This window comes from Canis lupus, chromosome 24, assembly GCF_048164855.1.
Source record: "Canis lupus baileyi chromosome 24, mCanLup2.hap1, whole genome shotgun sequence".
Lineage (NCBI taxonomy): Eukaryota > Metazoa > Chordata > Mammalia > Carnivora > Canidae > Canis > Canis lupus.
This window is the reverse complement of record NC_132861.1, coordinates 2,681,501-2,753,589: the sequence shown is the minus strand read 5'-3', so window position 1 is coordinate 2,753,589 and position 72,089 is coordinate 2,681,501. Positions and strand designations below refer to the sequence as shown.

Below are 72,089 nucleotides of genomic sequence, written 5' to 3'. Positions count from 1 at the left end.
CACCCTCTCCCACACCTCCCTGGTCTGTTACACCCATGGTCCAGATCTTTCCCCATCCCCTCTTATATCAAAACCCCTACTGTGTGTACTGTTCCCTCTGGGCTCTGTCATCGCTCAATGGAAGCTGTTATTTGATAAAATCATTTCTGCTCATGTACCAAGACTCACAAGGGATATATGCATTCACTGGGTTATTTTTAGAGAAGATGTGTTAACTGAAGAAGTGATCTTGTATGGAAGTACGGAAGACCAGGGATTGGTATTTTGACGGGCATGAATTAATCAGAAGTCTTTCAATGACAAGTAGCAGAAAGCCAACTGAAATGAATATGAACAAAAGAAGGAGTTAATTGGCTTATGTGACACGGAAGGGTAGGGGTGGAGCTGTCCTCAGCTGGAGCTAAGCCCAGCTGGAGAGGAACCCTGTCAGGACCTGCACTGACTCCCATCCCAACCCTTGCCATGTGTTGGCCCAGTTTTTATCAGCTTCTCTACTTGGCAGGGACTATGCTCCCAGCAGGTCCAGGGCCACGCAACTTACAGCTTCCATCAAGAGAAAAAGACTTCTTGGACCCTTGGGAAAAGGACTCTTGGGAGAAGGACTCTCATTGGCTCAGCTTGAATCACATGCCCATCTCTGGGCCAGTCCCTGTGGCCAGGAGATTTGATTGGTGTTTGTGTTTTCTCTTGCCGCATCAAGTGGCTTTAAAAAGCACACATTTATTAAGTTATGGTTCTGGAGCTCAGAAATCCTGCAGAGGTGGTGCCGGAAGGATACATTCCTTTCTGTAGGCTCTAGGGGAGAATCTGTTTTCCTGCTTATTCAGTTTTTTGCCAGAATTTATTCCCTCTTCTGTGTGCCATTCTCAGCTTCTAGAGACCACTTATAAGAGCCCATGAAATCACTTTGGACTCACCTGGATAACCCAGGATAATCTCAGGGTCCACAACCCTACTTCCATCTGCAAAGTCCCTTTTGCCATGTAATGACAATGTGTTTCAAAGAGCAGACTCATCTGTAAATGGAAGCCAATATGTAAAACATATTCCCAGGTTCTGAGAAGAGAGCATCACCATCTTTTGGAAAAGAAGAGCAGCGTTATTTAACTATCATAGACAGGTTTTGTCATATATGCACCTGTGTAGTCATAGCATGGGCTGGTGTGACTGACATCTCCAATAGAATCATGTGGAAGGGGAAGGAAGAATAAGACCCCTGGTGAAGAACAGGATGCTGTTGGCAGTGGGAGGAAAAAGAGAGAAATGTCCACTACGAGACAGAACGGGCAGAATTACACATTTAAGTCACTGCTCGAAAGTGTTGGTAGCCTTTTTGGTCACAATTTTAATATTTCCAATGGCAAGCACCTAAAACATGTTTTCATGAATAAATGAACGGATGGGAGGGGAGGCAAATCAGAGGCAGAGAATTAATCTGTTACCAAGTTTACCCATCCTGAAGTGCTAGAACTTTGTTGGGCTTAACTATGAGAGACACAGAGGAAACAGAAACTACTCCTAGGAATTTGGCCCAAAGAATCACGCTCACATATGGCAACAGAAGACAGCCAAGAAGGAAGAGGGGACTGGGATCCAGCCCAAGACTCATGTGCTGAAGTAGACCAGGGGTGGAACAGAGGGGGTTTAGACTGAGAGGCTAAATATAGCATCCATGGGATGTAGGATTCTGGACTGTTAGTTGAGACATATTGGCTATGGTTCAAATTCCTATAACCAGCCATATGACCTTGGGTAAGTCTGACCTTGGGTCAGTTTTATCTCCAGTGAAAAAAGAAGAGTAGGGTTATCAAGGATGTCAGTGAAATGCTTGCCACCAGTCCCCATCCCACATCCACCCCTGACATCCATAACCAACCACAACACTCTTTGCAAATAAGCCCAGGCCATCCTCAGAATCCTCCAGGCAGCTCTCCAACAGCTACTACTAATGAATCTAAGTCACAACATGTATTAAAACTCCTTGGCCATTCTAGAGTTAGAAAATTTCTAAAGTGCTTTTCAGCTTTGACATTTAATATTCTAAGGTTCTAATATAGATCGATTGCTTAAGACCAAGGGAGACCTAGATTCCCCCATTTTAAACTCCTAAGGCTGGATAAGGACAAAAACTACCTGGTGGAAAAGGCAGATGGAGCTGAACAATCTTCATGACTTAATCCCAGTAATCAACAACAGTATCACTAGGAATTCAAATAAGAAATAAAATAAATCTTCCTCCTCACCGGAAGTCGACATGCCCCCTGAGTGCATTACAGATGTTTCACTGGGTGTTTCATGATCCTTGATGTGCAGGTAATTGCCTTGAGATTACATAGATAAGCAATCTGGGTTTGGGGCCGGAAGAGATGGTGCAGATAAACCAAGAAATGTTGTAGGTCACTGCCCTAGAGTCTCTGCAATAGGGTTTAGCAAACAGGAAATTTATTAGGGTATGGCCTCTGGGTTAATACCTGTCCGGAAGGAAGAAAGTAAGATTGGCCTGAGGGTAACATTGGATGATGGACTCAGTAAAGGTCTCAGCTGATGGCATGGTGAGTTCTGAAGCTGGGCTGGACTTTCAGAAATGTCTCCAATTGGGAGAAGGGGATCAGACCTTTATCTGCCTCCAATTATCTGCCAGTCATCTGATGGAGGCTGCCCCCAGGAAAGGTGGAGTCCTTGGGTGAAGAGGCAGTCTTCATAGAAGGCAGTTCCCAAAAGAAGGCTGATAGTGGAGCACACCCAGAGCTGAGGGAATAGTTCAATCTGGAAGGAAGAGCTGAATGGAGCCACATACAAAAGAAAAGAAGTGAATGGGATCTCCTACCTGGATGGCCTCTTTAGATGACCAGCAGGGCCCATTGATACTACTTTTTATTTTTCATGGCACGTAGAAACTATCCTCTGTGTCTCATACAACCTGCAGTTTCTTCAGGTGTTAACCAATGGCCAATGGTTGTGCTCAGTAAAAATTACCAAGAGACATAACTGGTACTGAAGTTTCTCTCTGGGGGATAAGTGTCATGAGTAATTTTAATGTTAATTTTATAGTAAAAACATTGGTGGACAAATGATATTATCCATATAAGTTATATAAAGATAGTATATTCATTTTCTAGGGCTTCCGTAGAAAAACGCCACAGACAGAGTGGTCTAAACAACAGAAGTTAACTTTCTCACAGTTCTGGAGACTAGCAGTCCAAGATCAAGGTGTTGGCAGGTTTGATTTCTCCTGAGGCCCCTCTCCTTGACTTGCAGATGGCTGCCTTCTCCTGTGTCTTCACATTGATTTTCTCTGCAATGCATATCCCCAGTGTCTCCTCATCTTCTTATAGGAATACCTGTCCTTTTGCATTAGGATTCTACCCTTATAACCTCATTCAACCTTAATTACCTCTTTAAAAGCCTCATCTCCAAATACAGTCACATTGGGGCATAGGGCTTCAACATATGAATTTGGAGAGAAACAATTTAGTTCATATACCTAGTCTAGAAAAATCATTTTAACACACTCTACCCATTAGTCTATGGATGAATGAACAGTAGAATGCAAGATTTATATATGGAAGCCATTAACAATAAATTTTGAGATTTTTTGGCCTCCTTTTGTTTTTGCTTCATTGTAGAGATTGTATTAGATAGGATTCAGAAAACATAGAAAAGTTTAAATTGAAAATAAAGATCACCCATATTCCTATTTCCCATTTAAAAAAATTAACATTTGACATATTTCCTGCCAGTCGTTTTTCTCTGCTACATAGGAATTTCTTTTATGTATTGTATTATATATGTCTTGTATCTACATTTTTACTATATATTATCATTTTATCATTGCTCAATTTTAAAAGAAAGACAATATATCCACAATTTAATTGTCTGATATTTTATTTTATGAACTAACACACTAAATATTGAATGTGAATATTTTATTGAACGTCTGGCTTTTAATATGTATATCTATATAAATCAATACCTATATATAATAATCATTTCCTTTTTCCTTCCTTGCTATGCAAATATTTGAATATGAATATTTTGTTGAACGTCTGGCTTCCTAATATATACATATATTTTATAATCATTTCCTTTTTCCTTCCTTGCTATGCAAATTTTCAACATTCTTTTAGGTTCACTTCAAGTGCTCCCTTCTTGAGTAAAGTCTTCTCCAGCATGTTTGGGCTGTTATAATATGGTCTTCCTTTGGATTTATATACTGTGCTTTCTATATGTTTAATCCTGTCCTTCTTGTTATATATCTTGCATTACTGTCACACCGTATTTTTGTCTTAAGCCTTACTTCCCAAATGATTGTAAGCTTCTTGAGTACAAAGACTGCACCTTATATTCCTCACTATGCCATGGACAATTGCTCCTCACTGATTGATTGGCTGGTTGATTGATTAGTTTGCTTGTTGCTTTGCTGTTTTCTGAAAATGAAGACTCAATCCCCAGTTGTCTGTGGAAATAACTTTTCCCCCTACTTATCCTTTGGAGGGCACTGGTTTATGGCATTTCCACAGCAAGACTAAATTGGATGTATTGTGTTCCTTTGTGTTATCCTGATTTTCCTGCTCTGTGTGCCTTGACAGCAGGATAGTTCTATTATGTTATATCCTATTGTGTTATTATAATGGCTTAATTACTGTGTATGGGCTTTTAACTGAGAACTGGGGAGAGGGTAAATTCTATAAATAAAATGTGCTATTGGTGACATTAATATGCTGCCAGGTTTAGTTGTGTCTCCATTGCACAGGTTCACATTAAAATTCAAAGTGTTGCCAAATATATGTTATAGGTAAAGAATCTACTTTAAATTCCTCTAGAGGGTGAATTAAGCTTCAGTCAAAACATGTTCCAGAAAGAGGAACTTTGATGTTCTGATGTGCCCCATACTGTATGGCAGTCTATCCAAACGTTTTCTGTCTGTGCAGTAAAAGACAGTACTGTTCAATGCCTAGAAACATCTAGAAGAAAACATTCTTTACGCCTAATCTGGCCAAAAATAATCCTTAGATTATCATTGCTAAACCAAATTTATCAGTACTTAAAATGTAGACAAAACTGTATCTGGCTTACTAGGATAGCAGAACGCATTGCTGTAAATGGCTAACAGACCAAACCCAAATGACTTTGAATATTTAAAACTGAAGTGGGGGAGAAAAGAGGGAAGTGAGGGAAGATGAGAGGGAGGGAGGAAGGAAAGGAAGAAGGAGCGAAGGAGGGAGGGAAGGGGCCTAGAGTTATGCATATACCCATAATGTCAGAGAAATCTGCCATTTTGTTAGCTTTTATTTCCCAGCTTTGTTAAATTTAAATTTCCAGTTACAAGAACCATAGTAAGTATGCATTGAGAATGTATAATCAGCAAAGTGGGGGTCATAATTTTGGACATTGCTGCTTTGATACAATGAATGTGGTGAAAGAATATGTTGTTGTCTTTAAAAATATTTCAGCTTTTATTTTTAAAAATGAATAGGAAAGCAGATAACTTCATCCCATCCAAGGGACCATCCATCCCAACATCCTTGAAATTCAGACCCCCACTCCCACTCAAAGGGATAAAGGATGTTCAGGAAGGGGACGAGTGGGGCCCACACTACTGGCTTTAAAAAGTGATTTTTGTCCTTAACCAGACGCATCTAATGCCATCCTTCCATGTGAGTCACAGCGGAGGGCCATTTCTGGGCCCCAGCCTGAATAGGAATGTTGAAATGATTGTTCTAATAATTCAGGGGGAAAACAAAACATCATTTCACTCACCTCCATACATCCTGAGAGTCACATGGACCAGATTTTTGTCCAGTTCATTGTTTCAGTCCTTCATCTCTGCTTCAGGTACAGACCTTGACCAGATGTTCCAGTGTTTTCAGGGGGCGGGCCTTTTCGAGAATGAGAGAAAGGCAACGATGCGGAGGAGCAGGAGTGAGGAAGAGAAAAGGCAGTGGCTTTGCAAGGGTGGACAGAGCTGGGACCAGGACAACATCACATGTCTATGCCTCCTTTCCCCTGAACAAGAGCTGGAGGGAGAATAGACCCACAAGGAAATAGGCCTGTGGTCCTGTCAGGAAAGGGTGAGAAAGGCACTTGTCTTGGGCATAAAATGTAAGGGGTACCCCAAAACTCACCAATCAAGACAGGAGCCTTTTGTAGCAATGTTTAAAAAAAAAAAATCAAAATCCCTGTGAAAACTCCATGATAAACAGATTATCAAAATTTTAGATAGTTCCAACCCTGCATTTATATGATCCTCTCTCATTGGCTTCATTCTAACTCCAGCCTTGGGTCTCCTGGCCCATCTGCAACAATTTAAAGATGCTATCAAATAAACAAACAAACAAACAAATAAATAATAAAATTTAAAGCTCGGAAAGGTCCTTGCCTCTGTGCCTGAGGGAAAGGCACTAACAGTGGGGAAAGGAGGTAGACACAGAGTCAGAAGACCTCAGTGAGAGTTGGCAGGAGATGAGGGAATTGGTAGACCCAAAGGCCTAAACTCAGTTTAAAATCAGGTTCAAAAAACAGAATGGATTAGTGTTAGATTAACAGTCCAGAAGCAGGAATGGGAACAGTGGGGGAACTCTAGTCTTCTGGCCTCTTCAAATTTATGAATCTCAGTCCACGTCCACATTATTGGGCTCAGTCCACATCTCCAGTACCCAGCTATTCGGGATTTTGCTGATACCCCATGCCCTAGGCCATATGATTGACAAACCTGTCCTGGGGAAAAGGTAATAATAAAAGGAGAGGAAAAGAAGTAGGAAAACTAGTACAGGTGGAAAGTAGGTGTAGGTGCCAGCTACCACCACAGTAACTTGGAAATTAGGTAAATAATATGTAGATCAGTATCAACGAGGGCCACATGGGTGACTCAGTGGTTGAGTATCTGCCTTCGGCTCACAGCGGGATCCTGGGATCGTGGGATCGAGTCCTGCACTGGGCTTCCCACAGGGAGTCTGCTTCTCTCTCTGCCTTTGTTTCTGCCTCTCTCTGTGTGTCTCTCATGAATAAATAAATAAATAAATAATTTAAAAAATATATCAACGATATTCAGAGTCAATTATGAAGTGAAAATATATCTCAGGAGAGCAAGATTTGATTGTAACTCTAGTATATTAAAAAAAAAAAAGTATGAATGACAAATATTCTCTCCTTGACCAATCTTTCTACTCAGGCTCCTCTGAGTAACGTTTCAACTAACCCTAACTTTGGGATTTCATGTTTCTCTGTGCATTTTCCAGTTTTAGCAAGAATCCTGATAAGTACTTTTAACCGAAACCCCCACACTCAATATCAGATATTCCTTATCCTCCACCATCCCCCAGGTGATGTCTGGTCACCTGGCCTGCCTTCAGCAAGAACCCTATTAGATCAGCTTACCCAGAATCCCACTTGACCCCTCATGTTCCCTCTTAGCAACTTTCCATCCACCAATGCCCACCCCGATCCTTGGCTGTAAATTCCTACTGGCCCAGGCTGTATTGCAGAGTTGAGTTCACTCTCTCTCTCTCTCCTTGTGTTAGACCCCATTTCAGTGGTTCCCACACCCATTACAATTGAACCACCACTTGAATAAGCTCTTTAACAACTGTCATTGAATAATTGTTTCCTTCACATGAACCTGGGCTCATCTATATGGAAAAAACAGTTTTGTTGGAGAGTATGAAAAGAGGGAATGTTGGTTCTTTCCTTCCTATCACATAGCAAGCAGGTAGAAAGCACTCATGGATCTAAATGACAAGTCTGGGCAAATAAATAAGAAATTTTGTTTAGGTGACTTATACCTAGGATTTCTATCTTTTTTAAAGATTTTATTTATTTATTCATGAGAGACACAGAGAAAGGCAGAGACACAGGCAGAGGGAGAAGCAGGCTCTCCATGGAGAGCCTGATGTGGGACTCAATCCCAGGACCCCAGGGTCACGACCTGAACCAAAGGCAGGTGCTCAACCACTGAGTCACCCAGGAACCCCAGAATTTCTATTTTTATAGTAATAGTGTTTTAGAAGAAAAAGTGTTAAATATGTCAATTATAAGAAGGCTTGGTCAGCAATGGAAGCATAGAATAAAGAGATTAACAGAGAAAAAAACCACAGGTGCAGCCAACAGGAAACAGTGTCCTGGTCCCTCTTGCTGCATAAAAAATAAACTAATCCATAAAAAATAAACTAAACCAAAATTCAGTGGCCTAAAACAACACCTATGTTATCATGCTCATGGATTCTGTGGGTCAAGAATTTGGACCAAGTACAGTAGAGACATTTGTCTTTGCTCCATGATGTGTGGGACATCAGTGAGGAAGACTTGAATGTTGGGCTGCCTCCACAGAAGGAGCTGGAATCCTCTGGAGGCTCCTTCTCATACACTTTGCCTACGAGAGTCCACTGGCCACATGGGAGTTACACTTCTCATTGTACTTGAAGAAACCAGCTCTTCCATTTTAAGCAACATTGCCTCCAGGCTGTTAGCGTGCATCACTGTGGCACTGCTTCCCTGGCCCCGAGAATTCCATCCGTCCCTCCAGGACACGAGGCTTAGGTCAGCCCCTAGCCCCAGTCCATCTGTCATCACCAGTATCTCCACCATGGGGCTAGGTGGGGACACCAGGTGACCTACCCCAACCATAACCCTCAACATCCATGTGAGTGACTTTTTTTTCCTTCTGAAACCAAGAATGAAGGGAAGGAGTATAAATCAAAACAGGGGAAAGGAAGCCATGAATCAAAACTGAAAACTACAGAAAAGGGAGCAAGGCACTGCCTGCATGAAAAAAGGCAGCAAAGAATAAATAAATAAAACATCTCAGCAGTGGGATAGCTCATGAGGTTTTTTCCAACACAGCCCATGCTGACCATTTCCCCTCCAACTGGCATTAGCTGGGTGCAGCACTCCCACCACCAGCTTTTTCTCTGGAGCATCTTCCTGACTTCATACCAGAGGGTCTCAGCAAGGAAAGAATGTCAAGGACAGAGGCATTGCCCGTGCCATCAAACAGACCTGGTGCAGCCCTGGCAGGGTCTCCAGCCACTGGGTTTACACAGGGACCCTCACCTTCCTCCACAGGTGGGTTATTTGTTTAACAAACACTTACACTGAGCTTACTCCCTGCTGGGCAGTGGCCTGAGTGCTTTGCAAATATTAGCTCAGTTAATCCTCACAACCAGGCTGGAAGGGAGGCACTATTGTTATCTGCATCTTACAGATGAGGAAACTAAGATAAATAAGATCATCTATTGTCCAGTGCACCCAGCCAGTAAGCAGTCAGGCCAGGATTCAAACCCAAGCCAGGGTCTCCAGTCTCTCTGCTTGCAGCCCCTGGGCTTGCATGAAGCTGGTAGCTGGGGCAGTAAGGAGGGGGGGATGATCTCTCAGGCTCATCTGAGTGGGCATGGCTGGGGCAAGAGTCCACTCAGATTTCCTGGAGGACTTCTGTGGCTGTCCTCTGCACCTGCCCCCTGCAGCTAATGGGTCTGTCCCCCCTCAACTGTCTGCCTCTTATCTGCCTGCCTGTGAATCCTGGTGCAGAGCGCCCAGGGTCACTGAGGCAGTCTGCAAACCTTGCAAGGGGACTGAGAACCCTTTCTGCTGTGTTGTTAAGACTCCAGTCTTCAGAGATAACCATGACCCCAGTTGTAGGGGTGCGGGTGAGATGGGGATGGGGTAGGAGTAAGGCCGCTAGATAAAATATGGAATGCCGCATTCCACTGGAAATCAGACTAACAACAAATACTTTTCTTTTTAGTACAAGTTATGTTCCATGCAATATTTGAGACATTCTTAACACTGAACAAAAATATGCATTATTTACCTCCTAATTTAACAGGGCATTTTGTATTTTTATTTTCTAAATCTGGCAATCCTAAACGTGGGCTTCTGCATATCTCTAAAATGCTGGGTGGGGACACAAGTGGGAGAGCAGATGAGCTCAGCATAGGGATTCAGGTGGTGATGAGCCCTCTGAGGAGCCAGGAAAGTCACCCTCCATGCTAACAGAGGCAGTTTCCCATGGTCTGGACAGAAGCAGTCCTCTGGTCATGACAGAGCACAGGAGGAATATGACAATGAACTCCCATTTCCCACCATGCTGCTCCACAGGCTTGGATCCCACACTCTGCAAGCAGCTCCTCGCCCTACAATTTTTCATTTTGAAAACTATCAGAACTGCAACAAAGTTACAATGATAATAAAACAAATATTCATTTTGTCACATTTCCATCTGCATGTGCACACATGTACACATAAGCACACACGTGTATTTGTTTGATGAGCCATTTGTGGCAGATGCTGGGACATTTCACCCCTAAATACTTCAGAATGTGTGTCTTAGGAACAAGAGCATTCTCCTACAGTGCCATAATACCGTGACCATACTCAAGAAATGTGATGTTAATACCATTTCATGAGCTAATATACAGTCTACACTCCAATTCCTCCAATTATCCCAATATATGTGTGTCTGTCTATATGTACAACTGTATGGACACAAATATACATATAATTAATGTCACATTAATATATAATATGTCATAAATACATATTGTGTATATGCATATGTATCGGTATATATATGTATACACACACACACACACACATCACATATGCGTGGTATATAGATACACACAATTGGAGGAATTTGCATATGAACTTTGTATATGTATATATACATACACACGTTATTAATATATTACTAATTTATTATAATACAATTTTATTTCATTTTATTTTTGATCCAAGATCCAATCGAGGATCCCGAATACACTTAACTGTATGTTCCTTGAGTTTCCTTTAATCCAGAAGGACCTTTCCCGAGAACATACTGCATGCTAAACTAAGTGCAAGTGGCTTGGCAGATCTTATCTAATTTCATCCCTTTTACAAATAAGGAAACTGAAGCTTACTCTAGTTAAGTAACTCACCCAGGGTCACATGGCTAGTAAACGCCATACCCAGGAGGTGACCCCAACCCTAATTCCAAAGGCCACCCCCTTTCCTTCCCTGCGCTGTCTGAGCTCTGTCTTCAGGAGACAATACTGAAAGAGTGATACTGAGGTTGGAACCTGAGAACTATTCCAGGTGGTCAGAGAAAGTCTCATAGAATACATAGGATTTTAAGAGAGAAGCTGATCAGGTCAGTGAGGGAGGCAGTGTAGGATCAAGCTCAGGAACTGACACAGACCCAGGTTCAAGTTGGGATTCCTCTGTTTCCCAGCTATGTCCCCTTCACTTCCTAGAACCCCACTCTTCCACCTGTCACAGGAGAGGGACAAGAGGGACCTCACTGGATGGCTGTGGGACTCTATTAAATATCCACAATATGTTCCTAGCACTTCAGCTGACCAGGCACATGCCAGGGGCTTGATAAATGGCAGTGACTGCTGTCACAAGGTGAGCTGCTGCCTGAGGGTTGCCACCCACAGGAGCCACGGCAAAGGGCAGCTGTGCCAGCCACCAGTTGCCAAGATGAGAGGAACAGGAATCACGCTGATATTCAACATTCATGCGTGTGGGTTCCATCACAGGAGGAGGGGGCTGACCGTGGGGAATTCAGGGATTCGGTCTACATTGCTGGAAATGGTGAGATAAGCCCCCCCCTTCCTGGCGAGAGCTCCCTTCCAGAGGAGCAGATGGGAAGGAACCTCAGGCCGAATGTCCTGCGGCAGGGGGACTGCTGCCCCTGCTCACTAGAGATGCAGGCAAGGGGCACAGCCCCTTCTCTGTGTTTCCAGCATCACCGTCACCTGTGACCTCCTGAGTGTTTGGAAGCCCAGTGTCTTCGGGGCAGGTGGGGTCCCCCTCAAAATTCCTATGTTGGAGTCCTAGTCCGGGACCTCAGAATGTGACTACCCTTGGAGTCAAGGCCCTTCAAGTGGTGATTACGTTAAAATGGGGCCTTTTGGGTGGGCCCTAATGCTGTCTGACTGGTGTCCTTACAAGAAGAGATCAGCCCACAGGGAAGACCATGTTAGGACACGGAGAGAAGACAGTCCTTTACAAGCCAAGAGGAGGGGCCTCACAAGAAACCAAAAATGCCAACACTTTGATCTTGCGTTTCTGGCCTCTAGAGCTGCGAGAAAATACATTTCCATTGTTCGGGCACCTTAGTCTGTGGCACTCTGTTATGGCAGCCCTGAAAACCTAATGCACAGGCCCTTGTGTCCCTAGACACAGGTTGACCTACTGAAAGAAAGAGACAGCTAGACAGAGATTGGGCATGGCCTCCTGGGAGGAATACACAGGGCTTCTGCTCTGCAGAGGGGTGGGGGACATAGCAGCAGGTCCCCCAGCCAAGACTCAAGAATCCAAGGTTTTGGACACTCTCTGCCATTCCCGATTCCTACTGGACAGAAGCAGGGGACAGGCCAGCTTGCAGACTGCCTGTAGGCAAGCCATTAGCCTGGCTAATGACTCACCGCTGAAATGAGGGCATGGAATTCCATGATTTTTAAAGTTTCTTTCTCATCTGAAATTCCTGCAGCAGAGAAGGGGAGCAAGCTGGTTGAAAGAAGAAGCTGAGCTGATTGTTCTGTTGACAAGTAGTTCAGTGGTTTGAATGCTCCATAATTTCTGTGGAGAACCTGGCATGTGTTGCGCAAAAGCCAATAAACCGGAGAACCTGAGCCAGGCGCAGCATATGGTGTGAATTGGCTTTTTCTTTCTCCATGGAAAAGGTTGCTTGACAAGTCAGGGTGGTACTGGGGCCAACCTCGGGGTAGTTGTTCTCCTGCACCCCGGGCCCATCTACTTGTGTGACATTGGCAGCTTGGAGGGACCTCTTCTTTGTTACAGAGGGCTGCATGGCCTCGGGGGACGCAGAGAGCCTGGCCTCTCCAGGGACACTGCCAGGCCACACAAGAAGCCAGAATGTTAAAAAGCTGCAAATCCCAGGACAGCAGTGGCAGCTACAGCCACACACACACTTCAGTGCAAAGACCAGCTCCTCATACCCCTTGAGGGGGCGGCAATGTTATGTGGTCCCAGTCTCCTGCTCACCCCACTCCCTCAAGATGGAGGAGGCTCTCCCTCCACTCATCACCGAGCACCCGCTGAGCCCACACCCATCTGTCCTGTCACAGATGACAGGCTCAGGCTCAGGGTTAGAGGGCAGCAGCTTTTCTGCAATTCTCTTGCTAGTAACTAATAATCGATTTTTATTTAAATAAACCTATTGTCGGGCCTTCAAAACATGCATGAAATCGCACACATGTAAGACCTTCTTGCTGAACTCTGGTTTACTACGAACCACTTAGTTCTCTCGTTCCTGTGATGATCCTTATGTCAAGGTGGTCTGACCCCAGTAGAATTAGTCTCCATGGAGGGTCAGGAAAATAAGTCACTGAACAGCACCCTGGTTTATCCAATGACACAGGGCACAATAGAACCTGAGCGAGACTTGAATGGCATCTCCAAACCCCTGAGTCAAGTTTCCAACTCCTAAGAGGTACACATTTGGCCTATTTTCTCCTGAAGTTTTTATTATATTATTGCCTTTTATTATTTGTAATTTTATCACACAAAATCCTTTATTATATTTTATAAAATGCATTGTATTATTTTCAAAATTTTATTCATCAAAAACACTGTTATCTGTTCCTTGTTACAAATAAAATACAAATATTCAAATAATCAAGAAATTATTTTCCATTTTTACTTGTGCATTTGATGTGCATCTGGATGGGTGGCACTGGGCACACTTAAAATAAGGAGAAATAAATAGCTCTGAGATGCAACAACATATGTATTTGCTCAAGAGTGAATGGTGCAGATCTGCATTTCACCAGACATATGGTAAACCATGCTAGGTGATTTTTATTTGAAAAGTCCGTCATGCCAAATGCAGAACTAAAAGGCACATACAGTCAGACATGCTGCGCTCCATGGGAACAAAAGCATTCCCATTCCTGGGGATGTCGTTATTGATATTTGAAGGGCAAACTGAAGTTTTCAGAGGGATTGCCAGTTTCCGATATGCGACCCATGAGCATGGTAAAAACCTGAGGTTCCAGCTGTCTCTGTTTCACACCCTGCCCTCCAGAGCTCGTGGATGCAGATAAAATGATCCCAGGTCAAGAGCCTGAAATGGCCCTTCCACTCACAACCCCACCCCATCCTGCAACCCTCCCCACCCTGTATTCCTTTTTCATAATCTGTCTTTGCCCAGGAAACCAAGAGTGGCTGTCCCAGGTGGATAATTGATGATTTTAGCATCTTTTCCCAGCTCCTCATTTTCCCTTTTAGTTTCCTGATTAGGTCTCAGATGAGTATATTCGCCTGCGGGGCTGCAGAAGTGTCTGTGAAGCAAGGGTGGGAAGAGGGAGGGCTTGCTGGGACCTTCCTAGCTCAGACCAGAGATGACAAGTGCTTCCCCCCACCCCCTACCCCCGAAACCCTTGAGGTTAGAAAATGCAGCGTCCTTCAGAATAGCAAAGTGCCTTGTGCATGTTATCTAATTTCCGTGCATGAAACTATGGGTGCTCAGCATAAAAGAGAAATGGGGGCCCAGGAAGAGGGAAGCAGGATATTCATTTAGTATAAACTGTTATCATTCCCTCCAATTATTGCATGAATGATTAAACATTTATACAAGAGTATTCCTGTGCAGATTTACATGTGCAAACCACATATACTGCTGCCTACTCTTGGACAATGGAGGGGGCTTTCTACAATAATTTTGAGTGTCCTTTTGAAAAGATTTTATTTATTTATTCTTGAGAAACACAGACAGGCAGAGACATAGCAGAGGGAGAAGCAGGCTCTCCACGGAGAGCCCCAATGTGGGATTCAATCCCAGGATCCCTGGGATCATGACTTAAGGCAGAGGCTTAACCACTGAGCCACCCAGATGCCCCAATTTTTAGTGTACTTGATCTTTGCCTCCTATACGGACTTTAGGGCTTAATCTCCTTAAAAGATGCAATTCCACATTTTTACATATAAAAGGTTGTTTAATTACACTAATTGACTAGAATGTTTAACTCATAAACTGCTAAATGAAAGGACCCAGTGTTGGGGTAAATAATGGTTGTTAGGTACCCAAGAGCCTGAGCCACAGACATAAAGAAGAAAAGGGCAGAAGGGTAAGTTGGAGACTTCAGTAGAAACTGGATCTGAAGTTATATCTGCTGTCCCATTCCTCACTATCTCAGACAAGGGCTAGGAAAGGGCAGGAATGAAACCCCAGGGACGCGGAGGGATCTCAGAACTTAGCATCAAAAGCGACTGTCTGTGCACACCCCCAGCACCTCGTGACCTTTATTGCCATTGTCATTGACATTTCCTGGGTGGCTTCTCATGCCTGACAAAGGAGACTACAGGCCAGTGTCCCAGGTGAGAGTCAGGTGGTTTCAAGGAACTAAGCAGCTCAAATCACAAGAGGGTTTATTGCAGAAAATTAGCCAGCATCACAGCCAGGCCTCAGGCCAGTTGGGAGGTCATCAGGCAAAGAGCTTTCCACTTCCCTGAGGCCACATCATTTCTCACCTCTGACGGATGTCCCCTCTCTGCAGACCAGCTGCAGTGCCCACGGACCACACAACCTTGGCCCACACAGCCTGCGCTGAAATGGAAGCCCCAGCCACCAAATCTAGATGACCTTCCAACTTTGGAGATCACCACCAGTTGAATCCTGGCCTGTTTTGTCTCTTAGTTGGAATTCCAAGGAAGAGTAAAGGTAAGGGATGAATCTGGCCCCCGCAGCAGATCAGGACAGAGCGGAGGCACATGTGACAACAGCAGCCACCTGTCTCCCTGTTCAGAGGGGGGTGCAGATGGGAGGGAGTCAGTGTTAACCTGGCAGAGGGGTTTGGGCGTGGCAGGGCAATAGGCCAACACACCGCTACAGTCCAGAACGGAGACACTCCGGCGAATTCACAAAACCGGTCAAGACTAAGGACGCTTTAAGTCACCTCCTGAAACGAACAAATTGGCACTCCCTGCCTACTCAATAATACTAGCTAAAATCTACTGACTTTTTCCTAAGCATAAATATCTGTGCTTTTAAATCTTATCCTGTGTTCTAAGCACTGTGTAAATGCAGATAAGCATTATTGCATTTAACCCCCACAATCCTATGAAGTGAGCATTTATTACCCCACTTTACAATTAAGAGAACTGAGTCTCAGAGAGGCTAATGATCTTGCCCAAATCTACAGAGTCAGTAAGTGGCAGAGCAGGGACATAAACCGGAACCCAATTACCTACCTCCATGGGTTTTAGTTTTCCTTTTATTTGGCCTAGTTTCTTTGAGAGCTTAAATAAGAGGGAATAAAATAAACTTTGCAGTGTTTCTACCATATTCTCTAAACGGTTCCTAAAAGAAGATGTTAGCATTCATATTTCAGGTTCTCTAATATTTAGTGTCTTAGAGATTTTTATGATGTTCAACCTAAATGTCCAGAAGGCATTTAAAACTGACATCACCAACATCATTAGCAGTTGTTTACCTGGACACTTGATATGTGCAGACACCTGACCAGGCAGAAAAGATAGGGAAGATTGGAAGGGTCGGGATCCCATCTTCTGCACAATATTCCTTCAGGCATCACAATTATTGGGCTGCCTGCCTGCCTTCAGTCCTGTAAGACAAACTAAAGGACTGCAGTTCCTTCTGTCCTGCCTTCAGTTCCTGAATCATTTTCATTTGCCTTCTCTGGATTTTCTCCAAATCCTTTCTTGATTTTTTCATCTTACTTAAGAGGTGAAACCAGAAAAAATATAGAACTGTCTGTCAGACCTGATAGAGGCTGGTCAGGGTGGATGGTCAGCTTAAAGTTCCCTCACTCTGAATGCGTGTTTATGAATTCCAAGGCTATGAGGCTTGGAAAAATTCCAAGGCTGCCTTTTCCTTAATAAGGGCAAAACAAAACGGGCTTCACGTGTAGTGTGGGTATGGCCCTTGGCTTTTTTTCCTTCCATACCTGTACATTGTCAGCTCCCTGCTGGCTGTTCTTCTGGTTTCCTCTTCATTCCCACATAAACTTCCTAGCCCTGTCTCCATTATGTGGCCTCTTGTTTTATATCTTTCACCTTCAGCAACTAGCCAGAAACACTTCCAATGTTAATTCTCTGGTTTTCTTTCTTTCCTTTCTTTCTTTCTTTCTTTCTTTCTTTCTTTCTTTCTTTCTTTCTTTCTTTCCTTTTCTTTCTTCTTTCTTTCTTCTTTCTTTCTTTCTTTCTTTCTTTCTTTCTTTCTTTCTTTCTTTCTTTCTTTCTTTCTTTCTTCTTCTTTCTTTCTTTCTTTCCATAGACTCTTTGTACTTTGAAGGATTTGTAGAAATGATTTAGCTCTATCTAGTCTGCTACCTTATTTGGGACTCATGGTTGCTCATTTCATCTTTAAAAAGCAGCAAGGAAAAAAAAAGCAGCAAGGATGGAGTCACCACAATTTTCTTTCGGTAAGGAGTAAGCAGTGTTTTGGAGACTTATCATGTGCCAAGTACTTATTTAGTACTTTAAATGCATTTTTAAATTAATTTCTTGAAATGTCCTGGTGATCTGGGCTTCATCATTAGAATTTCACAGATGAGGAAGTTGAAAATCTGAGAGAGAGATTTAAGTCATTTGTCTAAGGCCATAATATTAACAAGAAGTACAGTAGGAATTCAAACCCAGTTCTTGTGGCCTCCGAAGTCCATGCTTACTAATTCTTTTTGCCATTTACTCTTTCTCACTATCAAAACATTTCTCTTGGCCAGATTTAGGTTTTTTGTTTTTGTTTTTGTTTTCTTTTTATTGTAACTCTGTAATCAATGTGTCTTTAGATGTGTCAGGTAAATCATTCTACCTCCTTGTTTGTTTTCTTTTTTTTTTTAAGATTTTATTTATTTATTCATGAGAGACACAGAAAGGGAGAGAGAGAGAGGCAGAGATACAGGCAGAGGGAGAAGCAGGTTCCATGCAAGGAGGCCGACACAGGACTCGATCCCGAGTCTCCAAGATCATGCTCTGGGCTGAAGGCAGGCTCTAAACCTCTGAGCCACCCGGGGATCCCCTCTTTGTTTGTTTTCTTATCTTGAATAAAGGGATAATAATATTCATCTTAGCTACCTCGCAAGGATCAATGTAATAGTACTTTGGAAAATTTATAGCTTAAACAAATAGTTTATTATTATAGTTTTTATTACTGATCTTGAGCCTGGCCCAACGTAGTGTTCAGAAGACCGCTCCTAAGGATTTGAGACTCCTAATATGGACAGAGAAATAGATTTGTTATAAAAGAGATGTAACTCTCCTAATAAAGTACTGCATCAGTTTTCATCTGCCAGGACAAAGAAACCCCTGACTCAACTGCCATAAACAACCAGGGAGGTATTCACACAGTAAGAAGTTCCAGCGCAGGGCAGCTCCGAGGTTAGTTAATTCATGGGCTCCCTGACATCATCCTCCAGCAAAGTTCCTCCTATCTTTCAGCTCTGCCTTCCTCAGCGGGTTGGCGGGTATTCAAGCTAGCTCATTTCGTGGAAGCAAGAGGGCAGAGCCTAGCACCACGTGTAAGTACCTACGTCCAGCAGGAGATGAAGGTGCCTGCCTCATCCTGGTGGTCTCATTTTATAAGCAAAAAAAAAAAAATTTTTGCCAGGTGCTTTCATCTCCCAGAGAATATTCTTTCACACTTCACTGAGCAAAAAGACACCGTGTGCCTTTGCCTAAACCAGTGCCTGAAAGGCACATGGGATGCCCATGGCTGATTTTTTGAAACACCTGGCTGTGGTTGGGAGGGTGGATTATCCAAACAAAACAAGGGTTCTGTTAATAAGGACGAAAGGGAGAATAGCTGTTGGTAAGCCACCAACAATTTCTGCTCTAGAAAATGAATTAAATCCATTGGCTAGAATTGATCTTGGTCTCTCCAAGTGTCAACAGATGTCTGAAAGAGAAGAGAGCACAGTATTCTCCTCTCGTCTCCCTCCCACCCTGCCCCGCCTTGCATTTCATTGCAAGCTGGTTCTAAAGTATTCAATTTCATTCCACATTCACAGACTTCAAGATCCTTCTTCTTTCTCCCTGGGTCTCTCATTTTCTCTTTATTTTGGATACGGCTTGTAGCAATCAGTGCCAGAATGCTGAAGGGCTGCTAACATTTTCTTTTCTAGGCTTTCCCAAGTGAAACAGAAAAGAGCTCTAGGATGGGAAGGCTCTTCAAGTGGCCGTCATTAAACTAAGCTGAAAGTTTCTCTGTGTCTCCCTTCCAAATCACATCACCCTCAGCAAGTCAAACATCGACCACACTGCCATGGCTATTACCTTCCCAACCGATTTAGTCCTAGTGAACAATATCCCTCCTGTATTCCAGAAAGAGAAGACACTTGTTCTGAACGAACAGCATGGAGTCACTTGGTGTGTGGGCATTTCTGGATTTAGTTCAGTGGTCTATGAATCACAGCGATTGGTGTGTCCCAGAAGAAAGGCTCCGGCAGTCCAGATGAACCTCGAGGTTAATTATATAACAACAGGTAATCACTATTCAGAAGTAATTATCAGGTTGCACACCCATAGATGCTGAGTCTCAACTCAAGGATATTTTTAGTTTAGGAGTCCACTGGCTTTTCCTGTCTTTCTCTCCCTCTGTTTACCCTAAAATTAACATTAATCAACATTTGGCTCCAGGCACACTGTGCTTCCAACCATGCAATTATAACAAGTCTGACCTTATGTATATGTATATATATTTTTCAAGTTTGACCTTAAATCCCCAGCTTCTATCTCTGAGTCAAGACCAGCGTTTGCAGCAGTGAGTTTATCAGGTGCTGAGGCCCAGGGACACTCAAAGAGAGCCCTCCCCACAATCCGATGTGGCCACAGACACACAGATTGCCATAGCCAATCTGTGCATTTGCACCAACTGTCTTCTAATGGAGCTAAGGGGAATATATTTAGGCGTTGTGTTATGGGGAAATTATATGGCACAAAAGCACAAAAGCAACAATATTTCAATTATTGCCACTTAGAGACCACCCAAATAGTTATAAGCAGGGACGGACGAGCTTGGATAGATAGTCATTTTCTAAACGTTTTAAAAACCACACTGAAACCTCAAACTGGATGCCATTCCTTGGTTTTCTGATGCTAATTCTTGTGACTGTGGTTAGAAGTGTCTCAAAACACTGGTAAAAAAAATTTCTTTTCCTTACTCCCTGACCACGAGAAGAAAATGGGGACGTTGCGTAACCTCTACCACTGGTCTTCACTCTTCACACCAAAAGATGAATCTGGTGATGGTCTCGGCTCCACAGACATATAAGGGTTAGGATGGTAACAATGAAGCAGTAATCAAAAATTGGAACTCTTAAAGCTTGTTTGCAGGGTTGAGCACTATTAAGAAGTGCTCTCAGGGCTCCTTTAGAAAAATAATTCATTTAGGGCACCTGTGTGGCTCAGTTGGTTAAGCATGTGCCCTCAGCTCAGATCATGATCCCAGAGTCCTGGGATGTAGCCCCACATCCCTCACATGGGGCTCCCTGCTCAGTGGAAAGTCTGCTTCTCCCTCTCCCTCTGCTCCTCTGCCTCTGCTCTTGCTCTGTCTCTGGCTTTCTCTCTCTTAAATAAATAAAATCTCTAAAAAATAAAAATAATTCATTTCATTTGGGAAAAAAATAATATAGATCACTAATAATACTATTTGCAGATTCCTTTCTCTCATATGTTTTTTTTTTCCAGTTCTAATGAGGTATAATTGACATATGACATTGTATTCGTTTTAGGTGTACAAGAAAATGACTTATATATGTAAATATTGTAAAATGATCACAATAAATCTAATTGGCATCCATCACCACACATAGTTACAACTTTTCTCTTGTGATGAGAACTTCAAAAAATCTCTCTTAGCAACTTTTAAATAGACAATGCAGTAACCATAGTCACCATGCTGTACACGACATCCCCAGGACTTATTTCTTTTGTACGTGGAAGTTTGTACCTTTTGACTCTTTTCACCCATTTCACCCACTTTGGGGGTCCTTTTTGGATATCTGGAAACAACCTATACATTTCTGAAGTGATTCCTTATTTTCAAAATACTTTCCAATGTATTATCTCCTTGAGCCTCACATCCTTGTGAGACAGGACAGGTGTTTTTAATTGTTTTTAAATTGTCAAAACTGGGACACCTAGGTGGCTCAGCTGGTTAAGCATCTACCCTTGGCTCAGGTCATGATCCCAGGGTCCTGGGGATCGAGCCTCACATCGGGCTCTCTGCTCAGGGGGCGGGAGTGGGGAGTGAGTCTGCTTCTCCCTCTCCCTCTCCCTCCTCTCTCATGCTCTCTCAAATAAATAAATAAAATCTTTAAAAATGATAAAAAATAAAATAAAATTGACAAAACTGAGGCCAAAGAGGTTAAGTGACTTACTTGAGAGCAAGGCCAGGGCGGTGGGCTGGTGGGAAGGGGAGCCAAGATGCACTAGGTTACCTGGGACAGTCCTGTTTCCACATGTAGTTACACATAATTACTAACGGCCTCCTTACACTCTCAAAAGTGTCCTCATTTGAATAACAAATTATATTGTCACCTTAACCTTAGGCCAAGATCAGAACCCAATCTCCCAAGTCTTGGTCCAAGGCTTTTGGAGCCATGCCTCTAACACAGTTAATGAAACAGGAAGCCATCAACAGCACAACAGAGTTCACTCCTCTGGCTCACCCATGAATTATAGCAAGTGACCGAGTGAGCCCAGTTTCCTTTATTTTTCTACACTAAGTCTAATATTGACTTGCTTTCTCTCCACCTGACTCCTTCCAGGAAGAATGGAGTTAACATAAAACCCCAGAGGTTTTTGTCCTGCTCCGAGTGTCGTGCTCTCCTCACCCTAAGTGTGTGCCTCTTTGGTTCATTTTCCTACCGAGCGTTTGCAAATGTGCCGGTGACCAAGGAATTACGTCGTTTATGGGACGATTTGGGGATGATCTCCACTGTGAAAACTAGTGTACCCTTCCCCTCAGGAATCATCTACTCCTCCAGAGGGGGAACTCCCTGGGGAGAGTCATGTTCTGCCATATGCGTGGCCTCTTCACAAAGCCCGCCCTGTTCTCTTACTGATCTAACTGCCTATGGAAAGCTTCCCACTCATCACCTGGCAACTCCCTCCGTGTAGCTACCGGCACGCTGGTGACAAAGGCAAACAAGCCTGGGCCTGCCTCTTGCTGCACTCAACAGAGAACAGCACTGGCAGCTCAGATGCCATGTCTCCTCAGAGCTGCGTGAAGGCCCTTCCTCAGAAGAAGACCCAGGGGTCCCCAGGGGCTCTCCGCGTAAGGACAGGACTTCCCCCATTTCCCAGAGATGGTGCTGAGGGGCAAATTTCACAGTCCTCGTTGAGGATGAAATTCCTACGGGGGCAGCACATGTCCACAACCACTTCTGCCTACAGCCATGACTAGATTCTCCTCACAGGCCAGGGCTGCTCTAGCAGCCATTCTCACATGGCCTCAGCCCCTCTAGCTACCCTGAAGGGAGGACAACATTATCTCCACTCAACACTGGCGAAGACAGACCCAGGGGCATTGCCACCACCATGGAAGAGTTAGCACTTGGGTTTGACTCCATCTAGTCTTCCAAGCTCCAGATCCAGGCTCAATCCATTAGAACACAGGGCCTCCTCTCAGAGGGTTGGTGGAAGGATCAAAAAAAGAACCCTGGGCAGTGTGCCTAGGAAGCTCCCACCAGGCCAGAGCTGCCCTTGGTAATGAATCCACTTCTTCTCCATCCCCATTTTCCTTGCCCACGTCCCACTCTCCCAGCTGGCCCCAGGCACCTGACGGCCCGAAGACCAATGCAGGGTATCACAGAGTGACTTCTGTGTTTTCCTGAGATGCCACAGTTAGACCCTTGGCAAAGGCAGTGGAGAACAACGAAGCCAACACACTCTGGGCCAGAAATTCTTTGAGCATAATCATCTCATAGGTCAGAGGTGGCAACCAAAGCACTCCAGTGCAGGTGTTATAGATTCGTTGGGTCCTATCTCCCTGTCCTGTGCTCTAGCCTAGCCAAGCAAGACATGCCCTCACCCAGTTACTTTCCCTCTTCTCGACTTTATCCCTATTATCTCAATTACCATTCTGAAAGAGGCTCCACAAATGAAGAAGGCGTTGGAACCACAATGGTCAACATCATAGTTAATAATAACAATTATATAATTATATCTCTCTTATATAATAATATGTAATTACCCAATAATTACTATTAAACAGTGCAGTGGTGACCACTGGGATTCCAGAGCCCTTTAATTATTGTTATCGCTGATAATGAAGCAGAAGATCATTCTCTAACATCGTCTCTCTCTACCCCAGACACTTCTCCTCTGAGCTCTTGAACATCTATTTATTTCTGCTTTCATTCTTCAGCTGAGGTCTCACAACTCGGACCTGAGAACTCCCATTCGCCATACATGTTACAGGCAAATCTAAGTATTTACTCTTTCCTTCATCCCCAAGTCCCAGATAGTACCTGGAGAAGCTCCTTATCTGTGATGATTGATGGGGAAATCTCACATCAAAATAGGTAGAATGAGCCTGTGCTCCAGCTTCTCCTCATCTCTCTTGCTTTGAGATGCTCAGATAGCAAGTTAATCCAGATAACAATGGGGTAGAATTAAGGCCAAGTCCTCAGTTATATTGACTATATAGTCTCAGACAATTCAATTTCTCTCATCTTATGTATGCCTTCCTGTGGGGGCAAATACTGAATTTCATCTTTCCCTTGTTGGACTCCAACTTTGACACATCTTTTTGAGAGGTGTATAGGTGGGGGGGGGGGGAATACCAAAGCAGCATAAGAATTTCTTTCTGAAAAAATTTTATGTTAAAATTGAATTCACTCAAGAAAACAATTTTGAGTGAATTCACTCAAGAAAAAAATTTTTATGCTAAAATTGAATTCACTCAAGAAAAGTGAATTGTTTGGCTAAAAACCATGCAGCAGTCTTCTAAGCTCCATTTTTCTATTTTCCAGACTGCCAGTATATCCCCAGAAAATTTATCAAGGGGTGTCTGGGCTAATGCAAAAAAGATTTCCCTTTCCTGGTTGACACTTCTCATTCCTTAGGGAGGCCTGGTTTTTAAGGCAGGGCAAGAGCTAAAATCAGCCCCATATCTAGAGGCTAAGAGACTATAAATAAATGAGACCAAGAGGACTAAAGCAAATGAAAATAATGTGAATTCATTTCCTTCAAATTAAATTTATTATAAGAGGACTTTAAAAAAATATAAATGCAAGTGATTTTTCTACTCATCATAGTAAGCCATAAAACAACAAATGTTTTTCCACCTTCATCTACTAGCTACCACTAAGAGGCTTCTCCTTTTAGCAGATAATAATCTAAATTATCCCTCAAACCTGAGGGAATACTACATGCAGGTGACAGAATTCGGAATATAAAACAGCTTTTTGATAACTGTAGAGGTCTCTACAGCACTCTCCTCGTTAATCCCGGAAGAAGGTGTTGTAAGCACAGAACATAATTAATGACAAAGGCCTGAGTGTTCTGTGTGTCCATCATTCACACCAGAGGGTGAATGATGATGGACATTCGGAGCCCTTCTCTGTCGTGTGTTGCATGTGTTTGTGCCACCCCTCTTCTCTGTCACAAAGTCAACCCACGCCTTATAGGTTGGGCAGGGACACACAACCCTTAGTGTCCATCAGGTCGGGGGTGGGTTGTGGAGCAGCCTGTGCCCATGGCTCTGTGCCACTGAGCATCTGAGCTGGTCGGATCTAAACCCAAGTCTTGGGTCATGTCTCCATCTCAGGGTTGTGAGTTGGAAAAGCCTGAGCTCCAGGGCCAATGAAGAGGCACTCCTGCTCAAAATATGCCAGATTTCCACTATGTATAGGAGGGGACCTGAACCCCCCCGCAGCCTAGAGGGTCTTCTGTGAATGGTCTCCAGCTTCAGCAGACAGCGTTCTCATCCCAGTCATGATGCCTGTCGACACTTGCCTTCAAGCCCTTCCTGCTTTAGGGCCTTTGCCTGCTCCCCAGAACGCTCTTCCCCTCCCTCTTTGTCAAGCTAAGCCCCACTCATCCTCAGTTTCAGCTTGAAAGTCATTTCCTTAGAGACAATTTCTGAGAGCCACCCCACCAGAGAATGTCCCTGGGTATATGTGCTTATAAACTATCCTTCTTGGGGTCTCTTTAACAAGTTATCAAAAAGACACATGAAAAAATTACGAACTTTGCTGCTCATTTTTTTCCCCACTTGATTGCAAACTTCATGAGAAGAGAGAGGTGGTTGTTTTGTCCCTTTTGATTTGCCCTGAGTTGGGCACGTAGTGACTTACAAATAATGGTGGGATAAGTGAGTGAATTCAGTCCATGCAATGACCAGAATATTTAGAGACCCATCCTATGAGCCACCTAGAAAAGCTGTGAGGAAGAGCTACTATAATGGGATAGACAAAGTATCTGTGCATGGGGTTCAGGTCTGGATCACCTAGCCCCAAAGGGCAGGACAACACATCAGATCTTCGTTCCACTCATCCCATTGTTACCCAGATGACCAGGGAACTCGACTTGATATCTGGTATCTGAAAGGAAAGTCCATAGACCCTGGATTACCGGGTACGGCACTCACTTCACATGTACTGCAAACGTCCAGCACTTTGTTCTCAGAAACCATCACAAAGCCCTTAAAAAAGCTATGCTCTAGCATCCATGCTGCATCCTCCAGTATCTCTTACATCCAGAGATAGTAAGGGCAGGGAGGAGGGCAGGGGGTGGGGGGGACAAGGGGGAAGGAATCCTTTGTGAATCATAAATCTCTATGTTTGTTTTAGAAACTATGAAAACAGAACTCACATGTGTGTCAATCTCAAAAGTTAGGGAGGTGTCCCAAAATACCCTCCTTTCCCTCAGCAACTTACTGCAAGTAGTAATTTACTACTTTATTTATAGCATTGTCATAACTATATTTTTAATTTTTACTAAAGTTTAGGGATAATGAGTTCCATACGCTTGCTACCTGCTATATGAAGTTGCAATTTTACAAACTCCTGTTCTTTAAAGCTTCAGGCCACTTCTGTCTCTGATAATCTGGTTATCAGGCAGGAAGGTCCTAGCTGCTCTTTGCTCCTTGCCACCCCTCCCCTCTTCCACACCCCTCTGGCCACACTCATCCTCTCAGTACTATTTCTTTGATGTTCTTGTGTCCTGTAACTTCTTGATGGCCAGTTCCTTCCTTAATTGACTTGCTTTACAGCAGAATACTCAGAGTGACGTTTCCCTCTCTAATGCTGCTAAGATCCTTGTTCTACAAAGTGTCATCTGGATTGGCGGCAGCAGCATCACTTGGAGTGTGTTAGAAATGCAGAATTCCAGGTCCACTCCAGGTTCTGAATCAGAACCTGTGTCTTAACAAGCGCAGTGCACATTAAAGTTTAAGGAGCTGCTCTAGACAATGTTCGTCTCAAGCCCCAAGAACCCTGGCTCAGGGATTTGTTCCTACACTGACCTGCCCCGTCCTCCTCCCAGCTCCTGCCCCACCGACAGACATGACAGACATGTCCCTTACACAGCAGCTCACCCAGCCTCCTCCCAGCTTGGATTCAAAAGAGCTCAGGGAGACTCAGGCCTCTGAATCCTCTGGAAATGAGGGTATCAGGTCTTATGGTGAATATCAGCTGCTTTATGTGTTTAATAGAGTTTTGTGAACTACCACCGGATCTGTGAAGAGGGTCTCTGCTTGTACACACATATGGTATGTGTGTATGTAACACATACAGTGTCATACATGATCATTAAGATCTCATGGTAATTTTTATGGAACACACACTCCACATTCTAATCAAATGTAATATGCTATAGTGAAAGTAACACCTGCTCTGGAGGTAGCAGACCTGGGTTTTAGCCTTTCTCTGCTGTGACCAGTGGCAAGACTTTGGGCAAGTCTTGGGAACCTGTCTGAACCCCAGATTCCTCATCTACAAAATGAGGGCAACTCTTGCCTTGCAGCTGTGGGATTATAAATTGTGTATAATCTATATTGGCCACAGCTCCTGGCACGCGGCAGGTGCATAACAATTTGGAGTCCGGTTACAAGCGTGGTTATCATTATACCCGCGTAATAAATACAGCTTGTGGTTTTGTTCACTCTCGGATACTTGGTTATATCCAATTCAGTTCTCAACTGATCTCTGTGTCACCTTTTTGCATTAAATGGTCCTAGCCAGTATTTGAATCCAGTCCTAAAACCACCTTTATAAGTTGCCCTGCACTGAGGTCCAATGTTTATTCTTTAGCTGTAAACCAATCCATGCAAGTTCTTGGTCACCTTCAGCAATCCCTCAGGATCTTAAGGAGAAGATGCTCACTCATCTAAACAACCTCATATGGGCAGCCCGGGTGGTTCAGCAGTTTAGCGCCGCCTTCAGCCAGGCGTGATCCTGGGGACCCAGGATAGAGTCCCATGTCAGGCTCCCTGCATGGAGCCTGCTCCTCCCTCTGCCTGTGTCTCTGCCCCTCTGTGTGTGTGTGTGTGTGTGTGTGTGTGTCTCACGAATAAATAAATAAACTCTTTATTAAAAAATTTTTTTAAAAAATAATCTCATAACTCCCAAGCCTTCTAGTTCCTACTTCACTCTAGGGCAGTGGTTCTCACCAGAGAGTAAGGGACAAAAATCTCAACAGGGGACAGCTTGCAATGTCTGGAGACATTTTTGGTTGTTACAACTGGGGATGGGAGGATGCCACTGGCGTCTGGTAGGTAGACGCCATTGTAATGCACAGGACAGCCCCCCACATCAAAGGAGCTTCCAGCCTGAGATGTTCATGGTACCGTAGTGCCCTAGATTAAAGCTGGTAGGGCAGTAAGCAATTCACCACAAACCAGCATCTTCCATCAATTCCCTGTCCTCCATTTCCCATCACAGGGGTCCTCCAAATGGCCTTAACTTTTCATGTCCCATGGGGAGTTTTAAGCCTCTCAGGAATGGCCTGGCTGTTCATTTCCAGAGGGCTGCAGTGCTGTAGAGTTTACCTCATGGCTGGAACAACTTGGCGGGTATGGGGAGAGCCACGCAGGCACGTATGCACCAACATACGAGTTGGGCTGCCATTTTAGAGAAAGGAAGGTATACACGGACTCTGGCCAGGAGCCCTAGTGTATCTCTGATGTTCTGTCTTTTCTTTAAGTTGCTCTCAGGGATGTGAGCCCCTGACCTTACCCTCTGGGTCACTTATTTTTCAGCCAGTCTGCACGTCCAGCTCCAGAAGGCAAGCTTCTTCTTACTTCTCACATTGATGGCTCTCTCCTCTCTATCACTGTCTTTCTCTGATCCCAAAGTTCGAGCCTCTGTTTTCATAGGACTTCCATGTGTTTCTTGCTGGACATGGGTTGGCTCAAGCCTGTCCCATTTGAATGCACCAAGGGACTCTACATACACTCTGCTCTTCTGGGACATCTGTCATCAACTTATAGCTACTTAAAATTTATAGTGCTAGCACAAACATCAGATAATCTGAGGGGAAGTGGCTCTTTCCTCATGTATATCTAACCTTTAGCTAAAAGAGATGACACCAATGTATTATTCTCAAAAGGTGAACTGAAGAGTACCTAGAAAGGACAATTAGGAAACATTTCTGCATAATTAAAAGCAATAAAAAACATTTGAAATAATGCGCATAAAAATTTATGAAATGGATGAAGGAGTCTAGGACTGCTGGAGAGGTGGTTTTACAAAGCAAGGATGCACTGTGGATCATGGAGACCTGGCATCCATTTTTTACTCTGTCTTCTTGCTGGATATTGAAAAGTCCATGGAATCCTGGGATGTACAGAGCATACGCCAGTCAAGCCTCTATCTTTCTAAATGCTTACGGGATATGGTAGAGGGCATAACCTGACACCCCCAGCACACAGAGCCTCCCACACATGCCTACTCCTTTTAATAGCTGAGTTCTCAGTGATGCTTTCTGTTTTCTGGTTTCATTTTCTTTCTTTCTTTTCTTTTTTTCCTTTTTTTGCAGGGTTCCTAAACACCCAAGCAAGGTCCTGGTCTCAGATTATTAGGGGAAGGGTTATCTAGTCTTGATCTACCTCTGGGGCAGTAAACTTCAGTTGAGATCCTTACTCTTCATGGCAGTGTTGGCAACCCTGTAGACTAGGATGCCATGTACTGCTACTCTACTCATTTCTTCTTCATTCCTGCAGACTCTACCCTTTCTCCACATAGTTCATGTGTCTCTCAGAAAGCTGACCCATTGTCCCCAAGAGTGGGCACCAATTGGTCTAGTATAGAGCAGGTAACCCCACACCTCTTGCCAGTGACTGGTTCTGTTGGTCAGGCTTCAGCTGGCAGCTCATGACATTCCCTTGGTAATAGTTGTTAGTGCCAGGGTGAGATGAGACCTGAATTGGCCCAGTCAGACTGAAGTGAGGGTAAGAGAGCCTCTCCTTTGCCCAAACCCAGAGTGATGAGGAAGGAAACACAGAGCCTCATTTCTTGCTAGTAGCCACCATTGAACCATAAAAAGAACAAATTTAAAAATGAAAACCAATGCTAAGGACACAGGGCAAGAAAGACAAATAACTGGCTCCTTGATGACCCAGAGTCATTGAATCAAACAACCCTGAAGTGCATTCTACCTTCTTGGTGTGAGAGATGATACACTACACCTCCTGATGGCACGCATCCACGCATCGGGTTTTCTCTTGGAGCCCAGAGTATCTTAACTGATCATTTCTCCACCTCAGCAGAACTTAGGGGTCTATACACTGCCCTTCTCTCTCCAGGAGGCTCAGAAATTCACGGACATCATCTCTCTTGCCTTAAACTACTTCCCAAAACATCCTTCTAGCCCACCACAGCAATCAAGAGACCTCTTTCCTGAGAAGTTTGAAATTGTCATTTGCCAACTCAAGACCCTCAACAGAGCCTCCTGGACCCCCTGCCATGCCACTGCCTTCTTTTTTCTTTCTCTCACGCCTTACTGCATCTGTCAGCCAGATCTCTTTCCCTCTCCATGCCTGTTAGAGCTCCGTGGCCTTTCCTGTACAGTTTACCCAAGATGGCCACAGGTACAAGTGCTTTTTGACGTCCATGACAGGTACTTGCTAATCTCTCACAAGCCATCGGGTGTATGGACTCCTGCAGTTTATCTGGGTGATCAAACTATTTCATTTTTAAAATTCTGCTTAGTTGATATCAGTGCCTTAGAATAGAATTTGGATCTGTATTTTGCCTAAAAAGAAAGAGCTGACAGGGCTTGTAACTGGCAATGCATCAGTTCCACCTCAAGGAAATCAACGGGGAGAAGCTAATGAAACGGAACAGTTCTCATATTAACCAGTTAGCTATTCAGCTTAGGACAGATGTGGAAAATAAACCCATATGAGACAAATTCATTAAAGTGAAATTATCCGTTCAACACCTTGATATCTGAGCAGACTGATGTTTCAAAATTATTATAATTATGATCATGGGGATAAAGAGAGCCAAACTTTCAAAGGAAAACTTGAAAAAAAATTAAAAATTCTAGTACTACCCTGTGAGATGCAAATAATGAGCTGGCCACAGATCCCCAGGATATCAGCAATTGCTCTAAATCCTTCTTGATGAGGAATCTGTGACTCTGAACTCAACATTAATTCAAATGCAAATAATATCTCTTCCCCCTGAGAATCATTATTCCTGATTCGGCAGGCAGTTTAATGGGAAATCTGCAGGTGCACGCAGACTAAACCAGAGAAGTTGCCCCAGCTCCAGAACTCCTAAATACGAGGAATCTGAGAGAGCCCAGAGATCTGAGTCCCCTCACCAGCTCCGAGCTGTTTCTGGGTGATGCATATGAAACTCACAGGGTTTAGATGAGGTGCCTGCAGCCTGGAGAGAACTGCAAACCTCTCCTGCTTCTCACAAGCACAAACCCCATCCTTCAGTAACTGTTAGCCACCTTCTCATGGAAGTTCTTTGGAAATGCCACCTGCAGAAGAGAGTCAACCTCAGGGCCCCTGGGTGGCTCAGTGGTTGAGCGTCTGCCGTGGGCTCAGGTAGTGATCCCGGGGTCCTGGGATCGAGTCCCACATCGGACTCCATTTAGGGAGCCTGCTTCTCCCTCTGCCTGTGTCTCTGCCTCTCTCTGTGCATCTCTAATGAATGAATAAATAAATAAATAAAATCTTTAAAGAGAGAGAGAGGGCAGCCCCGGTGGCGCAGCAGTTTAGTGCCGCCTGCAGCCCAGGGCGTGATCCTGGAGACTCTGGATCAAGTCCCACGTCAGGCTCTCTGCATGGAGCCTGCTTCTCCCTCTGCCTGTGTCTCTGCCTCTCTCTCTGCCTGTGTCTCTGCCTCTCTCTCTCTCTCTGTCTCTATGAATAAATAAATAAAATCTTAAAAGAGAGAGAGAGAGAGTCAATCTCCAGCATTGTCACTTTTAAGAGACCACATAGGAGAAAGAACTAAAAGCCTCTGAAAGGGCACCTGGGTGGCTCATTCAATTAAGTGTCTGACTCTTGGTTTTGGTTCAGTTAATAATCTCAGGGGCCTGGGGCTGAGCCCTGCATGGGGCTCCCAACTCAGTGGGAAGTCTGCTTCTCCCTCTCCCTCTGTCCCTTCCCCCTGCTTGTGTTCTCTCTCTCTCTCGCAAATAAATAAAAAAAAATATTTTAAAAAAAATTATAAAAGCTTCTGAAACTGGATGGCTTGGGTTTGAATGTATGACACTAGGAAATTTACATGGCTATCTATGCCTCAGTTTCTCCATCAGCAAAATGAGGACATTAATAGATCTACCTTGTAGGACCATAGAATGGTTTAAGAACTAACCACTTTTTGTAGGCAACATAGGGAAGTAGTTAAGAACATGGACTCTGGAGTCAGACTTGACTAGGTTTCAATCTAAGCTCTACCACTTGCTTATATATAACCTTGGCAAGTTATAAAACTAATTTTTTCTTTACATCAGTTTGCTCAGATGTAAATGGGGATGATAATATTAATAGCCTCCCATAGAAGATTAACATTTTAAAATAATTTAATTTAAAATAATTTAGTGTCTGACTTACGTATATGTGCATTGAGTCTAGTATTCAGCTCACAGTAAGACTTTGATGCATGCTACCTATTAGTATCAGAATTAGTGATGACCTTTGTGTGACTGGTAGTAACATCGTAGATGAGTGGAAGAGGGACTAATATTTCTCAGGAAAGGACAAGATACTTTTAGCTAGAAGAAACTGCCTTCTCAGCAAGGCCTTAGGAGGCTTCATATCGCAGCAGAAATGCAATGTGATACTTTGGTGTATCCTGGTGACCCAGGATCATCAACTAGAAATAATACATCAGGCACACAGAAGCCATTCTCAATGAGAAGTCCGAAAGCATATTTCTGAGGTAAGCAGAAGGGAGAGAGGTTCAGCCAGGGTAGGGAGCTATCTGTGTGGGGCAATCACAGGTCTGAGTGACTCCAGACACATGAAGTACTGCAATACTTAACAAAAACAAGTGCTACATTATGTTCCAGAATCACACACAAACACAGAGTATCCAGTGGATACACTGTACTCCTCTAAGAAATGTAAATAACAACAGTCCTTGGCTTCCAATCTTGTAGGTTAGGAAGACCTACCTGCCTGGTGTCAATGCTCATTTTTTTTAAGCCATAGCTGAAAAAGTGATACCTGTTTATTCAAGAACAGAGTTGCAGGAGATGTACTGACTCAACAAATGGGTAATAGGATATACTTGGCTTGTTTTATGTGCTAAATCTATCCCTAAAAACTGTGTATAGAAAAAAAATGGAGAATAACTCATGGCAAATATTTGGTTTAAAAAACCCTGCAACAAATTTGAAAGATCTATTGAATACAAATAATTACCTAATTTTTGTTTTCCAGAGGGTGGGTTTTTTAAATTTTTATTATAATTTGGTAGACACACATGGAGTTTTCTTAAGCCAGGATTTTTTTGTTGTTGTTGTTATTAGAGTTTTGCCTGACTATTACTTCTTTTATTCTAGATTGTATTAACAATAACTGAAAGGTATTACAAGGTAAGTGAGAGTTTAGATACAGTTTTCAACCTAACTTTCTTTCAGTTACTTCAGGGCAACTAAGCTTTAAGGTATTGCATAGTAAATAGTAATCATTGCATCGTGCCATGTCTTACAGATTTGTCATTGTCAAAGGTTACAATTGCATTATGACTGTCTTACAATGCGATAAGAATCCTGTATTAGCTAAAGCCATTTTATGTTCAAGGACAAAATTTAAAGCAAAATATTATATTTATGTATCTAATGAAAAAAAGAAAAAGAATTTGTTGACTTCACCTTTAGTGTTGAGGGAAATGTCTAGAAAAATGCTTGCAATAATTTCTTCCTTCACTTCTAGGTCAATTCAGTCTCAAGGCTTTTCTATCTCATTATCAATTTCAAAAAATAAATGAAAATATATTCCACCTCCTTATTCATCAAAGACACACCCCTTAGTCTTCTCTTTAGCCACCTGACAATATATACCCCATGTTCCCTCCTGCCTTTACTTTTAAAGGTAAGGGGAATGTCAGAACCACGCTTCTATTATGCATTGATGTTTCTTGTCTTCTTGCAGATAGAGAATTATTTTAAATAAGGTTTCAGGGATCCCTGGGTGGCGCAGCGGTTTGGTGCCTGCCTTTGGCCCAGGGCGCGATCCTGGAGACCCGGGATCGAATCCCATGTCGGGCTCCCGGTGCATGGAGCCTGCTTCTCCCTCTGCCTGTGTCTCTGCCTCTCTCTCTCTCTCTCTCTCTGTGTGACTATAATAAATAAAAAAATTTAAAAAAAATATAAATAAATAAATAAATAAATAAGGTTTCACCTCTAAGTCTTTTTATCCCCAGATGGGCCTGTCATGGACCCTTGTCACCCACCAGGAAAGCTCCCCAGTTAGGGGACAGCTATTTCTGTCCCTTCTGTCTCCATCAGCACAGGATCCTGAGCCTTCTCCCTCCACAATTGTGGAAGTGCAGTCCATCCCAGGAAAAATATAGCAGGCTGGGAATAGTTCAGCCCTGTCATGTAATAGAAGCCAGGCTGGAAAAGCCCAGCTGATGTCCTTAGACCCTTTATTCTCTCCTATTTTCAATGGAAGGCATTGGTCTCCCCCATATGAGTGTCACCAGAGCCACCATACCTCAAAATCTTCTCATCTTCTCCAACCTGAGGACAATCCCCAGCTGAAGGAAGCCATCTGGTCAGGAGGCTGTGGCCCATTTCTTTCATACTAAGTACCTGAGGTTAGATGTTGTCTTCAGGCCCCTAAAATATCTAAATGTCTTGTTGAAGCAAACAGAACAATGTCTTGGATTCCTAGGATTATTCTTTAACCCAGAAATCCTTTTCTGATCCATATGGTGTGCCAAAGTGAACACATAGGATGAAAGAAACAGTTCTTACACTCAGAAGGTCATTGAGCATCTGAGTAAGACATTCTATTAAATTAGCAATTACAATATGGCAGGAGAGCCTTGATTATAAAGATAAGCACAGGTTGCCATCCAAGAACAGAAGAGGGACACTACCCGAGACAGAAGATCAGGAAGCCCTCTTAGAGCAGGTGACATCAGAACAGGGTTTTGGATAAGAAGAAATTAACTTAGCCAAGAAAACAGAGAAGGAAAGCACAGAGCCCAGCAGGCACATAATAGGAGTCAAGCATCTACAAGGAGTTAAATACGGACAGGGTATAAAAGCAAGGCAGAGGAATGACCAGGGAAGAGGCTGACAGGATCAAGCAGACATAAACTATGCCTAGGCTTTTGGAAATCATTCACTGGAGGAGCCAGTGAGGAGCCATTGGAAGTTTCGGTTGTGGCTAGAAGATGGGTCAGATGGGGGAAAAGAATGCTGTTTAGATTATTTCCTCACTTAGCCAGGCTCAAATACCAAAGCTTAATAACCCCAAGTCTGTGGCTTTGGCACCATGTTCCTTTTTTTAAGTAATAAAAAAGTTTAAAGTTTCTATTACACATGGAAATCTGTTGACATTTTAATCTGATGGCCGTGGCCACGGTGCTGTGACTTAACGACAGAGTCCTCTGCCAGTAGAAACAAAGAAGGTGCTGTTCCTGGCATGATTCAACTCTGCTTTATTTCTTTATTACACAAATCTTCTTCATTTTGTTAAATTCGACTTCGTACAAGCTAGGATCTTCCCTATGGATTCTTCGAGTCATTCTAGGACAATGTATTTTTAGCTGTAGCGTGCACACCCCTTAGCAGCCTAAATACCTCCCACTGCAACTCCCAGCTTCCTTCCCGATGCAGCCCCTCCATGCCTGCTGTGCTCCAGCCACCACAGGCTGTGGGCCTGCCACGCGGCTGCCTCAATGTGTGCATTTGCTCACATGCTTCCTTTGGCCTTCCAGTAAGAATGTCCTCCCTCCGGCCTCATCTCCCCATCCACATTTTTCTGATTCTCAAGGCTTAAGTGGCTGAGCTTGAACATACTTTCTCTACTGGAGGAACTGTCTCTCTAAGCATCTAGATATGTGTCCTCTGTTGACTGTCTTCTCAAGTTTGGCTTGCGTTAGAGTCACCTGTGCACAAACATGCAGCATGAACTCCTTCAAGGGCATGCACTGATCTCTGTCAACTCTATTCCCTATGTTCCTAGCTTAGTGGCTACACAAGGCTGCGTCTATACTGAACAGGGCTGCTTTTCTGTATTCCAGAGAGTATGTGCTAATAACCATGTTCCAGCTCGTAAGAACTGCTGGAGCTAGAGCTACCATTGAGAGCTACATGGGTGCTTATTATGGACCAGGCACTGAGCTGAGATTTTTCATATATATATATATGAAATATATATATGAAATATATATATGAAATATATACTTTTTCATGTATATATCCCCATACAAACATAAATCTATGCATGCATAAATGTATGTGTCTATGTATGTTTTTACATATGTATATGTGTTGTGTGTAGATAGTTAAGAATATCTGTATATGTACACAGTCAACTAATCCCATGTAAACAGTGTTATCATCTCTCAAAGGGAGTTACAGAGAGGTCAGGTGAAGACTGCAGAGCAGAGGAGGCCATCTGAAGCCATCTCTCTCCAATAAGGAAACCTTCATGCATGCACACACCCAAAGCACCTCCCTGCACCACCCACACCTACCTCAGGATGACTCGGATTAAGCAGGCATCAAGCCTTTAACTCCTCTTGAGCCTTCACTGCCAGCTCCCATGGAAAGCTGAAATGGGTGTGGGGGGCAAGGGGCAGAAATAACCTCAGTATCTTGTGGCATCACTGCTTTGTGGCAGAAAAAAGAAAGACGAATCAGTGACAGAGGTAGAGGAAGAAAAGTTGGAGATTCTGGGAGACAGCACCATAGCAAGGCTGTCAGAAGCATGGCTCGGTAGTACTTAACAGTTCTAACACTACCATGCTGGCACACACTCGTGGAACAGCCTACAAGCTCCATGAGGGCAGAAACCATGACTGTCAGGTTCACAACTGTATTCCTTGTGCTTAGCACAGCATCTAATCATAATATTAACAGTAGCCAGTGTCTGTTGAGCACCTACACATGCCAGGGCATTACCCCAGACACATGTTCCATATTACCTTAGCTCATCTTCACAAAACCTTATGACGTAGGTAATATTAATCCCATTTCATAGGTGAAGAAACTGAGCCCCTAGAGGCTGCATAACTTACCTGCACCACATATGGAAGACAAGTCAGGGCTGGATGTGAATACAGATGTTCTGGCCCCGGAAATGCCTTTACTTGGTTCATTGGTGTACGAATCAGCCATATAAAAAGTATCCACTGAATAAATCATGACTTGAAGAAGGGGTGATCAACAGGGCCAGAACTGGGAAAGGGTAAAGAAGTATGAGAATGGAAAAGGATGTTTGGATCTGGCAGGTAAAAGGGTGCTGATGGCCCTCAAGAGAGCATGGTGGGAGTCCTCTCTCTGACCAGAGAAAGGCTGGAGAACCCAAGGTGGGGGTTTCTGCTGGGTTGGTCTTTGGATCTTCAGTTCCTAGCACATGCTTGGCACCTGGTATGCACTCAGGAATCCCTGCTAAGGCAGGTAGTCCCACACCCCCGACCTGGCTCCCTTCCCACATGTCTCACTGCCCCCATTTATGAGCAAAGGACATCACAAGATTTGAAGCTCCTGGGAGTGACGGGAAGTTACATGCTTGGCCCCGCAGGAACGTCAAAGGGAGGAAATGTTAAAGACAGAAACCCAAAAGTCTCAGTTTATGACTTTGAACTGGGGCTGGGGGAGAGGTGAGGGTGGGGGGTGACTAGCTTTCATTGGCTGCAGCTACCACATCAAAAATAAGTAAAACATGAGAACTGCAAACCACATGAAGAGAGAAAGGACTAACCTCAGTGAGCCTCTTAACACTGAAGAAGCTTCTTGTTAGAACTGAAGCCTCCCAAATGAAAAACAAGCACCATTTTTTTCTTGTTGGTTTAAATCACTTCAAAAGAGACTCACAAACCCAAAGAGATAAAGCCTGGCTTAGATGAGTACCCCACCCCACTTCCTTGCCGGCTTCTTCCACCATACTCTGCAGGAACTAGACCCCACTGAGCTGCAGGCCTGGGTCAGGAGGAAGCAGAGGAGAGGGAAAATTCTGGGCCACTCTCTGGGCATTACTGTGATTTGCATATTATAGGACCTGGACCCAGATGGTGAGCAGGGAGCTGTCGTCATGCCCCATATCTGTGAGGCCAACCAGCTAAACCGCTAGGCTCAGCCACACTCAGCTTTGGGAGGCCACAGATCTCAGGAGTAGCACCACCATCTATTACCCCAGAAATCTGATATTGGGCCTAATGGATTTTCTGTGTGTTCCTTGCTGACCATGGAGAGACCTCCCATGAAGACCACATATGGCCACAAGAAGGTCACACGTCTTATAGGGAAAATGTGATCCCAGCACAACCTTGGTTCCTGGTGGTAGAGAGTTCAAGGAAAGCACCAGAAAACAAGGCAAGCTAGCAGAGAACACGCTAGCCCAAGCTCAGGATGTTGGCCCCGACGGAAGCAAGCCACATATAGGCAGCACAAATCAAGAGAGCATTTCAAAGTCACTTACACTTGGCATTCAAGAGCATTTTGGTACTTATATTTAACTGTGGGTGTGTTTGGTATTTCTGTAATTCACAACACATGAGGCCACAGTGTGAGAACCCGAAGCAGTAGGAGGCAAAAAGCTGTCCAGTTTTCCCATCCAGCTCCTGCTCCATTAGTGCTTGCCCAGGACTTGACGCTGGGGGGGGGGGGGGGGGGGGGGGTTGGGGGTGGCAGATTCCCAGCTGATGAAAAGCAGCTCAGGCATCTGCTTGAAGGGAGCAGTCTTGGCTGAGCTCAGAGGTCTCCTGCTTTCTACCAAGAGGGAAAGGAGCAAGGAACCAAAGGACTGGCCCCAAAGCCCCTGTTTCCTCGGAGTGAGCCAGTATAGAGGAGGAGCTAAGCTGAGACCAGGAGAGGGTTGGAAGCCCCCTAGGTACCCCAAGCAAAGTGGATCCACAGAAGGGGGAAAGGCTGGAGGCCTCCCTTGCTTTCTGTATACATAGTTCTCTGGCTGGAAGAGGCGGTACAGCCGGGTAGCCCTGAAATGCTGGCCAAGGACAGGCCCTCTCCCCTGGAGGTGGACTCAGTGTGCTACTATGGATGGCTACTTTAAGTGGCAGAGGGGAGGGTCCACACAGAATTGAAATGTATGATGCTTGCAAAGCATTTTGCTCACTTCTGGAAACTTCAGGGTAGACTGGGTAGGCTATAGCAACATAAATGAAATGCCTGCATCTGTGTACAGAGAGGTAGGGAGATTAAAGAGAAAGGTAAAAAGGGAACTAAAGCAGGCATGAGTTTCTCAAACACATGAACATACATAAGTAAGCTAAATTGATTCCTTAAGGTGGTGGTTTCCCAAAATCATCTTCTATTAATGGCAGAATGGGACAAACTGTCACTCGACCACGGTGAATTACAGATAGAAGAAAAGAGGAGGACAATGTTCATATGCATCTGATGTATAATAAAAATACATGTGTGACATATATTTGTCAGTTTATTAAAGACATATGTCCTTTCCCAGTAAAGATGGTCATCATGGCCTTTGTATTTTGAAATGATGGTAAAAGTAGAGGAGAATTGTTTTTTAGCCAACTTACTTGGGCCAAAATTAAAAAGTGGACAACCTTGCAACCAATCCTATTTTTTTTTTTCCAACTTCACTTGTCCCTGAAATGAAATGTCCAGGAATTGCTAACCTAAGGCGTGGAACTACTATGTAATTTCTTTCTAAATTGCAAGACTCTTGGACTAACGCAGATTTTTATTAAGTACTTTTTTTCTTTTGACAGTGACTATCCCATAAGTTACAAGAAAAGCTGATGCTTAGAAGGGCAAACTATGTGTCAGCAATCATACCAGACTCTTTCTTGTAATTCAGGTCATTATGCTCACACTACATAATTGTATGGTAGAAATTATTTAACCGAAACAGAAGCTTTATAACTGGAACAAAACCACACGACAGTGAAGTCAGGATTCAAATTGAGGCCCATCTGACTGGGAAGCCCACAGTGTTTTCCTATCCCATGTCCTTGGTTATTACCTGCCAAGAGGCACACATTGCTGGACATGAAAGGGATCTGGGGTATCCTCTCCTCCACCCTCTGATTTCACAAAAAAGGAGACCAAGTGGAAGTTAGGGGACTTTCTTGCCCAAGGCCTCTGCAGTGAATCTGGCAATGGATCTGAGCTGCAGCTCCGTGGCTCGACTCCCCACCCTGAGCTCTGTCTGTGGTCCCCGTGCTCTCACAAGCACCACTGTGCCCTCCCCCCAAGCCAGGGCCCTCGCCACAGGTGGCAGAGACAGCTACCCTCAGTGCCACCCAGACCCAGGCTAAGAAGAGCTGACACTTTCCAGGGCCCGTCAGCTCTGGATGAGGCTCCCAGCCTGCCCAAGAGGCCCTCCCTGCAGGGCACAGCACAGCCACTGCAAGGGGAAAATGCTGGGAGCCAAGCAGCTCCCAGGCAACGGCCTCCACCCAGCTCAGGCCATGCCCTGAGGGGGGCCACGGGGACAAAAGGGCATTGTGTGTGGCAGAGGGAGGGAGGCTGGGGCAGGACACACGGGGCAGACTCTTCCTCTCCCTGAGCAGGCCTCTGCCAGCTGTCTAGTGGTCAAAGAAGGAACCACTGTCAAGGGGCTGGACGCCCACCACATAGGACGGGGGGCGCAAGCTGATTGATTGAGTTATTAGATTTCTCCGAAGGACGAGGAGCTTCATTTAGCCTGAGTTGTATCACTTGATACAATGCCCCTGAGTCCGGAGACGCTGCCTTATCACACATTCTTTTTGATCCCCTTCAAATGGGGACACTTAAAAGAGTCCGATAGGAGCCCCCACCTCCTTTTTTTTCTCCCCCAAGAGGAGGATGAGAATCATTTGTCTCCAAATGATTTTGAGGGCCTTTAGGGGGCCCTCCTAAAGAAGCGGCCAGAGGAGCCGAAAGCATTTTAATAGCATCTTCTCTTTGCTGAATTGTGTCTTCGTCTTACACTGCGGCTTTATTCTCTGCCCCTTTGACACAGCCAGCTGCCTTTCACATTCCAGCTCAGAAACAGGCTGGCTTCAGGCTGTAACAGGCACCAGCTTCCAAAGCCTTTCTCTGGATGACTCACGTTAGCCTGTGTGAGCCTGCGAGCCCATAGTTGCAATTCCTAGACCTTTGTCTCCCCTGCGAAGCACTTCTGTGTATGCGCCACACCAAGTACAAAAACAGTGTCTACCCAAGGACCCGGCCTTTACAATGGAGGACGATAATTAATTACACAGTGGAATGTCTGCTTTGTATCTCGTTCAGGTCCATCCTGTTATCAACTCAGCAGACAGAGGAAGTGACATCATGCGCCCCAGCTCCCCTTTGAAGCTGGAGGTGCATACCAAGACATCGAATGTTGTGCTGCACTCTGAGCAGGAAGCATCACACTTGGACTTTCTGTTAAACTGTTTTAGAAAAAAAAAAAAAAAAAAAAAAGGTTGGGCCATCAATTTCTTAACTGGAATTTCGAATCCCATTGCTTGAATGGTCAAAAAGGCCTTTTGTGAATTCCACCCTTAGCCAGGAAGGTTACAAAAGAGGGGAGATATGTTCTCCCAAGTGTCTTGAAATTTAAGTCCTTTTGTACAAAGCACAACTATGCGGGGGGCAGGGGGGATGCTCAGTTGAGCAGGTTTTCATGGAACCAGTGAAGCAAATCTGTCTAACACTAGCCACCCGTGTCTCTCTTTGCCCGAATATTCCAAACCGCCAGGTCTGTTTGCTGGCGGCTTCTCCACTCCTGTGCAAACATGTTTTATAAGCTGGTTATCTTGGGTTTTTGTCCATGAGTGACGGCTCTGGGAACTCTCAGTGTGGATCTGAACAGCATGCAAAATCATTTTACTTTTAAGACAAAAGACATTAGCTTCCCGTAGCTTTCCTAGCCATCTCTATTTCTTTTCCCTTCCCATCCTGCCTTCCCTCCTCCCCTTCCCCTCCCCACGGCACTAAATAAAATGCTTAGAAAATGAAGGACACAGCTGCCCTTTCTTCCTATTAAAACAATCAAGAATGATGGTGAATTTAATATATTTGATTAGAGAAACTCCAATTTGGTGCACTTGAATCAGCTGCCTTTGTCTTCAGCTTTGATGGCCCGATTTCAGTGGAATGTCCTCTGCTGTCCACTGCCAGCTCACTGGAGCTGGGGAGAAAATTTAGCCTCTGAAAGCATTTGCTTGGCACGCTCAGCAACAGGCTATTTATGCTGTGGAAGATGCCAGGCCCATTTCTTCCTAATCAGTGGGAGCACCACTTCATTAAATCATGGTCACTTACTGGTGACCCTCAGGGTTGTAACCCCCGGGGGCCTGTGGTCCTCTTTAGCAATGTTAATTTTTCATGAACATTATTGCTTTGGGGTTGATATTTGCCATTAAAATTCCGGTCTGAATCCTGTACAAACAGCCCAGGAAATTCTGGTGCTCTACTTGCATAGAAGAAATTCAGAGAATAATCATCAAATTTACATGTGGAGTCCCTTTCATCCAAAGAACAAGTATAAGCATAATAGAAAATAAGAAAATGTGTCATAATTTCCCCACAAGGTATTATTAAGAGAGTCTGAAAGACTCCCCAAGCAGCCCCAGTCTTGCAAGGTGCTCAAAAAGGAATTGATCTCATGGGGAGTTTCGAGGTTTGGAGAATGCTGCTTATTTGCACTTAAGGTTTATGGAAATTTTCACGAAAGGCTCTCATTAAACATTCTAAATAAATGTATGCTCAACAAATAAGTACAATGGTGAATTAAGGGTGAGGATTTAAATTACTCTCTAAAATATATCAAGACTCTCTGGAGTTCACAGAGGTTTCTTGAACGGAGATTGTCCTCGGGATGGTCCAGGTCATGGGAACTGTTAAGTTCATTCTCTACACTTTCATGCAGAGAAAGTCCCACATCTCCTGGTTTCCACCCCAAATTGACTGCCTAGCCGAGAGCCCAATGACTTCTCCACCCAGACTCTATGGTAGGAAACCAAAGCTGAGCACCAGAGCCAAGCTAGAAATAGCATCCAGGTTTCTGGGTTCTAGCAACCGTGCCCAGTCTGTGAGTCAGCCTGTCAACAGCACTGACAAGGTACGCACGGGGCGCTGCTGGGCCCAGGGAGAATGGCACAGAAAGGAGGACACCTTGTCCTTGCCAGCCCTGGGGGAGTGTCATGCCAAGTCCTCAGGGGTGGGTGGGTGGGGTGTTACAGGTGAACACTCGGCTCTAAGACCCCCGTGTGCACCACCAGCTTTACAGACACTGCAAGCCTGAGTTCTCTGAGGAAGCCCAGACATGCCTTGACTCCACACTTCAAGGCCCTCTGGTCATGGGCAAGAAGAACGAGCATGGCCTTCCAGCAGGGCCAGTTTCCCAAAAGCGGCACCGGCTGTCAGGCTCAAAGCCACACTGGGAAGGCCCCAAGGAGAAGGTTCTGAGCTGGGTGGTTGTGAGTGAGCCCCACACTCCTCCACAGGAGCCCAGCATTTTCTAAAACAGAGCCTGGCAGCAAGGACCCATGTAAGAGTCGCCGGGACAAATGAGATAACCTTGGTTGCAAAACACAACCAAGGGCTGCATTTTACCACCCTTTTCAGTGTAAAAGTCAAGTTTTAAGATTCCTATTGTATAAAATTAATATGAGAAGAATTTTATACCCTATTATGGCATTGTGTTATAATCATGGAATGCTATCCCCGCCCAGTCTGGCCTTCTGTCCCCCGGACCGTGCCAACAATTATTCAGTTCCTCAGTGTGCGAGTGTGGCTTTTGGGGACAGTCTCCAGGAACTGAAAGGACTTCAAGCTGGGAAGAAGGGCATCTTCGGTCCCCGGTGCTGCCCGGCTGTGCCTGGACACTCACACCCAGACACACCCAGACACACACCAGACATGCCTCCTCCTCTCCTCCTCGGGAAGCCCTAGCCTTCTCCCTGAACACTCCTGGGGACCTGCCTGGGAAGTTTAATCCATCAACAACTGCAGCTGTATGAACACATTGTCTTTGATGCAACACACAATGGGTTCCAGAAAAGGAAAACAAAATACTCTTTAAGAGTGTGCTGCATTCTGTTTGGAAATGGAGAGTCTGGGGTTTTCCTAGATGGGCCAGAACAGGGGTGCTTGTTGCTGTGCCTCTGCTTCGCTTGGTGACTAGAGCTCCTTCCCCTGAGCATAAAGATTAAACTGGGGCTTTAGAATGCACCGCTCCAGAGAGAGGTGGTGAACGAGCAAGGGAAGATCAGATTTGTTGGTGAGTCGTCAGCATCTGAAGGAGGACATGGCAACAGGTTCCTTCCCGTCATCCAGCAGAAGGGAGTTAAGAAGAAAAGAAGTTGAGCTGCAGCATGTCTCGGGTTAGACATGAGGAGAGTTTTCCAGACTGAGGAATGTTCGGCCCTGGAAGAGATCACTGATGGAGGATGTGGAAACATTGCTGAAGAGTGAATGTGTCTGGCTTTTTACATGTGGGGAGGAGGAGAACCCTGAAATTCTAGGGAGCCCCTGGCTGCTTCCGTGGTGATAACAGTGTTCTGTATTGTTTGGAAATTCCTCGTTGTCAGGCTCCCAGGCATAACATCTCTTCTTCAGCTGAACTCACTCAGGGTTGCCCTGATTGGAGGGAGAGCACTGTTTTCATTTTCTTTTGACCAATTTCAGTCTCACCAGGCTCTTTCTAGTCTGTGCTTAGGAAATGCCTCCCGGGGTCACCTCTTCCTTTCCTCCCCTCTCCTTCCGGTGGCACAGAACCATGCATTCCAGGGGCTGAACAATGGCCATTGAAGGTGTGTCTGGTCCAGTCAGTTTTTTTGTTCTCTTCATTCAATGACATGTATGTTTGCAGCAGCCAGGGCAGTCCTCCTCCACACGAGGGTGTTGTCAGCAAACCCAGGAAGTCTTGAGAGCCAAGAAAGCCTCAGACACAGGAGGAAGCAGTCATGGATCTCCACAGCAAACGTGTTCTCAGTCCACAGGATGCGAGCAGGGGAAGGCTTCTGGCCTCAGAAGTCACAGAGGGTGTGAAAGCAAGAGTGGCTGCCCCAAGGCTAAAGGCCACCAGCCAGCCACAGCCAGCAGGGATATCAATTCTTAAAAGCTGAACTGGTCACCAGAAAATGGCTACCCATTTTCTGAGGTACTTTGGAGGCACAAGGTAAATGAAACCAGTCATCAGGGCCCCACCTGAAGTGAAGCCAAATAAAAGGAAGGCAAATCATATTTCCTTAGATTGCATCCCTGGCCTGAGCCACTTGCCCACATCTGTTCTGTCAGGTGTTAATGCCCAAGCTCCCATACCCAGCTTTCTCAATATTCACCCACAGAATCCCAAACGCAGCCTTAGATCCGCTACTCCACTGAACTTGAACCCCAAAGCCATCCCAGACATCTCCCAATGTCCTCCCTCTGCAATATCCCTTCTTTCTCCTCCATCCCCAATTATCACTGCCAAAGTATCTACAACTGCTAAGACATACACTGGCCAACGTGAAAGTGTTCCCAGGTACTCCTTCCCTTATGGATGATGTTCTACAGTAATTCCATTAAATTTACAAATAGAAAAGTTATTTCAATGAGTGTGAATATTTAAGTTTTCATTTATATCTGCATAGCTTTTGCATTCTTGACACAGTATTATAGATGATAAAAGAAGGAATTATTTACATTAGAATATTTATCCAAATTGTTAACTGGTAGTATTAAATTAGATACTCTACAAACAGAATAGTAGAGCATAGAAACAGTGTCTTACTCAATGAAGTATTTTTATTGCCTGGTAAAATTCCTGTTTCACAGTAGGTAATAAATGCTAGCTACTGAATCCATGCACATGTAATTTCTTCCAGGCCTCAAACATCAGAAATCTATCAGAGAATTTCAAGAAGGTGAGTAGAAATAAGGGCAATATGTTACTGTCTCTGGTAAGAAGACAACTTTGTAGGTGGATGGATAAGTAGGATTTGGTCCCAATGATCTGGAGCAAACCCAGGTAAAAAAATTCACTGTGGATTTACCTGTATTGTTCAGTACCTATAATGCCAGATGAATATGATAAGCAAGACTCACCCAGCAACTGCCTAGGATAAGGAGACACAGGACAGCTAAAATAAGAAGGGTATACGTCAACATAGAGTAACTTGTTGGGTAATCAGCTCACAGAATGTGATTTTCCCCTCCACTCTTTTTCTCAGACTTGTATCCCTTTGGGATAAAGAGAATTCTTCTGGAGCTAAGGCTATAGGCTGAGTTTCTGTGCCATTCTGTGGGGAAGGCAAGCGTGTGTGTGCCCCATACAACTATACAGGTGTCTGTGGGTATCTTCTCACTCTACCCGCTACAGCACCTGTAGAGAGAGAGAGAACTGGCCTAAGGCTCCTTATTAGAAATATCACCATTATAGTTGTCATCCCAGCACCCAGCACTCTGTGGTGTGTCTAGTAATTGAACTGAATGATAACTGTACAGAAATGCTTAGTTATAATAGTACCATAAGACAGGAAAGAAAAATATGGATGGATACAGAAAAAATGAAAGAAGAGCTGGCATAAATCTATGGACCTTTACCAGTGTTAACAAGAAATTGATGGCATGGTGTTAAATGCTTCTTTTAGGGCACACTTAATCCATACTAAATACATTTAGACCTTGCTTCTGGCAACACTCTTTCAAAATCAAAGGTGTATAATTAGAACGACTGAAATACACACAGAAATTTAACATCACATTGAAAGGTACAAATTATTTTCTAAAAAATGGTTAAAAATGCCCATGGTCATGACTACAGTGCCCCAAACCCTTTGACATTTGAAAGGCAATAACCACATCTTTGCCAGTTGATACTTCTTTGTTCCCCAGGGGGGGTGAGCAAGAGTGGAAAAGTAGCCACGCTACACACTGGCTTCAAATGACATAGCAAGACCGCATATATAAGGGACAGAACGTGAGGGAATGAGACAGGATGAGGAAAGGGTACAAATAGGATTGTGTCTCAGTGGAGCATCTGAGGTTCACCACCATTGCATTGCCCAAATCCCCAGCAAGCTGGTAATGATGAGCCCTTAATGTGTTTGCTGTCTCTGACTTGTGTCAGCCCAGCATGCAATCATCTAAATGATACCACAACAATGCTAGAGCACACATTAAGCACTTATTGTAATAGCTGGACTGTTGAGCGGGAGCCATAGAGGGAAACAGAGCAGGAGAGACAGAAGGTGTCTTTGACTGCATTCCTAGCAAGTCGCGGTGTGGTCTGCACTGGGTTACGGAGTGACCACAGCAGGTAAATCAACGTACCAAAAGGCTGTTGCTGGGATCTCTCTATTTCCAAGTCAGAAAAAATATTAGACCAAGAGTAACATTTTAGACCAAAGTGAACAATCAACTTTGGGTGATAACAAGACATCAAGTTAGGGTCAACAATTTTACAATCATTGGTAAAGTTCATTTACCAATAAACTACTATGGCATGGGACATTCATAGTAGGGGAGGGGACATATGGGAAATCTCTGTACCTTCTCCCCAATTTGGCTGTAGAACCTAAACTACTCTGAAAAATAAGGTCTATGTATAAATTAAGAAAGTTCCAAAGGAAGGAGAGATGTATTATAATCCCTGCAGTAAATACAGTGATCTTACTTATCAATCGGCTTCAACCAGTGAATAGCCAAAATCACATAGTGTCAAATGCGGTCAGTTTCCTAGGTCAGAAATCTGGCACAGGTCTCAGCAGACAAAAGTTAAGGTGTCTGGGGGATCCCTGGGTGGCTCAGAGGTTAATCACCTGCCTTCAGCCAGGGTGCGATCCCCGGGATCGAACCCCACGTCGGACTTCCTGCATGGAGCCTACTTCTTCCTCCACCTGTGTCTCTGCCTCTCTCTCTCTTTCTCTGTGTCTCTCAGGAATAAATAAATAAAATCTTTTAAAAACAAAAGTCAAGGTGTCAGTGAGCTTCATTCCTTTCTGGGGGCTCTAGAAGAGAATCCATTCCCTAGTCATTCGATTCAAATGTAGGACTAAGGTCCCCATTTGACTCATGGCCCCCTTCCTCCATCTTCAAAGACAGCAACAGTGGATTGAGTGGTCATGACATCTCTCTCTGAGGCATGATCCTGCCTCCTCTTTTATTTATAAGAACTCGTGTTTAGATGGGGCCTATCTGGATAATCTCCGCAACTCAAGGTCCATACTTTGGTCACAATGGCAAAATCTCTTCACCATTTAAGGTAGCTCATTCATATGTGCCAAGGACTACAGCAGGTACATCTTCGGGAGACCATTATCCTGCCTACCACACTCTCCTTACCTTAGTAATATATAGTCCTACATCCATAATGCTTCTGGAACTACCTTCGCCAACGTCATCTTGAACACTTAAACACTCAATTGACCTCATCCTTATGAGCATTCTGGAGTATTTGACATTGATGGGACCTATTTCTTGAAGTGCTTGGCTTCAGCTTGCTACGATACTGCCTGCTCTTCTCCTTCTGTCCCTGGGGCCATCCCTTTATTGAACCCGTCATTCATTTCTCTGCACCACGCGTATATATCAGGACGGTATCCTCTCTCCTCGGCCTTGATTCTGAATGATGATTGCCTTCTGAGCAGCTCTGTTTGTTTGATATATGGGCTCCTTTTCATCCCAAACCTGCCCATTTCCTCTTTCTGAATTATATACGGCATCACGAGAGCACTAAACCCCACTCTTCCATAACTGATTCTTGTAAGTCATACTTCCCTCCTTCTGCCTCTGCCTCACACCCTCAATCCAGTCCATCATCATGCCCTGTCTGTCCTAATGCCTGAGTATCTCTTGAATCCACCTCATTGTCTCTACTGCTGCGGTTACTAGGAATGTTCAGGCCTCCAATATCAGTACCTAGATTGTTGCCCAGCATCCTGTTTTTGTGCCCTGTGCTACCCACTCCCAGCCATTCTTCACTTTGTCACTAGACACAGATATGATTTTGTCACCACTCTGTTTAAAAGCACTGGTTACTGTCCATTGCTGAATAACATCCAATCCTGCCCACAGTAGCTACACGCACACAGGCACACTCAACACCCATACCTCTAACTGAGCGCGAAGCTTATCACCCTTATTGTCCTTCTCCCACTTGTTGTTCGTATCCCCAGAGTAGGCTACAAAACAACAGCATCACCATCCACCTGAAAGAATGTGAGAAACACAGAACCTCAGGCCCCACCTCAAATCTTATTTGGAATCCATATTTTAGTGAGACCCCTATTCAGATTCTAAGCACAACAAAGTTTGAAAAACATCACTCTAAAGCTATGTTCTCCAGAGTGGTAACCTTCTGGGTACGAAAATACCTTTCAGAAATTTTCTTTATTTTCATGTGTAATCTCCTCCATCTTTATTTGGACTTTAGCACATGTTTCATGAATCACTGACCATTTCAGCAAATTGTCCCTACATTTCACATCTCTGTGCTTTTGCTTTCCTCTGCCTGGAATAGTTTTCCCTCTCTCCACTGACTGAAGCTAGCTTCTGTACTCTCCAGTATCACCTCTAAGAAACCTTCCCCATCTCCTCAAATATGCTATTGCTCCCACCCCACACTATTAGAGATATTCTTATTGAATGATTTGGGCTTACATGTTCATCTCTCCCATTAGTTCGTGAGCTGTGCAAGGATGAAAACCATGCCGTCTCTATCTCTGGGTCCCTAGTGTACAGCAGTCATATATCTTAGCTAAGTAAATGAATCTCTAACTTGAAAAACTTCTGCTACTTTTTAAGTACTATTTTTCATGTCTCTGTTTAAAACAAAAGAGAGTTGTCTTCTAATTTCTTCCCTCAGATCCCATGTTCTGGCTAATTTCTAGATGGCAGCACATCAACTTGACAGAGAGCTGAAAGTAGAAAGGGCTTCATCTTCACTCACCTATGACCAATCCAGAGCATTTCAGATCTGCACCCCATGTTCTTTCAGCGCTGTGTTTATTTTCTGTGGGTATATACTCCAAGGAAGAGAGAAAGACACATGCCTGGAATCACATGTTTAGCGTCTTTCACTTTGTACTTTGATCTTAACAAACAAGACCCTGCCAACACTGTAACCCGTGTGAGCAAAGCCCTCCTTTCAAAGAAAATCATCTTGTTTCTCTGTCTGCTCCACGATAATATTAGCTGAATCTGACCCTAACTAGTAAGCTACTAAAAGGAATTAAGCTCATTAATGGTGTAGTCTGATATCTTAAAACAAAATGGCAGCTAAAACTTTTCAGATAGGCATATTTCTCTAAATCACTTACAATGAAATTTGGTATCTTCAAAGAGGTCAAAGAGGCATATCGTTGGACTAAATCATTTCTTCATATGCAAACATATACCCTATCTGCCACACAGGATGGCTGTGAAGGTCTAATGAGATACTAAATGCAAAATATTAGATGCTTTGCAATTCTGTATAAATGTATGTATGGCATTTTCATTAACAGCACTAAGTTTTTTCAAATGACTTTTCAGATTTCACTTCTTCAGGCAAGTCATTGCAAGTCCTCTACACTTTCTTAAATGTCTCTGTCTTCTTGTTGTTCTTTTCACCTTCTTCTTGGATTTGAGGGATTACTAAAACAGTAATTATTAAAATAGTAATTAGATAATGTACACAGGACAACTGCTAACAGAATACACCTATGTACTTCACTTATTCAATCTAATGGGGATTTAAATAAATTTTCTTTTTCCTCCCTGAAATTCCATGCACCTGGCACTGTAAAGAATTAAACTTAAAGCCAAAAAAGTGACCTGATTTCCTGTGGTCCTAATACTCTTTGCCTGCTCTAGCATATGATCTGCTTCTGATAAATGGGTGTACGCTTGTTTGTGTGGCAAGGGTATGCAGGTAGAAGCTAGAAAAAGGGCAGCAAATAATAGGAAAGATGGAGACAGGGACTATTGGTTCTCACTGAGGCTTCACCAGTATCTATTCCATGGTTCTCTTCTCAGAATTACTCAATACAGTGAAATGTATGTAGGATCCATTCAGGATTGAATTCAGCAAACTTTATTCCCTACCAGCACCATGCTGCACCAGCTTCTATTAATTAAAATAGTTAATTAAATATATAAATACTTTATGCTTGTATATTGAGATAACTAAAAAATAACAAAATAACATAGAAAAATGATGCATTCTAGATGCAACATGGGTGAATGAGTAGGATAGCAGAGAGGGATTCATTTCGACTTTGAAAATCAAGAAAATTAGAGTGGGTGCCCCTCTGAGCAGGGCCTGAAGATGCTGAGAATCAGGTAGGCAGAGAGGGGCCAGGATTCCCACAAGAAGGAATAATAGGGCGAGGGCAGACTATGGGTGCGCCCAGGAGCCATCATCTGCACAGAGGAGTGTGTTACAGCACACTGTGCAGGGCTCCGTTCGTTCTACACCACAAACAGGCTTTGCTAGGCATGGAAAGGAAGGAACTTCATGTTTATTTCTGCATCTCTCTTTATATTTGGTTGGGCAAACTAATATATAATTGACATACAGTAAAATTTTCCTTAATGTACTTATTTTAACATCTAGCATAAGGCCTATGCCTAGCAGAAAGCCTCATACGAGGCAGATCTTCAACACGTAGTAGAAAGGGAACCAATGGTCTGCCAATGATGAGGTATTATTTGATTTTATAAACTGTCTTCTTTTTCCATAGGACTTTTTTCATAAGCCACTGAGTTCACATGCTAGATAATATCGCTGTCCATCTTGATAGCTGGCTGACTTCAAAAGTTCCCTGACTTCACCAACTTTCCACTTATGCATTAATAAATTACTGCCTAGATGTCAGCTTTCTCTCCAAGGTCTCAAGGTATCTGGTTTGAAAAGAGCCATGGGGAATCTAAACAAACTATGTGACAGGACATTGGATACTATTCCTCACTTTCTGATGAAGAGACATTTTCTAATTGAAATGTTATAAAAGGAAGAGACTGGGCATATTGGAGTATATTATAATGACCAAGGAGCAAACACAGCAGTCACTTCACTGCCCAAACCCCATTTTCACATTAATTCTCTCTACTTATGCTCACATAGGCCAAGCAGGTATTATTTGCCTAATTTGATTGATAAGGAAAAGAACTTGAGAGCTGAGTGATTGTTCAAGGTCATGGGTACAGCAGACACAGGACAGAAAACTCAAGTTTAAGGCTCTAGAGACAGCAGTGCCTCACGAGGCACTTTTTTTTTTTCATGAAGGTAAAAGAGCCGAAATCACCTTTCAGACACTAGCCTTGATAAATGTACCTGTCAAGGCTCGGTTTGAGGAAACAGAAAGTAGCTATTTTAAAGAGAATGGGATTTGATTTAATACAGGCAGTTCTGTGCTTACAAAATCGGTGGAAGGGCTGGGGGAGGGGAGGCGGTAAGGCTGCAGGTTGGACCTCCAGGAAAAACTTCCCATACCACCTGGCCAACCCAGCCCATAAGTGGAGCTGCCCCCTCCACCTCAGGTGGAAGGTGGGGAGTTGGCAGGCTGCCACAGGAACAGCTGAGGTCTAGAACAGATCTGTGGGATCTGGAAACTATCAACTTTCTACTCACAGGAGGCCAGGGACTATACAATAGAATTTTGCTACAGAAGAACGTACACCTTTAAGACCTTGCTGGCCAGAAACCAGCCAAAGCTGCAGAAATCTGACCTGCAGTCAGATTGCCCCTTTTCAAATCTTGCACGACTGCATCTAATTGGGAAACTCAGCTTTGCATCCATAACCCTCACTCCAAGAGATTTTGGGAGATACACAGTTGGAATAGATGCCAGGGCCCAATCTACCAACCCCGTGACAGGTAAATTCTGACACACTGACAGGCTCTTCCAAGACAGACGAGAACCAGGACTCGCGGGCTGTGCTTTAGAAGCAGACGTCACGGGCCATCCACATCCAGGTACAATGGATGGTTGCACAAACTTGCATTCTTCAGGGTGTGTACTACTCACAGACATTGGAAGCCAGATGGCCACTCGGGAGTGGTTTGTGCCAGCCTTCTCCAGGGTTGTCCACGTGAGATCAGGGTTTGGTTACAGCTCGCTTTGACCAGAGAGAAAATCATGTGTCTGCCTAGATTAGAAAGTTACTCAGAAATGGAGGGTCACCCAGGGTACTAAGGCCACAGCTGAGGGTGGAAGGTCAAATAAAGGTCCAGATGGACTTGATGGGCTGTGCACCATCACACGTGATATTTTCATCACACTTTCTTGATTGGACTTTAGCATAAACACACCAGACAATAGAACTATAAGTAATCATTTAAGATAATCAAAATCAATTATGGTATACCAAAAAGGTTTTGAACTGATTTTGCATTCTGTAAAATTAAAAATAAAAATATATTCTTTTTCTCTACCCGTGAGTTAAATACACACACACACTGTCAGGCTCCTTTTTATTTTATTATATTCATTATTCTTCATTTATTTGTCTTTCTGTGCAGCTAAACCCAGAATATTATATTGGGTTCTTACACTTTTTGACTTCAGCAAAGACTTTAAGAAACTAGAATATATCCAGAAGACAGCAATTAAAGCAGGGGACAGGTCTAGACCTAATGGCATGAGACCATTAGCATTGGAAGAGAGAAGCTCACATATCCCGGGTTCCAGCATTATGGAGGAGGAGCACAATTTATTCTGTGTGGTTCCAGAGGCAGGAATTTGGATAAATGGTTCAAGGTTACAGAAAGGGAGATTTAGATTCAATGTAATCATGAGATCTGGCAACAAATGAAACAAGCTATCTATGTAGGTGTCTCCTAGGGTATGACCTTCCACTTCCAATCACACCTACTATTTGTTCACCTGTTCTGTTGTGCAGACTCATCAGATTATTGCCATTTTTCCCCAACTGGCCTTAAAACAACTCCTGGCCACAGATTGTACACTTCCATCTCTGTATCCTCAGCTCATTCCACAGCCTGTGGCCCATAGGAGGCACTTGGGACAATCTTGATGAAAGAATGAAGAGAGGAACAAGGCCAATGGACACAAATGGCAGCATCAGAGAAGGACCAGTCCTCCTGCCCACCTCCATCCCCAAGATAGCTGACTCAAAGCATCAGAGTTGGTGATGCTGAGGGGAACTGCTACCTAAGCCATAGTTCTGCAGAAATTAAGTCCAGCACGTAAACAGGAACAAAAGAGAAACTCACAGGGAAGCTCAAAGCCTGGTATGAGCACAGGTTCCAGGTGGAAGCTGGTGGAGGGGGAGAGCAATTAGACAGGTCTGGGTACAGGTGCTCTCCTGCTTTTCTTAGCACCCATCAACAGCTGTCAAAAAAGGCTATTTATTTTGGACAGAGGATGGTGGCAGACTAGCTCCTGCATATAAGCCTTTTGTTTTCAGATCTTCAAACATTCTGCGCATGATCTCACTCAACCTACCTCTTCCCTGGGAAGAAGCAGGCTGGTGGACACTACCGAAGGCATACCAACCAGCCTGTCTGGACAAGAGGGTAACAAATTGCTCCTCTCTGGCAAGCAGCCCCCTGAACAGCCAAGAAAGGACTCTTTAAACCCCAGTGATATCATGGGATGACTTGAAACCATATTGGTTCCTACTCCTTCATACTTGTGACTCACTGGTTAATATTGAAATATGTATCACTAATCACAAGTTAGCGACCTGTGACCCAGTGCTGGACAATCAGCGAGGCCAAAGGAGTGTGAGTGACAATAGTGTGTGTGTGTGTCTGTCTGATCCATCATAAGGTGTTGACATAAGTCCAGACTTCTAACACCCACCATACCCCCAAACCCCCTTCTCACTAGTTCCCAGAAGGCCCAGGACTGTCATTCCAGTTTGACTGCTACTAAAGTACATCAGCTGCTAGTCAGCACTCGCCTGTCACCTTATTTATAACACCCCTGGAATGAAGCTGCCCATCCCTGCCCTGGCTTCCGAGCCCTGTCACTCCAGCTCACAGTGTGTGACTCTCTATTTAGTGTCTTCCAGGCTTAGCTTGTAAGGTCACTAGGCACAGCTGTTCCACCTCCCATTCCTACCTGCTTACTACCCCAGGGTCCAGCTTGCAACCTTCCATTCTTCCAGAAGCAAATCTAGCAGCCTCAAGCTGTAGGTTCATGGGTGCAGATGCTAAGTGTTCCTCTGTTGATTCACAGGAAGAGTATTCATACCTATGGCTTCCTGTTTTGGTTGAACTGAGTAAGAGAAAGTGGTTTTTTAAATATAATTGGCCCCTAATAGTAACTTGTAAAGAAGGGTATAGAAATAGCACATTGATTAAGGACCTGTTACTAACATCACCAAAGATGGCAGCCCATCTTCAAGTAGAGGTGCAAGTGACCACCCATGACATGTGACTAATGCTGGAGCAGTCATGCTTCTTGGAACACAAGATGTGACTGTTTTTAGGAGAGGAAGTGAAGAAGGATGTCTTCAACCGAAACCCCAACAGATAAAATGTGCACAGAGTGAGTCAGTGTGATGGCAAATGGACCGTAAGGGACTAAACGGCTCCCACTGCTGTTCCAGCAGAGGGGTGCTTTCTCCCAACACCCACCTACCAACCTGACTGAATTGATACAAAGACTGGGAGAGGGGACTGGTGGCAGAGAGGCAACGAGTTAGCATCCAAAGTGGTCAGAGAATGGAAATGCAAACTAATCCCCAGTCATCTCAGGCTGAAAGAACTACCATCTACACAGCATCAGTTGCTTTAGAGGGCAAGGAAATAGATACCAGGGTAGTCTGAACCCCACGTTGTGAGTACACTGGGGTAAATCGACTGGGGGCATAGCTGGAGGTAACAAGACCCTGCCCAGCCACCAGCAAAGCTAAGAGAACCAACATCCCAGCAACCTGCATCCATTTAGGCCCTGGCTATGAGATGTGAGGTGGCATCCGGACAAGTGTGCCTTGTCTATCCATGCTTACAGCATTTTTCCTCACAGAACTCTGGTGCCCTCAGAAATGCCATGAATAATCAACCTAGTGAGCACCCCCCCCACCCCCCCGCAGTAGGTGTTCAGCAAATAACAGGCCTCTTCTCTCTAAACTTTAAAATAGAGTTCTTCAGAACATGGACTTTGGCCACAACCATCTGGCTCTGCTAGTTATTAACTGGGCAGCCTTGTGCAAACTACGTTAACAGCCTACACCTCATCTTTACCTGCCTTGTACAGTTGTTGGGATGAATTTACTTAGCTTATGTAAGACAAAATCCAGCCTCTACTAAGTGCTCAATAAGTGGCAATGAAAATTTTTATTCCATGATTCTTCCAGCTGAGTTCATGTTACATTAGGGCACCATCGGTCTTCATATATTGTACTAGGTCTATGGATGTCTACTTGCCCATACACACTGGCCTAAGAATTTCATGGGGCAAGAGCTTTTGCTGACTCATTTCTGTATTCCCAGCATGTAGCATGGGGATTGGCACCTAGCAGGAGAAATGAAGAAATGAATATCACTTAGCACGTTTGACACCCAGAGTGCCATGTGCATGGCCAATGCACAGCAGTAACGAACAGCATGCCTCTCACCGCTGTCTGTCATCAACACTTTTTGTTCTCAGCCACTTTTTGTCTCAAGCTCATGACCCTGTGGAGAGCTACCTTCAACTGCAAAGCTTAGGACCCTGCCATAGAAATTCTGAATCAGAGCTCTGTGAGTGGCACCCTGGAACCTGCCATTTCACCTGGGCTCCAGGGGACTCTGAGGCCCATGGACAATTGGGGAAATGGCCACTTGCTTGGACCGTGTGCAGCAAACGGAGCTAAGTGGGCCATAGGCAACCTCTGAAACCAACTAAGTTTCCTTTCCAACATCTACAAGAAGAAAGCTGTGCTCTCACCCCTGCAAGACAAAAGGTGACACCAGCTGATCTCAATAGTTGACACCTGCACAGAGAGATAATCATGTGGTGAGCAATGTCTTCTAACACAAGAGAATGCAGCACTTCCTTTCTCAAATTCTGTGGGTTCTATCATACCCCAGGCTCCTCCAGGATCCAGCCCAGGGTCTTAGACATCTTTCCAGTCACTCAGAGAGGAGGAGGAATTTGGCATTTTTCTAGGCCCCCGATATGTGACAGTCCATGCTGGGGAGCACCCCCATGAATGATGACTGAACATCAGTTAAATCTAGCCAGACTTAAACTTCATATTCCCTCAGGGTAGAATTTTCTTTTTTTCTTTTTTTTTTTTTTTAATATTTTTTTTCAATTTTTATTTATTTATGATAGTCACAGAGAGAGAGAGAGAGAGGCAGAGACACAGGCAGAGGGAGAAGCAGGCTCCATGCACCGGGAGCCCGATGTGGGATTCGATCCCGGGTCTCCAGGATCGCGCCCTGGGCCAAAGGCAGGCGCCAAACCGCTGCGCCACCCAGGGATCCCGAATTTTCTTGTTTTCTGAAAAACACAGGAGTTAAATTAAAAACCAACCAGTTAGTAGCTGCATTACAGGTTATGTTTCCATTCAAGCAAGGGGGGATTTATATGTCAGCTAGGGCTGTGTTCATGTAAAATGCATCATTAGCGCAACAGAGCCTCGTGTTCCACACAGATGAATCACCACAGCAACAGTGAGCAGATAGGCTCGGAGATGGACGATGAAAATTGCCAAGGCGCTCATTAAGTTCTTAGCTGATTTGTATCTAAAATGTCCCGGCCTATGGCACTGTACCCGGGAGAGCCACTGACTGCAGAACGGGTGGCAAGGTACTGACAGCACATCTTTTTGAGTGCGGGGGACCTCTGGGGGAAAAGTGCTCACTCAGCTGGGATAGATGTCCCACAAAACATCCAGATGACAGGCACCTCAGATCTAGGAGAGGTCACAGGGACTGTGGATAAACACCTACATAAACTTGTCATCTGAACTTTTACTCAGGGCATAGGTAGTCCTCTGCTCTACCCTCCAGGTAGCTCGAGCAAGAGCAGAAGCCAGAGTTTGAGGCAACCATGACCAGAGCTGCCTTTCTAGGGACAGTCATGGTCTCAGGCACCTGCAGTGGAGGCTTGCTGCAGCCAAAAGGCTGGGCTCCACCTCTTGCCCCAGTGCAAGCCCAGCAGAAGGTGGCATGAAACATGTGGTTATTTGGAAGGATCCAGCTGAACTCAAAGTACCAGCTTGATACAAGGACAGGAAAGCCACACCAAGCTCCCTGAGCTCCCTGTGCCACTCCCTCCACCCTCCACTCCTGGATGCACATACAATCACACTGAACTTCTGACAATTCCAGGACATAGAGAATGGCCTCCTCCAACAGACTCTGCATTTGCTCTTCACGCCACCTGGAACTCTCTTCCCTGGTCTTTACACAGCTGTCTCCTTTTGTTTTAATTAAAGATTTTATTTATTTATTAGTGAGAGACACAGAGAGAGAGAGGCAGAGACACAGGCAGAGGAAGAAGCAGGCTTCTCACAGGGAGCCTAATGTGAGACTGGATCCCCGGACCCCAGGATCACACCCTGAGCCAAAGGCAGACACTCAGCCACTGAGCCACTCAGTCCCTACACAGCTGTCTCCTTATCCTCTATTTCTGCCACGCCTCAAAGGCCCTCCATCAGCTCCTTTTTAAAATTCTTTTCTATTCTGGGATATCTTAGGCATATAACCTTTGTTACATGCAACAACTTGCAATGGTTTTGTGACTCCCACAAGATAACTTTCTAGCTGACTGCATTAATAGTCCACCCTAGGTTCCATGTTGGGGAGAAAGGGGTCAGGAGCATGGAGAGTGCTCCTTGTCAGTCATTCAGACACCAAGATTCAAGGAGGTGCTGTGGTCGTCCCCATGTGGTTTTCAAGGTCTCTCTGAAGGTCATCATCTCCCTCAGCCAGAGCAAAGAGTCTGGAGGGGTGTGCATGAGAATTTTTAATAAGTAGCACATACCACTTCCACTCATAGTCCAATGGCTGGCACTTAATCATGTGCCTGGACCTACTGGTAGAGGAGAATGAGAATCTGGTCCAACTGCCTATGGGAAAGGAAGGAAAATGGTTTGGGGAAGAGCTGCCCAGCCTCTGTCATCCTTGCCATCCCTTCTGCCCTCATGTTTAATAGAAAAAGTCTCCTTCTTCCTGTCCAGGGCCAAACCTTCTACCTCTGCTTTTTTTTTTTTTTTTTTTTTTTTTTTAAGTGAGAGACACACACACAGAGGCAGAGGGAGAAGCAGGCTCCACTCCACGCAGGGAGTCTGACATGGTACTCAATCCCGGGGACTCCAGGATCACGCCCTGGGCTGAAGGCAGGCGCCAAACCGCTGAGCCACCCAGGGATCCCCTCTACCTCTGCATTGAATCTCACACCGTCTCACCTCTTTAATAGTTTCTTTCTTGCTAATTTTCCCTTTCCATATCTGTATTTTCAAACTTTTCCTCTCTACATGGGTTCTTTCCTCGAATTACCTCTTCACTTGCTAAAGCCACCAACAAATCCCACACTCCCACATTCACTAAGGGAGACAAGTCCTCATCTTTCTTGAACACCCTGGGAGCTGACACCCCTCCTGCATTTTAATTCCTCTTCCTCATCTTTGGTGATAATAGCCCCTGCCTGTGTGAGACCTTCCACCTGGCCCTGGTCTCCATGGGTGTTTCCCCCTAGTTTACTTTTTCTCCCTTTCTTTCTTTTACTTCTTACATTTTGCTCCCCAAACTCTGCCTTTTGCTTCCATCTTCTCTTCAGATCCTAAAAGGATCTTCTCAAAGGAGTCTTGACTAGGTAAAAGTTTGGCTATTTTGGAGAAAGTCCTTAACACCATCCCTACCTCAGAACAGCAACAGGCTTCACCTGGATGGAGTCTACAATGTTCTGTACAGCCAAAACATAACATCAAAGCATGATTCAGGAACAGGGGTGGCTAAGTGTCCAGAACAGCACAGCACCAGCATGGCCTGGTTTGATGCATGTGAAGACCCAGACATCTTAAGGAAGTAGACTTGTTATAAGTTATTCAAAAATATCTTCTTATATATTGTTTCTTCAAACCTGTTCTTTACAGGATTAGATAGTAAAGGCTTCTAGGTTTCAGTATCTTACTGCCACCCAAAATGAAGATGGCAGTATTGACAATGATGGCAAAGACATAAACGTTTTGACAATAGCCAGGATAATGTCCTTTTAATTAAGAAAGTTTGGAAATGTAACGAAGACAATCTCTATGGGGTCTGCTCCTGAATATTCCTTAGGCATTTCAAACCCAACCCATCCAAATCTCATCCATCATCTCTTCCATGATTTTTAACATACTTCTCTGGTCTCAAGACATGGACCACTTTCAACACATGTATTGAGAAGAGATTAATACCTGAAGTGTATAAAGAACTCCTGTAACTCAAAAATAGAAAGAAAACTAACCAAATGGAATGGGCAAAGGACTTGGGAAGACATTTCTCTTAGGAGAAAATCTACAAAAGCTGTCACCCTGGAATGGTTCTCCCACAGCGGGCTCTGCCAACAACTAGTTCTAGAAAGGCCTTGAAGGTATAAGGCAAGGAATTTGAGCTTTGTCCAAAACCCACTGAATGATTTTAAGCAAGAACTGATACACTCGGCTTTTAATTTTAGGAAAATCACTCTAAACATGGTGGTCAAATGTGTTTGGAAAGCCTGAACCAATCCTTTGGGAATATTTCCTGCTGGGTTCCCCACAATGATTGAGTACAGGTGGAGTTCTATCTAAGAGATGGTGGGATAAGAAGTGTAGTCAGCCAAGGAACTTGTGATTTAGGGACTTGTTATTGCAAAGAGTCACTTCCTTGGAGAACATGGTAAAGAATCTTTCCTTGACTTTGCTCCTGCACAGCTTCCTCTGCCTCCTGCCCAGCGCACTCCTACCAGGCAGAGGATTCTCTAGTGCAAATCTGGTCACTCTACTCCCTTGACTACAACCCCTCAATATTTCTTCACATGAACATTTTTCCATCAAGTTCAAATTCCTTAGCATAAGTCACACGGCCCTTCCTTACAGGACTTCATCCTTTCTCCAGTCTCATCTTCCCAACCTGTCCCTACTCTATAGATTTGAAAAGTTATCCATGCTTTCTCAAAGGGATGCTTCAGCAATCTGAGCTTTGTCCAAGGTGTTCCATCTTCATAAAATGCCCTCATCTCTCTCCTTTGTTATCTATCTGCTAATTCCACTTATGCTCCAGAGCAACTCCCCAGACAATATCAACTGCCCTTGGATGTTCCAGACAGGAACCCCCCACTCACCTTCCAGCTTACACACTTCCACCAATAGCACTTGCCACTTTCTGCATCATTGTTAGTATGTTTGTCCATCTCCCTGGCACCCTGCGGTCAGGGCTATGCCATTTACCTCCTGGTCTTGCTTGTCTCCGTAACCCATACACCTAGCAACTGGGCACTATAAACCCTGCTAATTCTTGTGCATCTTTCAGTTCCCACTCAAAATCGCCTCTTCAGGAAGACTTCCTTGATCTCACCCCATACAGTTGTACTTTTTTGTCATAGGCTTTTCTACTTCCCTTTACCCTTCCTTACCCACTTGTCTCCTCTTCTCATAGTTCAATTATTTCACTGATTATTTGATGGTGAATCTCTCCACAGGACAGATATCACATCTATCACTTCCCAGTGTTAGAACAGCATCTGGCACAGAGCTAATATTCCACAAATATTTGATGAATGGAAGGATGGATGAGTGATACCTGGCTGGGTTAGAAGAGGTTGAGGGACATTTGTTCATTCATCCAGGAGGGCATGGATGGTGGTCACGTACAGCCCCATGAAGGGTGACAAACTCTAGGAGCAGGAATCCTACCTATGAAAAATCATGCCAAGACACTCCCATCTGAAGAGGAGAGGGGGAGAGAAGGGTGGACGTGGTGACATAAAGCACTGCTCTTTGTCCATCCTCTGACTGTGTCCATGATTGAACACAAGCAGACCAAGGGAAAGAATGTGGAATGCTGAGTTTACCAGTGGAGAAGCCAGGCTGACTCAGAGGCGAAGGCCATGCATATTGCTGCCCCTGGGTCCCTAACAGGGTGTGATTACCACCATTATCCATTCATAACGGTATTTCTCTTTTAAATAATAGAATGCTACAAGCAATGTTTCATAAATGTATAAAAATCAAATCTAGAAAATATGTACCAGGTTCTACTTCCCCCAGAACACCTCGTCCATGCAAATCTATTTGAAGCTGACATTTTTACAAAGACATGACCAGCTCACAAACCGGCCAATGGAAATAGAGTCAACTGCACCTTCTCACTCTTTTCCTCACAGCGCTCTAAATTCTCTCCCTCCAGCTCCTTTTATTTGAGAATCTTTATCTTAAACCCCTTTTTATGCAGTCATTAATTTTCACAGAACTCCTGCTAAGAAGATTCGATTACTTCCATTAAACCATAGAGTAAACCGAGAAGTCAAATTAAGTGATTTGCCTGCTCAGGAAATTAGTGGTCTGACTTGGTTCAAACACAGCGGTTCTGATCTCCAAAGCCTCGCACCCACCTGCCACCCCGATATTTCCTGGCTGTGTGTCATGGGTAAGAGCCCGGGCTTCTGAGTCAGAAAAAGCTAGGCTCAAATCCTAGCTCTACAATTTCCTTTACAAGTTATTCAACTCCATTCAGTGCCTTTAAATTGGGAATAATAAGAACACTTGTTTCATAAAGTTGCTGTGAGGATTAAATATGGTAATGCACATGGAGTACTTAACACAGGAGCTGGAGCAGATGAAGACTCCTGTTGTTTTTATGATACACACCTGGAAGGGTAGGTCCCTCACTCAGCCCCCACTCATAATCTCTTCCTCATCACATCAGAAAATGAATGAGCCACACCCGTAGTTGTGCTGTATAATACAAGTGTTTGCAGATTGAGTCTGCTATGGGGACAAGGGGATATCTGAACACATTCCTGGAGAACTACCATATCCTTAATTACCCAATTATTCATTCGTGCATGCAGCCATCCATCCATCGACCCATCCATCCACACATCTATCCATCTTTCCCTCCATCCATCCTTCTATCCACCCCCCCATCTACTCATCCATCTCTTCATCCGCCCATCCATCTACCTATCCACCCATCCATTTATTCTTGTTTATACACATAGAAAGCACTTACCATGTGTGAGCCCTTTGCCATGTGCTGCAGAATATATGAAGATGATTAGGACATGGTCTCTGCTCCTGGACCTACAAATCCAGACAATTACAAGAAGTTGTAAAGTAAAATGGAATATAAGGAGTGTCATAAGAGATGTTATTACAGGTTTATGAAGACTGACTACATAGAAGAAGTATGAATGAAGGGCCCGGAGAGCTTTTTTAGTCCTGACTTTAATGTTGAGCTCACATTAGCCCAGTCTCCTTACTAGGGTTCAGTTTCCCTACGTACACAGGAAGCAGGCAGCAGTGGAATATTCTAGGGACCCTCTCAGCTCAAACATTTCAAACCTTCTGCCTCTGGGTAAGGCAAGGTAGCATTCAAACTAAGCACTGAGTAATAGCAAGTTCATGAAGATTAAAAAACATGGAATATTCATGGAATGGCAGGTGGTACCTCCAAGTACAGCAAATCATAGAAGGAGATAATATGTTGAGAGTTAGATGTGGAATATATTGTAAAGGGTCTTGTTTCCAGGCTGAGGAATACACACACACATACACACACTTATGTGTGTGTATGTACACATACACAGATGATGAAGCGAGATCTGATCAGGCCATACTTATATTTTTTATCTTTTTAGACTTTTTTATTAGAGAGAGAGAGAGAGAGAGAGAGAGAGACAGGCAGAAGGAGAAGCAGGCTCCATGCAGGGAGCCCGATGTGGGACTCGATCCTGGGTCTCCAGGATCATGCTCTGGGCTGAAGGTGGCACTAAACTGCTAAGCCACCAGGGCTGCCCAGGCCCTACTTTTAGAAAATAGGCTACGAAGTAGAAAGAGATGATGAGGTGATGCTGGAAACAGGGAGGCCAGGAGATTGCATAAAAGGTTTTTGTGACACTTTAGACAAATAACCAGGGTTTGAATTAAAGTAGCAGTAGGAATGTAAGAGACAAATGTGAGAATATCTATAGGCACAATCTCTGAGACGCATTAACTCATTAAAAGTGGGGGGAAATAGAGATGACTCTGAAGCCTTGTGTTGATGACTAAAAAAATATATTTAATATCTGTTTTTCACCAGGCCAGCACTGTGTCTGATGCTGGCCCAGGTATATTCTGGTAAGCAGGTCAAGCTTGGGCTTTGCCTTCCTGTCACTAACCTGCTATCCAAATACATTCTACAAAGTGTCTCCATCCATATAAGAGACCGAATTTCTTTCAACTAGCATTTACTGAGTACATCCATGGACTAAACTGAGTTAGGTCCTTCCAGCGCTAGAAGGAGAAAATAAAGAAAATGGCGCTTCACCATAATCAGTGACCCACATGCTATCTAGAGTCAGCATGTATCAGTAGGGCTCATTGATGGAAGGAAAGGGCAGGTCAGAGAAATGGGGAAAATTAATTAGAACTTAGCAAGTGGTAAGGATCCTTCTTACTATGTCTGCAGAGAAAGCCCACATTCCCAGGGTTTCCTCCTCGTATTGCCTGCAGGTGAGAGCACAATGCAGCAGGAGTCTATCAGCCTTTCAGAGTTCCTTTCCATTAAAAGGGACCTCAGAAGAAGCTGAGCTCATATACACTCTCTCCTCTGCATGCCCTGTAAGCCACCTAACTGCAGAAGCCAGATGCCTTCTGATGACTGCTCTGCTCCCTATGATGCTGCATAGAGTAATGCTCCCCCGCCCCCAGCAAGCCAGAGTGAGGCAGCAGCATGAGTATGTCATAAAAGCGTGATCAGGGACATGTAGGCAATGCTCTGGGTCTGTGCCACCAGGACCCTCTGTGATAGGTACTTAATCAAACAGGAAGAAAAGGAGTACCCTCCTGTCTTTCTCATCCATCTGCCTCATAAACATGTCTGAGGTCCAGCGTGTCTGATCTAGAAGCCCTTCCTCATTATCCTTACCCCTCTCCCAGGTACAGGGGGCCACTTCCTCTCCCCTATTCATAATTTTAATGGAACCCATGATTCTTCATTTTAATTTTACTCATTCATATACTCCGCGCCCTCAACAAACTTCAAACAACCCCTCAGTCACGACTATATCTTAGTCATCTTTGTGTTCTAGCACTTGGCCCTGTACCTGATATGTAGTCACACTTAAGCACATGTCACTAAAAAAAGTAGCTAACTTTTAGGGAAGCCCACCCTGTGGCAGGCACTCTGCTGAGAGCTTTACACACACTGAATCATTCATTATACCACAACCCCTGGAGTTTGATGTTATTACCTCCACTTTACAGATGAAGAAATTAAGGCTTAGACAAGCTAAGTAATTTTTCCAAAAAGAAAGTGTTCCTTTCATTCCTAAGATTTACATCACCTTAGGTAAATGGTAGGTAAAAGGGTCTGAAGTTGAGAAGACTCAGATTTTGTTGCAAAACAGGGCTGTGAGAACATTAGTCCAAGCTGACTGCTGAAACAATGAGATATATATGTAAATACACACTCTCAGATTCTGAGAGATCTTGCTTATTCGACCCTAGAGAGGGAAGGGCTGACTAGTAATTTGAAAATAACACCATAACACACAAGCAATGTAGACTCATTATTAATTCTAGTTCATGGTTAAGGAACCTTTCATAAAATAGCTTGTAAAGTCTCACCAGCTCCTCTTCCACTGATTCCCAGTGACCTCTCCCGCCACTGTCCCTTTTCAGACATAGTGGGCAGCAGGCTCTTCTTCCAAACCCATCTGAGGTTGGTGCAGGTAAGCACTATCCCAGGAGAGGAAAGAGTCCATTAGGCACAGTGGAGATTTGCTGGCTGGTAATATAGCTGGTTCTACCCTGTTGCCTGCCTCCAAAATAGTCCCTTCCATGACCGCAAACCCAGAGATTCCAGGAGAGCACCAGGTAGAGTGCATTCTTTTAAAAAGGAAACAGCCAAATAAATAAAATAAAATAAAATAAAATAAGATAAAAAATAGAAGGAAACAGCCCAACAGGACCTGAATCTTGAAGAGAGAAACAAAAGAGAAACAGGGAATCAAGCAAGCTCCTGGAACAAAGATGTACAGTCCAAACTGTTACCCAATGCTGCTACAAGCCAGGACATTCTGTGCACTCAGGAGAGGCTTAATTAGCCTAAACTAAGAGTCTAAGGTCAGATGATTAAGAACATTTCACACCCTGGTTTGAACATTAGAGATGCTGCAGGTCATTCTGCCATACCACTGTTAGGCCCTCAAACTGGAGAGTATTTACTTTTCTCCAAACTGGGCTTAATTTAGGAAGAGTGAGAGGGGGAGACTCCTCCTATCCCTTAGAAGCCCAATGCTGTTTATTTGTATGTGTATGTCTACGGGTTCTGTTGGTGTCCTTTGCTCCTAATCAAAGGAAGCTTATGAAAGGAGAAAATCAATGTAAGTAGCAAAGTAATGTCATTATTTGTAAGCATCCTGGGAAGATTAGCCCATAGATTTTAGGTTCATTTATTTATTCATCCTTTCAGTCAAACTTTGAGAAAACATCAATTTAGGATTAAACTCCATTGCAGGAAGCAGACCCACAAAGACACACACATTCCCTCTATCAGTTTCCTACAGCCTCTGCTACAAATTGCTACAAATCTAGTGGCTTCCAACAACACAAATTTATTATCTTATAGCCCCAAAGGTCAGAGGTCCAAAATGGTTCTCATTGATCTAAAATTAAGGGGAGCTATGTTCCTTCCACAGGCACTAGGAAAGAATCCGTTTCCTTGCCTTTTCCAGCTCCCAGGAGAGCTCTCTGGCCCATGGCCCCTTCCTCTGTGCTTGTGTTCAAAGGCAGTAACACCAGGCTGAATCTTCGGCACACTGCTGTCCTTCTGATTCTCTCCCCTTTTGCCTCCCTCTTATACTTTTAAAGTCTTGGGATCACATTGGGCCCAATCTGATACTCCAGAACAGTCTTTCCATCTCGAGACCCTCAAGTCACTCACTTCTACAAAGTCCCTCTGACCATGCATATGGCATAATATATACTACCTGTTTCCAAAATAGAAAGGTATATATTCACAGGTTCTGGAGCTAGGATGTGGACATCCTCGGAGGGTCATTATCCTGTCTACCACATCCCCAGTCTTAATATATTTCTTATATCTGATCGAAACTGACCAACCTAGCATATCATTTCTCATTTCTGCTCCTTGACTACACTTTAAGATGTTTGCACAGTCATAACTTTTAAAATTTGTCTTAGACCTACCCTAGCTTTCTCTTCATCATTAGCACCAACATAAATATGAGTGAGGTCAAGGACCTTGAGGTGGGGAGACTCTCTTCTGGATTATGCAGGTAGCCCAGTACAATCCCAAAGTCCTTCAGAGGAGAGATTCATTCCTGGCTACAGAGAACCAGAGAGAGACAGCAGTGGGACTTGATACCCCATTGCTGGTTCTGAAGTGGAGTGGTCTGACTATGGACCAAGAGAGGTCCCGAGAAGCTGGGAAGACAAGGAAACGGATCTTCTCCCACAGCCTCTAGAAGGAATGTAGTTGGACCAATACCTTAATTTAAGCCCACTGAGACCAGTCAGACTTCTGGCCTACAGAACTGTAAGGTAATAAATTCATATTGTTTCAAACCACTAAATTGTAAGAATTTGTTATAGCAGCAGTAGCAAGTTTATGCAATGTGCATTCTTTTCAGTCCATGCTGATGATTTAAGCCCTCAAAATGAATGTGATTCAGAGTCATCAGTAGACTGGCAACACCCTCCTCCAGATCATTAGCCAGAATTCAAATAGGCCCAGGACTCATGGGAACCCCTGGAGGAGTCCATCTGAGAACGCCTTGGGTTGAAGGAAATACACAATTATCATCTTGCATTTTCTGGATCTGCTTGTATAGCTGAGCCAATCTGCACCTTTCTTGACAGACATGACCCTGTACAGGTTTTATCTTTTAAGGAACATTATTAACTTTCCTGTCCCTTCCTTTACTAATGCTATCGTCAGGGGAGACTTTGGGATGGAAGTGCACTAATGCACATGCACGCATGTGTGCACATGCACACACACATGCACACACTTCTCCCTCTTCTGAAAAAAAAGCAACCCAGATTTGAAAAGAATTTGTTCCTCCAGTGCTCAGATATCTATTGCCCCAGGGTTTGTGAATTTCTTTCCTATTCTAAATATTTCATTATAAAGCTTAGGATATTTAAAGGAACAGTAGACTACACCACCAGTCCATTTTCAAGCTTATGAGAAGATTTAAATTGGATTTTTTCTTCTAAGAAATACTAAGAATTTCATGGGTTTTTGTCACAATTCTTTGAAGATGTCAGCATGAACCAGGTAAGGGGCAGTGATTCCAAGATACACATTATTCATGTTCATTTTGCCTGATTGAAAGCACTTCAGACTTTAGATTTTGAGTCCTTAAGATGTTCTTTTGGTCTATTAATTCTTATTTCCTAGATTCCTTTTTAAAGATTTATTTATTTATTTGAGAGAGAGAGAGATTGTGCATGAGTGGGGGAAGGGGCAGAGGGAGAGAGAATACCGGAGGACACCTCCCGCTGAACCCAGAGCCCAACACGGGACTCTGTCCCAGGACCCTGAGATCATGACCTGAGCTAAAATCAAGAGTTGGCTGCCTAACAGACTGAGCCACCCGGGTGTCCCTTTCTAGATTCATTTGTACATACTATGTGTTAGACATCATTTCAGATGCTGGAGGCACACTGGAGGATCTGAGCTAAAGATGTAGACAAATTTAAGGCCATTGGAATTACAGGAGAATGCAGATGGAGAAGAAAAGATGGGTTCCACACAGAGCCTCAGAGTACCTCAACATTTAGAGGTCCAGCAGAAGAGATGGACTTAAGATGGAGCAAACTTTTATGATAGGAACCAAACTGGCAGAGTGTGTGGTATCATACAACTAAAGATACAGTATTTCAAAGAAAAAGAATGGTTAGTGGTGCCAAATGCTGCCAAAGGTCAAGTGAGATAAGAACAGATCAGTGATCATTGGTTTTGACAACATGGAGATAATCTTAAGTAACATGAGCAACTGGAAGGGATAGAAGACCAGCTGTAATGGGTTGCAGGAAAGAATGTGAAAAGAAGGAGTGGAGACCATGATATAGAAAATACTTTGAATTAGCTGCTGTCAAGAACAGCAGATAAATGAAGTAGTGCATGGAGGGAGAAGTGGGGTCACAGGACAGTGGTCTTTCCATGGGTATACAGTAATCAAGGTAATAGTCCAATGGAAAGAGAGAAATTGAAGTGGTGGCAAATAAAATGGATGGTTACCTGGGAGGAAACCAGGAGAAAGGGGTCCAAAGCACCTGCAGGTATAAAGGGCAGACTTAGGTAAAAGAAAAAATTTTACCCACAGAACAGAAGGCAGAGCAGTAAGGGTGTATATGAAAGCAAGTATATTGGTAGGTTTGGAAAGTGTGGTGATAAGAATTTCCTAATTCTTTGTTCATAAAAAGTATTAAACAAGGTCATCGTTTGTTCTATGAGTATCTCCATACTATGAGCTGGTAGAAGGAATGCTACCTATTCCACTAAGATGATAGCTGGGATACTAGCCCGAGGAGCTGGTGTAGATACCAATTATTTAGGTTTTTTATTTAAATTCAATTAGCCAACATACAGTACATCATTAGCTTCAGATGTAGCATTAAATAACTTATCAGTTGCATATAACACCCAGTGCTCATCACATCACTTGCCCTCCTTAATGCCCATTACTCAATTATCCCCCCCCCACCTCCCCTCCAGCAACCCTCAGTTTGTTTCCTATAGTTAAGAGTCTCTCATGGTTTTTCTCCCTCTCTGATGACTTCCTATTCAGTTTCCCCTCCCTTCCCCTATGATCTTAACTCTCAAACAGGAATGATAACTATTATATTGATGAGATACTAGAGAATTCACCCTTAAAATTTCTGCTTCTGAAAAGGCAACTAACTAGAGGTCCAGAGATACCTGAAACACTGAATAAATCGGAAAATGTGTTTTGAAACATAATGTAGAGCTGAAAGAAAACAGCACAATTCTCAGAGGTCAGAAACAGTGAGAAAACCTGAATCCAAAATGGTCATCTGCTACTGGAGTTGGCATTCTGTTGTCTATGACCACCAGGGACCTGTTGCCTGGGTTTTAAGAGGTTCCATGCCTGCAAGACAGGAAGCATCAGAGTGAATTCTGTCAAAAACAAGCATGCAAATAAACAGGACCTCAGAAGGGAAAAACTCAATGAGTGAATCTAGACTAGGAAAATCTATCGGAGAGGGAAATATATGTCTGTCCTGTCTTTGGCTCTTGATGGAGTAGGAAGGAAAGTGGGGAAAAATTTCAGAATATTTAACTATAAGCCATTTTTAGGATGGTTCGAGCCTGGAATTCAGTCTAAAACAATAAGCTAAAAATTCAGTTAAAGAAGAATACACTTCACCACACATCTCAAAGAATTCCAACAATCAAGTTTCAAAAAAACAGGTATTTGCAAAAAGAAAGGGATCATACATCATAAAGGAAAACAAGCCACCTTGTAAAAAGTCCTTAGAGGCAACAACTCGCAAGATCAGACAAATTAAGAAGAAAGATGATAAGATTATCAGATAAGAATAGAAAATATATTTGAGTTTAAAAAATGAAAGATGGGAAGATGAAAAATTTCTAAAGATCTGCTGTGCAACATTACACTTATAGTTCACAATCTTGTACTGCACACGCAAATACCTGTTAAGAGGGTAGATTTCACATTATGCGTTTTTTTAGCACAATAAAGAAAAGGAAAGGTAGAATCAAAAAGTTGGCAGAGAAATAAGAGGCTGTCAAATATAATCAGGCAGATTTTTTTAAAGACCAATTAAAACTTTGAGAAACAAAAGCTGAAGTAACTAGTCAGAACTCAAGAGAAATTTAATGAAAAAGATCATGCTGAAAAAGAATTACCAAAAATGCAGTATAAAATGGCAAAGAGATGAAAAATATGAAAGAGGGTTTAAGAGGCAAGGAGGTCAATGAAAAAGTTCTAATGTATATCTAAAAGGAGTATCAATAGAGACAATGAAGAGTTGATTAATGACAATCATCCCCTGACTCACAAAGCTCAACAAACACGGATATTCCCAAAGAAAGCCCCACCCAGACACCTCAATGTGGAACTACAGAACCACCAAAAATAGAGAAGTATCCAGAGAAAAAGAGAGATAACCTACAAAGAGTAGTAGCCCAACAGTTAGTTTGCAAACAGCAACAACTGAGAGAAAATCATGAACAGTCCAGCAAAACTACCTTTCAAATATGAGTGAAATGAACATAATTTCAAGAAAGAAAAACCCAGGAGAGATCATCACTGACAAACACTCAATGAAAAATTTTGAAATGATGACTTTCAGAAATAAGAAAATGATCACAGAAGGAAAGAAGATGATTCTCAAGAAGAAATGAGGAGGCAAGGAAATAATAAACATGTGGGTAAATATTTTGAAGTACAGGGGCACCTGGGTAGCTCAGTCAGTTAAGCATCTGACTCTTGATTTCAGATCAGGTCGTGATCTCAGGGTTGTGAGATGGAGCCCTGCATCAGGCTCTGCACTAGGTGGGGAGTCTGCTTGAGATTCTCTCTCTCTCTCTCTGCCTCTCCCCTTCCCACTCACTCTCACACTCTCTCTAAAAAATAATAATATTTTAAAGTACAGAATAATAACTATTGTGTCCAATCTGTCAAGTTAAAAAAGAGAAAGGGAGATAGAAGTAAAATTCTAAATAAAAATAGCATAGGAGTCAAAAATAGGTAACTTGGTAAGTTATTTCAACCCTAGGACCATCAGTTTCCCCCTCTGTATAGGTTAAATAGTAGCCATTCGCTTTTTTTCTTTTTTGAGATTTTTAAATTATTTATTTATTCATGAAAGACACACAGGGAGAGAAAGAGAGAGAGGCAGAGACATAGGCAGAGGAAGAAGTAGGCTCCCTGCGGGGAGCCTAATGTAGAACTCAATCCTGGGACTCCAGGATCTGCCCTGAGCTGAAGGCAGATTCTCAACCACTGAGCCACCCAGGCATCCGGGGAATGGTAGCCATTTTCAAAAGGATTTCTGGAATCTATTTGCTTCTAATTCAGGTCGATTTTTGATATCTTGCTCAAAGCTTTAATGGCTGCATTTTCTGTGAACCAAATTTCCTAATGGTGGCACTTTGCTACAGACCTAGAGCATTGAAGTAGCTAAACCAAGTGCAACAGTCCCCAAAACTCCCAGATTTTCCCTTTTTTTTCCATTTAATTTCTAAAAGTGATGAGATAACCACAATGACAGCAATCTAAGTGGCTGTACATTTTGTCTAAAATGCCCTGAAATCATTCTGAGCTATTATGTAAATACCCAAATCTGCCTATTATGTTGTTATGGGGGGAGGCTCAGCAGTCCCCCTGCCAGTGCTATTTCTTAAGATGAGATCATTAGAAAAGGATTAGTGGTGTAATGTCTGAGGGGCTTAA

The 72,089-nt window shown here is 43.8% G+C and overlaps 1 long non-coding RNA gene across 1 annotated transcript; it reads left to right on the top strand.

Annotated features, from left to right (window-relative positions):
* The first annotated feature begins 43,276 nt into the window (after nucleotides 1-43,276).
* LOC140616610 (uncharacterized) lies at nucleotides 43,277-51,422 on the top strand. The gene is made up of 3 exons (XR_012017013.1): nucleotides 43,277-44,695; nucleotides 45,387-45,425; nucleotides 51,225-51,422. It is a non-coding gene; the product is annotated as an uncharacterized lncRNA (long non-coding RNA).
* Nucleotides 51,423-72,089: the final 20,667 nt, after the last annotated feature.